This window comes from Eurytemora carolleeae, unplaced genomic scaffold, assembly GCF_000591075.1.
Source record: "Eurytemora carolleeae unplaced genomic scaffold, Eaff_2.0 scaffold123, whole genome shotgun sequence".
NCBI lineage: Eukaryota > Metazoa > Arthropoda > Copepoda > Calanoida > Temoridae > Eurytemora > Eurytemora carolleeae.
In genome coordinates, this window is record NW_019396038.1 from 366,199 (window position 1) to 438,287 (window position 72,089).

General features: G+C 32.0%; 2 protein-coding genes across 2 annotated transcripts; one reads left to right on the forward strand and one right to left on the reverse strand.

Moving 5' to 3' along the window:
* Positions 1 to 9,377: 9,377 nt before the first annotated feature.
* Positions 9,378 to 50,376, reverse strand: LOC111699553 (cytosolic carboxypeptidase 2). The gene is made up of 34 exons (XM_023470256.1): positions 50,057 to 50,376; positions 47,582 to 47,681; positions 42,578 to 42,647; positions 40,561 to 40,592; positions 39,546 to 39,609; positions 39,213 to 39,278; positions 38,330 to 38,381; positions 37,073 to 37,233; positions 36,262 to 36,375; positions 35,126 to 35,162; positions 34,479 to 34,614; positions 33,444 to 33,455; positions 32,035 to 32,128; positions 31,672 to 31,723; positions 30,500 to 30,529; positions 30,135 to 30,202; positions 28,918 to 28,978; positions 28,668 to 28,717; positions 28,371 to 28,417; positions 27,618 to 27,692; positions 24,022 to 24,096; positions 21,126 to 21,189; positions 19,997 to 20,116; positions 19,585 to 19,709; positions 19,002 to 19,071; positions 17,613 to 17,674; positions 16,884 to 16,924; positions 15,297 to 15,351; positions 14,850 to 14,910; positions 14,017 to 14,136; positions 12,700 to 12,779; positions 11,913 to 12,074; positions 11,091 to 11,199; positions 9,378 to 9,505 (listed from the first exon to the last, which is right to left on the reverse strand). Exons 1-34 carry the CDS (start codon positions 50,150 to 50,152, stop codon positions 9,412 to 9,414), a joined length of 2,655 nt encoding a protein of 884 aa, XP_023326024.1. The 5' UTR covers positions 50,153 to 50,376; the 3' UTR covers positions 9,378 to 9,411.
* Positions 50,377 to 55,975: 5,599 nt separating this feature from the next.
* Positions 55,976 to 68,883, forward strand: LOC111699571 (selenium-binding protein 1-A). The gene is made up of 16 exons (XM_023470277.1): positions 55,976 to 56,050; positions 57,676 to 57,744; positions 57,806 to 57,860; positions 58,188 to 58,291; positions 58,890 to 58,971; positions 59,298 to 59,391; positions 59,523 to 59,590; positions 59,696 to 59,733; positions 60,193 to 60,255; positions 60,538 to 60,678; positions 63,950 to 64,079; positions 64,496 to 64,626; positions 64,989 to 65,076; positions 66,947 to 67,096; positions 67,434 to 67,547; positions 67,914 to 68,883. Exons 1-16 carry the CDS (start codon positions 56,007 to 56,009, stop codon positions 67,983 to 67,985), a joined length of 1,443 nt encoding a protein of 480 aa, XP_023326045.1. The 5' UTR covers positions 55,976 to 56,006; the 3' UTR covers positions 67,986 to 68,883.
* Positions 68,884 to 72,089: the final 3,206 nt, after the last annotated feature.

Below are 72,089 nucleotides of genomic sequence, written 5' to 3' on the forward strand. Positions count from 1 at the left end.
TCCCAAGTAGTCTCTTCTAGATCTATAAAATCCAGGAGAAATTATCTTAACACCGATCACGGTGTAGAATTATCTAAACACCGATCACGGTGTAGAATTATCTTTATTTTTAATTAATTTTATGACGTACCCCTTCTAATTGAATTGTTTATGTTAAACTTGAAAAACAATTTATAAATAAAATAAGACTATACAAAATAAACAAAAAACAACCATGTACTTTTAGAAAGAAGGAATTTAGACTTTAACAGAAGATAAAAAAGCCGTTAAAAAAAATATGTAGTGAAAACATTTGTAGTACCAGACTGAATTTCAGGCTGAAAGAGCAAGTTGTACATTAATGCATAAAGATTATAGACGACAAAACGGGACTGTACACCAAATGAACCATCTCCTTCTAGAGAGAGATTAATATGAGTGGGTCCCGTTAAAAAAGCCTCTGCCACTGTGCACTGATTTAACAGTTTCGATTAGGGTTTTCATTTTTTTCGGATCAATTCGGTTTCGTAAAAGCCTAATGGAACCATTCCTGAAGGTGTGTCATCATTGAAACACTGATCACACCTTGCTCTGGGTAGCATTTAGGTGGTAGATTTATTCTTAATTCGGTGTAAAACGATTCTCCTCATAATTTCCAAAAGTTTTAAATGGGTTGATCGTTCTCAATAGCTTTAGAAAATGTTCAGTAATGCATTTGTTGATTAAAATTGAAAAATTAAAACTCTTTTTTCGATCATAATTTAACCAATTAAGCAAAAAGACTTATTTTTTTCTCTTTCATTCTTTTTGTCAGCAAATGCAATTTAATGAAAAAGTTTTGTTTGTTTGTGATGAGCGTTAAGTTCCTTTGAAATGGAAATTTTTTAATTTGTGACATCGTATTATTTTTTCAAAATATTTAACTCCCGAAAGTATTTTAAAATGTCGAACATTTGAAGTTGAAATTGGAAACAAAATATTAGGTATATCAAAGATTTTGAGAGAAATCTCTAACACAAAAAAATGTTTATTCCTTAAAGAACAGAGAGTATATAAAATATTCAATTTATTTACAAATTCATAAGTTTTGAATTTATAAAGGTTTTGGTAACAATTTTTTTCTGGAAAAAATTTCACAGTCAAGAGACAGGGGAAAATTCAATTTTTAGCAATTATTTTTTACAATGTGAAAATATTTGCAAAGTTGTAAATAGTGTGATAAACCAAGGTTTTAAAGATACTCTGCTTTACTAATCCCTACATCTTCGCAACTCGAAATCGTAGGCCTTTGATATTTCAAAATATAAATTTTGTTGGATCAAATAGTCTAAACTTGAAATATCAAAGGTCTACACTATCTGGTTGCCAAGATAAAGGGATAAGAAAGTTTGAGCTTGTGGCAAAACTCAATTCCTTTAAGATCAACTTTATACTTTGTAAATGAGAAAACCTGACTAGGTTTAGTTTCATCTGCTAATTAAATTTTCTCTCTCAATCCCACAGTTTTCCTTGTTTAACCAGCCCTGCACAAAATCTTTAAGTACGTTTTCATTTTCTTCTATAAACTTATTTTTAATTTGTTCGCATGGTTATTATTGTTATAATAATTGCTTTAGGGTTATTGAAAAACAGTACTGTTTGCAAGATGTCCTATAGTAAATATGGAAAAATCGTTTTAGATCTTCGATATATGATTAGAATTTTAAAAAGGTTAGGCGTTTTATGATCTTACCTTCAGGTGGTCAAAACTAAATTTGTATCTTTAAAGTTGAACATTTTTAACAATTTTGTGATTTTCATCGTGTTAAATGTTTTAAATGGTTAAAAATCAATAATGCCACAGTGGTACAAAGTTGATATATAGAAGTTTACTGGGACATCCTGAAGAAGAAATCATATCAAGGAGTTAAAACTGTTGAAAATTTGAGAGTTTCTAATAATATCAATTTGATAGATTCTCACTTTGATATTGGTTAATATTGGTTGATTTTACAACCAAGAATCTGGTTGGTCAAAGGATTGAACACAATGGTAAAACTTGGGTCATCTCAGGAGTCGACTCGTGAATTGGAACCATTCTTTTTTTGATCTTCTTTTTAGTTCGCTATAATTTACATATTTACTTAGTACTTTAACATTTGCAATATACTAATTTATTTTCAAGGTTTTAAAACTTTGCGGGTTAATTATCTAAACACCGATCACGGTGTAGAATTATCTAAACACCGATCACGGTGTAGAATTATCTACTACACAGAAGATGTTTTTTGAGGTGATATGTCTCAGGGGACATAATCCTTAATCTATAAGTTGTGTATCATCTAGGGTATACATGTCTTCATATATTTTCAAAACCGCGGGGTCGGAAGGAGGGGGGGTTGGGGGGTTGGTTCAATGTTAGTCAACAAAACACAACATCAATAATAAGGGAAGCACTGCGAATTTTTCATTATTGGGAGTAGCGAGGAGTTGGTTTAAAGAGTGTCAGATAATCATGTGCCAGGACAGGAAGTGATATCAGAGGTGGGAACTCTTGTATTGTTAAGATCGAGATCAATTATTGATCTCGATCTTTTGTAAATCTGTAAATAATTAGATTTGTATTCGATATCCCGTAAAGTAATGAAAATAAACACTAAAGAGCCCATCAGATGGTTTAGTTCAACCAATAAAAGAACAAAGAAATGAAGGATATACCCAAAATCAAGAAATCAAGCAGATTCGTAAAATTCAATTGTTCATTGTGGAAATCAAGCGATGGCACATGGCCCATGGTACAAAAGTTCCCAGCTCAGAAGAAGCAATACAGAGATAAAATAAGATAATTACGAGGTGTAGTAAAATGTGAAGAAGAATAAGCTGATTGAATCTAAGATTCTTGCAAATATTTTCTCACATAGCATACACAACAATTGTTTTTTTGCATTAATTATTTCCAAGATTGATATTGGCATCCTCTTGTTAGAAACTTTTTGCAGATTTGTTACTTTTAGTTCAATTTCTATTAATTTATTAAACTTTAAAATTTACTAAGTATTCGCCAGCTGTATTCTGGGATTCACGAATTCCTGCTCGTATCTTTTCTGCTTTGTTTGATTTTGATATTTTATTCTATTTTTTCTTGTTTTTTATGAAAAGTGTTTTTAAAAATCTTTTTATACTTATCTCTGTAACATTTTGTATGCACCATGGCTAAATTTATTAAGGTCTCAGACCTTTTAGTCCTTGACCGTTAATCGTAAAAATTTTATTAACATTATAAATTTAAATGTCGAAATGCCTTATTATTATTATTATTATTATTATTATTATTATTATTATTATTATTATTATTATTATTATTATTATTATTATTATTATTATTTTTATTATTATTATTATTATTATTATTATTATTATTATTATTATTATTATTATTATTATTATTATTATTATTATTATTATTATTATTATTATTATTTTTATTATTATTATTAATATTTTTATAATTTCTTTTAAGTTTAACTCTTAACTATTTTATCGTTTGGAATTACTGCCTTTGCACATTACTATTTTTTGCCTAAAGCCTTCATCAAATGGCCTTTTATTGTAATCTATAACTGGGGTAGACGGACGTTGCCCGTGGGGTTTTAAATCGTCCCATTCTCGACAGAAAATAACCTACCACGTCAATTTCATGATTAATCTGTGGAATATTTTATGCCAATATCCCTTAACACGCGGGGGGCAAATGTAATTTTTTTATATTATAACATTTCTCTGCAGGTTTTACGGTATTAAACTGTTACACAATGTATTAATAAATGTATTACACAAATAAACAAAACTAGAATCTAACGATCTCCTATTAAGATGATCGAGTTTTTAAAGTTTTATAGTTAACAATTATTAATTAATGCCAATTTTAGATTTAAATCTTTCTACTTTTTGTTTAAATAAAGGAATTGAGTCTTTGCCGCAAACTCAAATGTTCTAATTCCTATATCTTTGGAACATGATGGTATAAACCTTTGATATTTCAAACTGAAATTATAAGATTTAACATAATTCATAGTTTGAAATGTCTTTAGTCTACGGCATTGGGTTGCAAAGATATAAGGATTAGAAATGAATGAAAATTGGATTTAAGTGTTTTTTTCTCCTCTAATTATATACAAACAAAGTGGCAGTAGAAAAATCGAAAGTACAAGGTTCAACCAGTATTGATTTTAGCTCATATTTCAAAAAAAGGTAAAATAATAAGAACATATTTGTAGACTTTTTTACGAAGGCATCTTTTGTAACATAGAATCTGATATAATTTTGATTATTGAGTAAAACTTTTCATATGAACTTTGTTTCAAATTTAAAACGTAAAATTTAAGGGGGGGGGGGGGAGTAGGGATGTATATAGTTTAGGGATAAAAAGGGAAACGTCAATCAAAGATAAACTAAGTTATATAGCTTTATATACGCTCACCCACTTACCCCCTCATCCTTCGGGTGAATTGGAAAGAAAATATGAAAGGCGTATTTTTTTTAATTTAGCAAAAAAATAAGGTTTTTTGATATTTTGTTAAATGCGTAACAGGAAAACGTACATAATAATTATCTAAATACCGATCACGGTGTAGAATTATCTAAACACCGATCACGGTGTAGAATTATCTAAACACCGATCACGGTGTAGAATTATCTAAACACCGATCACGGTGTAGAATTATCTAAACACCGATCACGGTGTAGAATTATCTAAACACCGATCACGGTGTAGAATTATCTAAACACCGATCACGGTGTAGAATTATCTAAACACCGATCACGGTGTAGAATTATCTAAACACCGATCACGGTGTAGAATTATCTAAACACCGATCACGGTGTAGAATTATCTAAACACCGATCACGGTGTAGAATTATCTAAACACCGATCACGGTGTAGAATTATCTAAACACCGATCACGGTGTAGAATTATCTAAACACCGATCACGGTGTAGAATTATCTAAACACCGATCACGGTGTAGAATTATCTAAACACCGATCACGGTGTAGAATTATCTAAACACCGATCACGGTGTAGAATTATCTAAACACCGATCACGGTGTAGAATTATCTAAACACCGATCACGGTGTAGAATTATCTAAACACCGATCACGGTGTAGAATTATCTAAACACCGATCACGGTGTAGAATTATCTAAACACCGATCACGGTGTAGAATTATCTAAACACCGATCACGGTGTAGAATTATCTAAACACCGATCACGGTGTAGAATTATCTAAACACCGATCACGGTGTAGAATTATCTAAACACCGATCACGGTGTAGAATTATCTAAACACCGATCACGGTGTAGAATTATCTAAACACCGATCACGGTGTAGAATTATCTAAACACCGATCACGGTGTAGAATTATCTAAACACCGATCACGGTGTAGAATTATCTAAACACCGATCACGGTGTAGAATTATCTAAACACCGATCANGAGTACAAAAGCAAACGGAGGATTTATCTTCCATTCATTCATCCTCTGTCCTAGTTATATAACCTTGGCAACCATTGGTCCAATTCTTCAATTTCTAATAAACTATCCTGTTTGTTTTGTCTGATTCTTAGTTTGTTTATGTAATAAAAATAAACTCTGATCCAGAGCCGGCTTTTTTATGGGGGGGGGGAACTGTGGGAATGTCCCCCCGGGAAAAAATTATAAGCACAAAAAGAGAGACCAGGCACCTTCTAGCACTTCAATTTCAATTTTAAGAATCGATTAAAAAAAATGTCTTCATTACCTAAATTATTTCCTTCCCTCTGGAAATATCATAAGCCACCCCTGCTCTGGTCGCAGGCCAACTTTTTTGTAGGAACTCAGACCCAGAGAAAATACAATTGCAAAAACGTATCATGAACCCCAACAGTAACAACGGCGATATATCTGTGTATTCAACCATTTCATGGGCCATACATATATCAGTGCCATATTTTGATAAATCTGTGTATTTGACCTACTATGGACACCAGAATCGACATCTACTGATAAATCTGTTATTTCAACCATCTTTAAACCAATCAGTGACATGTTCTGACAACTCTGTATATTTAAACCATCCATGGCCGGACCACAGCATGCAGTAACATGTACTTAATTCATGATAAACATGTATATCTAAACATCTATAGGCCAAAATAGTAATATGTACTGATTAATCTGTAAATTTAACCATCAATGGAACAAACTAATCAAATTTAATGAAACATCTGTGTATTGTATCTGTGTATGAAGACAACTTTTTATTCAAACTTTAATTGCTAACAGGCTTTTTCGAATTAAAAGTTTACAAGTAATACAATTTACAGCCTCCTTTGTTTCCATGTTTTTGTGTATCCATGTGTTTAAAAGCTTGATATCAATTAAAATTTAAATCGAAAGTCGTCTTCATTATATTGATATAATCGCCTACCACCGTAAACACTTATGGGCAAATAAAATTACATTTAGTGATAAATCTGTATATTTAACCATCTTTATGGGCCTAAAGAATCAAATTTACTGTTAAATCTGTATATTTAAACATCTATATGGGTCTAAAGAATCAAATTTACTGTTAAATCTGTATATTTAACCATCTTTATGGGTCTAAAGAATCAAATTTACTGTTAAATCTGTATATTTAAACATCTATGGATAAGATAGGAAAAGGTTTATTCATTCATTCTCTGACCCAGAATATTCTAACCTTGGGTCTCCGGAAACCAAACTTTTTATGCTTTGGATCTAGGACAGGGATTCTTTTTATATATATCTCTATCTATGTATATATATATACAGGGTTACCCACAAAGGATGAGACTTCAGGGACGATTCTAGGGAATTTGTTTGGTCCATTTTCTTGACTTTAGGGTTCCTTGGAGGCCATTACTGACATATTTCTGTGCTTGATCAATTAGTAAACCATGATACTAAAAATCAAGCTTCAAATCGTCATATTTTTAGAGTTTAGAGTCGTCTTTACTGTCTCATTCTTTGTGGGTAACCCTGTATATGTAACTATAATTCACTTGATTTACCTTAAAACTCAGATATACCTAGGTTCTTGCTATGCTAAAACATTTTAAGTTGAGTTGAGTCATACTTTGATAGATTGTCTTTCATTTTAATGTCTCCCATTTTTTTAGTAAGCTTTCATTAATGGCTTAAATTTTCGTTTTGTTTGTTTTACTTATTCCACTGACACGTCTCAAAGGAATATATATAAGGCTTTGACAGAGAATTTTTTACGGAGCTAGATAACCCAGAACAAGAAAGGAAAGGATAGACGGAAGAAAAGACAGAGGAAAACAAAATCAATTCTTAAAAGGAAAAATTCTTTATTTTCTTTCTTTATTCTTTTTATGATTGACTGAGGAAAGGACAAAGGAACATAACTCAATTATGTTTGAAAATCCAGGTTTCTACAAGTCATTAACAAATCAACGCTACATACGATTAACCAAAATCATTATCATTTAACCAAACCTAATAGTTAAGCCTAAGGAAAAACAATAAGCAAGATGAGGCGCGTAAAATTAGTGTTAATATGGTTACCCATGGTCAAGTTTTTAAGACAACGGGACAACACAAAACGATGGGGTACATGACTTTTAATCGATCTTTAGCAAAACAAAATAATAGAAAGACTTTGATAACAAACTGGAAATAGATTTATTGATATATCATTTTATTTGTATGCGTGAGCTTGTGCCCAAACCCCTTAACCAAAATAAATTATTAAAGTTAAAAATAAGGCTTTGTCTCAAACCCAAATGTCTTATATTTTTTAAAAACTTACATTATTTGATCAAACATATTTTATAATCTATACATTTTAAGTTCTAGGACATTGGGTTGCAAAGATAAATGAATTAGAGAAGAGCTTGTTGCAAATACTCAATTCCTTCAAGTTTGGAAAGCTTGTAAGTTGTAAAAAATTTTCCTGGAAATATATTTTTTCAGGCAAAGTTGGGCAACTGCTTTATTCATTCATTCTCCGACCCAGATCATCTAACCTTGGGTCTCCGGGAACCAAATATTTTATGGCCATTTATACATTATACATATCTAGGCCAAGAACTCGTTTTATTTCCAGATATTATTATGCTTAATTTCTTTCAGTTTTCTTTCATGTCTGTCTATCTAGGAGTCTGTCTGTTTAAGCGTATATGTGCCAGTCTGTTAAACGTATCTGTGAATATACATGTTTGTCTATATAGAATATATAGGTCTATTGCCATATCTGTCTATGTATTCGCCTAATTTAATTTGGTACAACCATTTTATTAAAAATGGTTTTACCAAACTTAAATTTAAAGAAAAACAATCAAAACAACATTAAAAAGTTTTACTTAATTCCATCATTTGCAAAACATATTCTATCAGTATTTTTTATTCATTGAATTAAATTTTTATGTTACCGCCATACTATTTTTATTGGTTCAGAGTAGACAAAAAACACATGACTGAACCCTGATTGGATCAGGCGCTGCAGATGGGGACTCGGCATACTAGAGTGTACATGGTGGATCAAAAGCTAGAACTGGCGGGTTACTAAAAGTTATGCAGTGTATTCAATTTTTTTTATTTAAAAAACAGGAAATTGGCTTTTGTCCTTGAATACAGCCTGTATCCGACTCCGAACATAAAGTGCAGTCAAGTTTTTCAAGGTCATGAGGATTCTCTAACATGTGGTAATAAAGAATCTTTTCAAAGACTGGATTTTGGATAGACGAGGTTTGACAAATTTGACGTTTTCAAGCTTATTATTATCACCCAGGATAGCCCACAGCTTTTCGACTAGACACTGGTCAAGGCTGTTGGCTATTTTTATACCATTGGTCCACAAGGGAATTTTTTTTCTTGAAACAGCCTCTGCGTTCTGAGGGCAGTCTGAAGAGTAACTCTGTTCTGTTGAAAGGTTAACTAGGATATGTTTTTTAAATACAGGTTGCTGTGTTAAACGTTTACTTGGCAGTCTATTTTAATGTTGTACATATGTAATTGCACAAATATTATTTTATAAACAAGGCAGTAAGTTTAAATTTTTATGAGGCAAAAGTCATATTCTAAAACATGGAGGCTCAAATTCAACCCGCCAACTCTTTTGATCCACCCTGTATAAGATATTTTCCTTTAACCCTTGGCCTTAAAGTGTCTGAAGTCTGGACATTTGTATAAATGACTTGTATGATGTAGTGAGTGTCTCATAGCATGTTCTCAAACCCCCNTCCCCTCACTAGAAAAACACCAAATAAGCATTGTACCCAATGGATTATGTACTTAAGAGGTTACAAGTTAAAAAAAGATATTTCTAACCAACAAGTTATACAATAAAATGTGTTGTGCTTAAGTCTTTGATTGTAATTTTTTGTTAAAATTTTTTATTTTTTTATTTCAATAAAAACATTATTTTTTACAGAATCTTTTCATCACAACTTTTTCTTCTATTTTTCCGCCGAGTTTCCGGATTGATGAAAACTTCTAGTTTTGTCAGGGTTCCAGCTCTCCTACAATATTTACAATACATTAATATATACTTTATACATTTGTCAGGGTTCCAGCTCTCCTACAATATTTACAACATATTAATATATACTTTATACATTTATAATATTAATTTTCTAATCCCTACATCTAATTTGCAATCTGAAGTTAGAAATCTTTGATTTTTTTTAAAACTTATATTATTTGATCTACCATAATACATAGTTTGAAATATCTAAGGTATGCGACATAGGGACTAGACAATCTGAGTTTGTGAAAAAGACTCAATTTCTTTATTATAATAAAAATCCCAGTCATTATTTACCCCTTTAAACCTAAAGTATGCTTTAAAAGTACGGTTTTTACAAGCGTACTCCATGTTTTGTATACGATTTCTAACGATTTTAATAGTTTTTCTAAGCGATTTCTTTCTGTTTTCTATACCATTTATTTCTGTTTTCTATACCTTTTCTTTCTGTTTTCTATACCTTTTCTTTCTGTTTTCTATACCTTTTCTTTCTGTTTTTTTATACCTTTTCTTTCTGTTTCTATACGTTTTCTATACCTTTTCTTTCTGTTTTTTATACGTTTCTATAACTTCCCTACAAAACGTTTCTATACGCTTCTACAATACATCATATATACGTTTTTTATACCGTTTCTATAATACATCATATACACGTTTTTATAAGCTTACTGTAATACATCATATACACGTTTTTTATAAGCTTACTACGGTTTCTTTTTGTTTTTAGAAGTTTTGTATAATTGTTCTAAATTTCTGTTTATGTTTTCTGTACATTTATTTTGTTTTCGCTAAATCTATATGTTTTCTTTACAAAACAATAAATATAAACAAGTGCAGTGTTACCCATAAAGGATGATACTCTAAGGGCGACTTTAAATGGCTTATTTTAGATTTAATGAGGTTATCCTCTATGTGGGTTGGGAAACCCTAAATCTCTCCCAAAAAGCTGCAATAGAGATTATCAAACAATTAGAAATATTCACCATTAAACTATTAAGGTTTAACAGGTTTATTTTAATCTTGTATCCCTTAAATCATACGATAAGATAAAATTTAAACAAAAATCTGGTTTATTTTTCCTCAAGGACGCCATATATTCTTTATCATTTTTAAAATAGAAAATCGTTATTATTTAGAAGTTATTTTTGAAGAAAATTATTCTAATTTTTAAGAGTAAATAAGAAAGTGTATTTAACAACTTAATGAACTAAATTATTTGAATTAAACGGTCCAGATTTAATAAATAGCATGTAATTTTTTTTGTCCGAAATTCTGAATTTGTAATTCCTATATCTTTGCAACTTAATATCATAGACCTAAGATATTTCAATCTATGAATTCTGGAAGTTAAAATAATCAAGGTTTTAAATATCAAAGGTTTCCACTTTCATGTTGCATAGATATAGGAATGAGAAAATTTGAGATTCGATTGTTGCAAAGACTCAATTCCCTTGGTCCCTGTCATGATAGATATTTAAGAATATATAAAACAACTCATTGCAGTTTTAGCCTGAAAATTGTCGAATATTTTAAAGGATTATAATCAATATTCATACTGAGCTAGCAGTTAGTTAACTCACTTGTAAACTTTAGTGAGTGCAGTTTCGTTCTTCTTCTCATCTTTCTTCCTGGTTTTCGTCGATTTCTTTTCCGAGCCGCAAACTTTCTTTGGTTTCTTAGCTTCATCCACTAAAGAATCCATAAATAAAAATAATGATGGACCATTAAACTGTTGAAAAAGAAAAGCGAAATATATTCAATCTGTTTATTTGATGTTGTTATACAATAGTAGTTCATATCAAATATCTCGAAAATAATCATTTTTATGAATGCAAAATAGGGATTTTCATGCTATTAGACTATTTACACTCATGATCTGAGTCTAAATGCCGTCTACCGACTCCAGAGTTTAATGGGATTATTTTCCAATCTTAGTCTAATGTGGAGCTAAGATTTCGACGATAAAGATTGCAAACTATGTTGCAGAAAGGATAACGATTGCAAACCATGTTGCAGAAAGGATAAAGATTGCAAACCATGTTGCCGAAAGGATAAAGATTTCAAACCATGTTGCAGAAAGGATAAAGATTGCAAACCATGTTGCAGAAAGGATAAAGATTGCAAACCATGTTGCCGAAAGGATAAAGATTGCAAAACATGTTGCCGAAAGGATAAAGATTGCAAACCATGTTGCCGAAAAGATAAAGATTGCAAACCATGTTGCCGAAAGGATAAAGATTGCAAACCATGTAGCAGAAAGGATAAAGATTGCAAACCATGTTGCCGAAAGGATAAAGATTGCAAACCATGTTGCAGAAAGGATAAAGATTGCAAACCATGTAGCAGAAAGGTCGCAAGCATTCCTTAACTTATGTAACGATTAATACTTTTTATGTCTTCACCTAATGTAGTGGATGATATTGTTTTCTTCCATTTTTTTCGAGTGGTTTTAACTTTTTTTGGCGAGGCAGGAGTACGCAGAATTTCAACACGTGTCTCGATACGTGATTCTTCAACGGATATCAGAGGTTTGGCAGCTGTATCAGATTCATCAATATTTGAACCTAAAAAATAAACAATTTATCAAAGTGGAAAAAACTTGTGCCTCATTTTTTTTAGTAAATTCCCAAGGCTGGATCAAATCCCAGGGTTGGAGTAAAATCCCGGGGTTGAAGTAAAATCTCAGGGCTCGGAGTAAAAACCCTGGATTTTTTAGTAAAATCCCTGGGTTTGGAGTAATATCCTGGGGTCAAAGTAAAGATCCCAGGGTCAAAGTAAAGACCCCAGGGTTGGAGTAAAGATCTCAGGGTTGGAGTAAAGATCTCAGGGTTGAGTAAAGATCACAGGGTGGGAGTAAAGATCACAGGGTTGGAGTAAAGATCTCAGGGTTGGAGTAAAGATCTCAGGGTTGGAGTAAAGATCTCAGGGTTGGAGTAAACATCACAGGGTGGGAGTAAATATCACAGGGTTGGAGTGAAGATCCCAGGGTTGGAGTAAAGAATCCAGAGTAGGAGTAAAGATCCCAGGGGGGAGTAAAGATCACAGGGTGGGAGTAAAGATCACAGGGTTGGAGTAAAGATCCCATTTTAGTAGTAAAGATCCTGGGGTAGGAGTGCAATCCCAGGGTTTGGATTTGGAGTCAAATCCCTGCATCATGATCGTATTGTATACGGAGACTAAATAAACTACCTGTAGTTGTTTGGGTTGGAAGTTGGCTAGAATCAGATTGCGGGTTTTGTATAAAACTTCTTCGACGCAAAAGCGAGGATCTAGAATAAAAATGAATTTCAGATTTAAAACGATTATTTAGATCATATTCGCTTAAAATATCAAATTTCATTGTTGGTATCTTTATAATGGGTGTATGATGTGAAAAATGAGATTTTCTTGATGAAAAGCATTAGTTAATTCGATTTTTTTTCTCAATTGTTTTCCAATATTTTAGCTTAATCTCTGTAATCATACGGTAAAGCACTTTTGGCAATGAATTAAGTACTTACAATTTTAAATAAGTATATATTTAATATTTTTATAAATCTTAAATGAATTTATGAAAATAAAAGTAAAAACAATGATAATAATAATGGAAAAAAGAACACAGCATAAGGAAATCAAACCATTACGAGCGAGCAACTAAAGCAATAAAATAACGGTTAAATAGAAGAAATGAAAAAAAGTAAACAGTAAATAAGAACAACACAACAGCTGAAGAAAAAGTAAACAGGGAATAAGAACAACACAACAGCTGAAGAAAAAGTAAACAGGGAATAAGAACAACACAACAGCTGAAGAAAAAGTAAACAGTGAATAAGAACAACACAACAGCTGAAGAAAAAGTAAACAGGGAACAAGAACAACACAACAGCTAAAGAAAAAGTAAACAGTAAATAAGAACAACACAACAGCTGAAGAAAAAGTAAACAGTAAATAAGAACAACACAACAGCCGAAAAAAAGTAAACAGAGAGTAAGAACAACACAACAGCTGAAGAAAAAGTAAACAGTGAATAAGAACTCTCTAACAGTTAAAGAAAAAGACAAGGGTGAAAGAGAACACTCTAACAGCTAAAGAAAAAGAAAAGGGTGAAAGGGAACAAATGAAGAAAAAGTTAATGGTTTAATATTACAACATTAAGGACCAGAATTAATGATTAGTGAGACATGATTGAAACACGAAGACGTTGCGTTCAAACACTTTTCTTTAACTTGAAATTGAACCATAGCTTAGCAGAGAAGTGGTTGAACTGCGTCTGAGCGGTTCAATCATGTTCAATTCATTAATTTTGATACAGAGAGAACTAGAAAACTGCGGAATAAGAAACCGACATAATAAACCCCCAGTTTATTTTGGGTTAACCAGACGTCTGTCGGATTAGGGTTAAGAAGATATTTTAGTAGATAAAACAAACACATGTAAAAAACAAAAATTACAGTTAAGCAAAAAATTATTCTGAAAAAAAAATTAAAATAGAAAGTTCCGAAAAGGATTGGAAAATTAAGAATTTACTTGATTCTCTTAACAGAGGCGAGGATTTCTGAATATCCCTTCTGGCAAGAAAGTGCAGAAAATTCTGCATAGTAACTATCTTGTGGTTCTATGTTACACGTTTCTAGGGCACCATCAGTACTGAAACAAAAACAATTAAAGTGACTGTAAGCGCAATTTCAAGTGAGGATCGGGCAAACCTGATTCACAATTCAAACTTTTAAAACTTTAAGAAACAGTTCTAATTATTGTACAGAATCGAAAGCATAGATTTATTAAAATAACAGATAGAACACAAGATGTCGTCATTTCAAGATTTAGGGGATTTTCTTTCACAATAACCCTGAGGCAAAAGCCCAAAGGATTTACGCGCAGTCTACGTAAATCAGGCTTTCTTTGCATAGAATTACAAGACAGACCTCTGCGTTAGGGTTATTGTGAACGAAAACCCCAAAACCTTGAAAAAATTACGTGTAGTGTTCTATCTGTTAGGTTAATTAATCTATGGTCGAAAGGATTAAAAGCGTTGTGAATAAGACATGCAACTCCTTAAATCAACAATACCTTTAAAATTTAAGTTTTTTTCTGAAATCGATAATTTTCCAAATTAAAGTTCAAACAATCAAGGAAATAAGTGAAAAGATATTTATTTGGTCCCAAAATAGTTTTATTTATTGTTTCTCACAGGAATTTAAAGTATTATGTATAGTTCTGTTTTTATCTAAATATCGAAAAAACTAGTTTTTTATAATAAAAGATGTTTCAACATTTTATTCCATCCTGTCCTCCCCCTCCTTCTCTTCCCCCTTTCCAGACCTCTGCTCTCCCTCTCCTCCTTCCTCCCCATCCTCTACCTGTTGGACTCGTCCTCCATGCTGTCCTCTGAGACGGGTTGAAAGCTGAGGTTTATTAAATCTTGAATTTATTCTGATTTAGAAAAATTTTAAAGAGATAAATATTATTAATTTCAAAATTACAGAAAAAATATTGAAAATTTATTAAATAAAAAACTTTCATTTTAAAAAAACATTTAAAAGATATTTCAAGATTGAATTTAGATAACTCTTTTGAAAAAATTATCTTTTGTTTAAATTCAGTAAATAATATTTTGAACTTTAAGAAAATAACTTAATTTTTGGTTTAAAAAAGACAACCCCAGACTCAAGAGATATATATTTGCAAATTAAAAATGGCACTTGTTTTTAGAACTTGTAGATTCAGCATAATAATGCGTATTATGTAATGTAGTAATATAGGTAAAATTACGCAAATATTCAACAAAAATTATAAATCTGAACAACCTGGATCTGAATCTATTTCAAGGTCGGTTGAGCTTTCTGAATCCAATCCAATTCCCTGAATTTAGAATTTAAGAAACAAATTAGTTTGTAATGGATTATAATTTCCCTCTAATTTTGAAAATAAACTCTATCTAAAATGATCTGTGTATTGTGTATTGTATAGGGATTTATGTAACCTTATAAGGTTTATAATAAAGTGTAACATGAGTTGGGTCTTTATATGCTTTTATATTAATAATTGGAACAATCTGTTGTACCAAAAAACATGAAACAAGTAAAACAATTAAAATAAAAAAAGACTTATCAACTGTGCCCCTAAGATGACCATTAACCCTCAGCAGGCTAGGAGGGAAGGGGTGGGGGGTGGGCGTTTGGCGCCCCTCCCCCTCTAGATTTTTTTCTATTGCACTCTCATTTTTGACACTATCACCATGACATTTTTTTACTTTTAATTAGAAGAAATTTAGTGGATTTTTTTATGTATAGGTCGGTAAAAAGTCCGGTCTGTGTAAAAAAAAAGTCTAAAATAGCCCATAACTTTTTGTGACTAAAGCTACAGATCTACTATATTTTTGAAAACCCCTCGAAAAATGGATGTAGAAACATGTGTCACACTTTGATATTTGTCTTAAACAAAAAATAATATTTCTTACGTTTTTTTGACCTTTTTTTGGTATTTTTACAACCCTCCCTAGTACCCAAACTACAAAAGTTATCGATCTAGTTTTTTTTTCAGTGAGCTGGCCTTGAAAATTTGGGCTTTGAACATGTATTTCAACCCTGTTCATATTCTCTAAGGCCTTTTTAGGGGGGGGGGGAGCGTAGGACGCCCCCCTATCTATACATAGATTCAGACCCCCCCCCTCCCAGCCTTTATAGGGTTAAAGAGTAAGAAAGAGGTGATTAAAGGATCTGCACGACGAGTGACAACTTGGTAAAAAATACAGTTCTTGAAGCATTTTGGAGATTAAAAATTATCAATATCTAGATTACCTTTTAAGCTTAAACCAGTAATCTTGAAAACCCTTCATTAATTTCCGACTAAGTTAATTTCTTTCTTTTTCTTGTTGAAGGTATTAAATTAAATTCTTAGCACCTATTATTTATAAAAATTCTTTATATTACTCCAAAAGGTTACCAATGAGAAGAGAAGTAAATATAGTGTTTATATTTCAATGTTACATATATTAGGATTGTTTAGAAACTGTTTTATTTCTAAATAACACCAGTAAGTAAAATGCAACGAGGTTATTGTGTATAGAGTGATGATGAACGCTAATCCTTTACTAATTGTATAGACCATCAACCAACCATCAACTATACCGAGAGCGTACTGCATATTTGTTTATTATAAGTTTATTTTGGCCTAGCCTATAGTATATCATTATTAGTAAACAGTTGTATGTGTACAGTACAGCTAACTGAGCACACAGGTAGAGAACTATTATCCCCCCTGGTAAAATGTAATTGTCATGACCTGTTTCCAGGATTGTTTAAAATTTTTGCCTTTTCTTTGAAATATTAATAGTTAAAGTAAACCCCACCCCCATCCCACCCCTTTTTATAATTATGATTTTTGATGTTCACCTTCATTGCATTAGCTAATAAACTGTCTCTTTTCTCAACACCTAAAATATGTAAACTGAAGTAGCTGTAATTGAAATGTCCACCATTTTAAAAATGGCATTACATGATGAGTGCAACAATGTATAGTTCGTTTTTTCTAGAGACAACCTGTATAAAGTTGTTATCTCTGTTTTAGTGTTTGGATATCCGATCTTTAATCAAGGTGAGTGGGTCAACTTTTAAGGGAACACTCTAGACAAAGCTGGGTTTCCAAGCAAGTATATTTAATAATTTAAAATAAAAATTTTACAAAACATGAATCTTGTGGTATATATTTCACCCACCTGATTGAAATTGATTTTATAATGATTATAAATATAAATATTTACTAACAATATGTAAGTTTATCCTAAGTCTACATTTTTCTAAAACTCAGTTTGATAAATAGATAAAATTGTCATGGCTTTCCATGCAAACTAAAATGTTCTAATCCCTATATCTTTGCAATCTTAAGTATTTCTAACTATTCAAAGAAAGGGATTAAAAAGTAGAGTTTGCGGCAAAATCTTAGATTCTACCAATTTTACCGTTAACTTATTATTATTAGATTATAAAAATAGAGCTTAAAAAGTTAAAATCTTGTCTTTGTCATATTTGGAAATTTTAGTGTATAGGGATAGGGTGTTGGGGAGGGGGGGGGGGTGGTGGTTGGAAGTACCCTAGTAGAGAAATATTTAAGAAAACTCCTACCTTCATTAAAATCATTGTACACAGTTTGCGCAGGAGAGGTTGCTTGTCGACGTAATATTCCTCTGAACAAAGAAAATTATAATTTAAGTACTATCATAGATTAATAACAATACAGATAGGACACTAGATGTCGTCTTTTCAAGATTTAGGGATTTTTCGTTCACAATTATCCTGAGACAGAACCTCAAAGGAGTTAAACGCAAGCTGCATTGAATGATTAGACAGAGATAGAGAGCAAACGCAAAACTCCTTTGGGCTTCTGCCTCAGGGTTATTGTAAACGAAAACCCCTTAAATCTTGAAAAGACGACATCAATCTGTATTGTTTTCAATCTGAATTGTGACCTCGTAGTTCCTCTAGGTTTGATTTTACCCACAAGTATGAGAAAAGAAAATTTACCTGGTTACATTTTAGAAATTTTAAATAGTTCTTTTAATATAGCTTTTATGATTGAAAACAAATAAAATGTCAATCTTATTTTGAACAAAGGCAGACACTATACATCATCAATATGGAATCAAGCCAACCACCGACTTCCCCGGCATTAAGGCCTAACAAAATAATGCAAAAAAATAAATTCAATTCATCCACATGATTCTGATTTGACGATTTAATTACAAAAGAATTCATGTTAAAGTCACTTATATCTAATTTTCTTGGTAATATTATTCCGAATTCAGATTTTAAAAACATAAAAATTCAAATAAGCTTAGAAGAGCTCAAACAACTGATTTAAAACTTTTTATTGAGTTTTAGTGTTCTAACTCATTCAATTTAGATTTTAGTTATGGTTTTCTAATTTGAATTCAACTTAAACAGTTCAGGAAATGCAGTGGAAATAGTAAGTTTAAAAAATCCTTTGGGGAAGGGGCACCTATGTAGTAGTTTCTCCAATAATATATCGTCAAACAATAGAATTAAAAAGGACGATTTTGATCTTTTTAGCATTATTTTTTAGGTATTAATGCACAAACCCAGTTGGGTTGTTGGATGATTTCTTTAACTAGTGAAAAATGCATCAAATGCATCTACACTGTACACTGTACACTGTACAATGTACACCACGTTCTACAACGATAAGACGTCTTTTATCATTTTTTTTTCCAAAACTAAATTGGTAAAATAAAATAAAAGTTGACTACAGTGAGAACCAGAAAATCTGGAATAAGAAGTGGACATTTAGACTCAAGTTATGACTTTAAGTAGTCCAATGGACACGAGGCACAGCAACAATTGTACAGTTTAAATAGACCCATTTCACTTAATAAGTGATATAATAACCTAGTAAAGCTATTTGTTTTGCAATTAAATGCTCTATAGTGCTGCTTTAATGTCGTCTTACTATTCTACAGTTTTCTATTCTCACTATATGGGAAACCTGTAGCTTACCTAGGCCGAGTACTTTCTGAGACCTGGCGATCGCTGTTTGATCTCTTGACTCCCCCTGTACCATCTTTTCCTAATTATTTGAATTTCAATATTTAAAATAAAATTGTCTCGATAGTGACGAACAATAACTTTTATTTGCTCAGATATTTCTAATATCAAGAAAGAAAAAAGAATATTCTTAACTAATACATTGTTTTAATGATGAAGGTCATTAAGAATTATTATTTTTTTAACCTTGAAAAGCCATTTACAATGTTTTATATTAAGAGCAATCAAATATTGAGGCATTTAAAACCAGTATTCTAAAAATTACTTAAAAGCTTTATATTATTATATTATAAAGATTTATTCACACACAAAGATATAAATACATATATAAATGGTGTAGTTAAAATTTTTTTAAATAAATTTTTTTTTTTTTTTTTTTGAAAACACAGGTTTCCAAAAGAAAAGAGAAAAAAATATGCAAAATTATGCACAAATAGAAAACAATGATTTTTACTCACTACATAAATACCTGTACCTGTACCTGTACCTGTACCTGTACCTGAACCTGTACCTGTACCTGTACCTGTACCTGTACCTGTACCTGATGAGTAGTTTTCAGGTCTAAGATACTCTGAATAGTTTGTTGTATAAAATGAATCCCCAGCCACAAATCTTCTCTTTTTTCTTCTTTGAGATTTTCGAATATTTGCTCGTATTGCACTATAAAAAATCAGAATTTCACATGAATAATGCGAAACACTGTAAAAATTAGGGGGAATGGGGTTTTCTGTTCAACGGATTTTTTTATAACAATTTTCGATCATAACATCCAAACCTGGAGATTTAAAATATTAACGTCCTAAAATAAACTAAAATCATCTTAGAACATTGCACATTGGTTTTATGAAATGGATTGGTGTGAACAATCCATATTTGTGTTCATAAAGATGATAAGAACAACGAGCATGATGAAACTAATTGTGATGTTAATATGGTGCCAGTTTGACCTGATAGAGTCCTTACTCCAGTCCTCTACCCCTGCCTCGTCCTCACTCCCCCCGGAGGAGGACAAACTGGAATACTCGGACAAGGATATATTTGCAGGCTCAACAGCAGTACTCTCCTCCCTAGATAAATAGAGTTATAAATCATAAAGTACACATGTAGAGTTATAAAGAATATAGTACACCCAGGGATATAAAACATTTAAATGAGTACTTATGTAGAGTTATAAAGAATGTAGTACACAGGTAAAGTTATAATGCATGGAGTACAAATGTATAGTCATAAAGCATAGAGATCACATGTAGAGGTAGAAAGCATAAAGTGCAAAATGCACATGTCGAGTAATAAAGCATAGAGTACATATGTAGAATTATAAAGCATGGAGTATACGTGTGAGTTATAAAGCATAGAGTACAAAAAAAAGAGTTAAAAAGCATAGAGTACACATGTAGAAATATAAAGCATGTAGTATACTGCACGTACAGAGTTTTAAAGCATAAAGTACACACACTGAGTTTTAAAGCATTGATACATATAGTTTTAAAGCATTGAGTACATATGTAGATTGTAGAGGTATAAATGTACACCTGCAGGGTATAAATTATAGAGTTTACATGGAACGGTAAAAAGCAAGAGTACACATGTAGAATTATAAAGCATGACGTACACAAGTAGTGTTATAAAGCATAGAGTACACATGAAGAGTTATAAAGCATGAAATACACATGTATAGTTAAAAGCATGGAGTACATATGTAGAGTTATAAAGCATGGAGTACATATGTAGAGTTATAAAGCATGGAGTACACATGTAGAGTTATAAAGCATGAAATACACATGTAGAGTTAAAAAGCATGGAGTACACATGTAGAGTTATAAAGCATGGAGTACATATGTAAAGTTTTAAATCATGGAGTACATTGTATAGAACTATATAATATTTTTAAACAATTCAACTCGATTTGCGTTTTAATTTCTAAAACATTGCTTCACAAGTATTTTGCGAATAATTTATCTTTATTTACCAATTCAATCTTTGCAAATAATTTATCTTTATTTACCTATCAATCTTTGCAAATAATTTATCTTAATTTACGAATTCAATCTTTGCAAATAATTTTTTTTTGTTTACCTATTCAATCTTTGGATTATTTTATGTCTAAGTTGTTCTCTTGGTGGACTTGTATCGCAGAAATCTAAACAAAAAAAATTGTCAAAAATATTTTAAATGTGCGACGTAGTTTCCGTCAGAATTAAAAAATACAAATCAAACAATTTTGTCGTGCTACTTCGCATGCAGAATAAATTCCGTGCCAATTCTTGACAAAATTTGCAAATTGAAGCACTACTGACAACTTTGTGTACATTTTAACAATTCCACTTAAGAACAAAGAAATTAAGTCTTGTAACCCTTTGATATTTCAAACCAAAATTTTATGAAATACTAGTATGAAATATCTAAGATCTGTACGACATTGGGTTGTGATTAGGAAAACAGAGTTTCTGTCAAACATGAATTCCATTGGCGTGATTGCAAGCTTTCGCTGTAAACGCAATTTGCAAAATACGTATTTATCAAAAATCTTCATAATTTTGCAAATATTTTACATTTTCCTCTTCATAGGAAATAAAGCATGAGAAGGTTAAATTTGTGATTATCTTGAATGATATTTAATGTTAGTTCTAAAAATGTATTCATCCTACAGTGTTGCACACAAAGGATGAGACTTTAAAGACGATTTGTGTCTGTTTCCTTATATTAGTCATACACTGCAACTGCAAACTTGATTCTCTCTTTGCCAACTCATTTCACATAAAATGAAGAGACTACATTCCTTTTATGTTAAGTAAACCTTTATTCATAAAATGACATGTCCCTAGGGCTGGGATACGTTCCTTACGCGAACGGCAGAATTTTATAAATTAATGGAAGATACCGTTAGTTTTGAGATTGTTAACGAGCGTAATAAGCTGCTTATAAAAAGACAAGAAAGTAATAAAGGTCACGTACCATGCGTTAACATCATTAATATATCTGAAAACGTTAACAAACTGCTGACTGAAGGAGAGACATATTTGAGCTAAAAGTGCAATATTGTTTAATAATTGTTCACCTTAAAAATGTCTCATTTATATCAAATAAATCCTAAATCTTTTCTCTATAATACTGCATTCTTAGTTGAAATATGTTACATAGGCTATAAGAACGCACGTACACCCAGAAAGCTGGTCTATTATGATATTTTAACCAACCGTTGACGAACGGTTTTAAAAAGTCTAAATGTTCCCAGCCCTATATTTTAGATTTTTAACGATACTCTTTTACCTTTTCTATGATTAAAGATGGAATACAAATCTTTATCTTATCCTTTTTGATTGGGTTGAATTCTACACAGAATAAATAGTTGCCAGGCTATAAGCCGGGTTTCTAAGATAGTATTAAATAAACCAAAAATTTGGATTTTTCAACCGTAGAATAAAGGGAAAAACGATCAGCATAAATCAAAGTTTTTTTTCGAGAAGAAAAGGGATTAAATAAATAAAAACTATTTCTTGAAGATTGTTCAGTCGAGCTTACGTAATTATCTTTTAGACAAAAATAGAAAATCCTCTTCTTAGTACTAATTAGGAAACTTAGCTCGGAATGGGTATCTATTTTTTAATTACAATTCTTTTCTGTAAAGCTAAGATATTTGTTAATTAAATTGACAATAGTTTTTCGCATTTTTGGTTGCTTTGGTAATTTTGTTTGCCAACTTCCTAACGTGTTCCTACTTTTTTGAAATTTTTCATCTTTCGTTCCGTTCCGTTCATTTCCTTGAAAGAACGATGTATACCCAGGAACAACGCCCAGTCTTTGAGCTGGGCGTGTTAATACTTTTTTGAAAAAGTTCGTTCCGTTCGTTCCCGAGAAACAACGATGGGAACGATCGTCCAGCCCTACTTAACAACTTATCCATTTTTTTCAAGCATCTTGTTAGTACCAATATTTCCACTAACAAAGGAACTGAATTTATGCCACAAACTCTGTAAAATTTGTAACCCGTTGTCTTATCAAAGGGTTACACCAACAGATTGCAAAGATATAGGGGATTAACATAATTCGATTTGGTAACAAAAACTAATTTCCTTTTGATTTCCAGCTTTGATTCACACCCCTTTTGTCAAAATGTTTGATAGGACCATATGATGAATATTTTGAGAAAGATGAATGTTGAAAACTTTCCAACATGATCCGAAAAATATACAAATTCTGGTGCAAGGAGAAATTGCAGTTTTCATCAGACTGTCTCAACTCTATTCATGATTAAGTCAGATGTATTTCAACTTTAGAATAATATTTATCTTTTATATTCATTCATTTTAGATTTTGATCTTCAGGGTTTAAAAACTTATCAACAATTACGTTTTGGAGACAAAAATCGACTTATTAATAACATTAAAAAAAGGTTAATAAAGCCAGAATAGCACAGATACAGAATACTGAACAATACTGAGCTGAATTTTCTTTTCTCTTGAACTTCTTTACTGTTCTCAAATGAACTATACTGTACTGTTCTTCAATGTACTGTGCTGTACTGTACTGTACTGTACTGTACTGTACTTTAGTGTACTGTAGTGTACTGTAGTGTACTGTAGTGTACTGTAGTTTACAGTAGCGTTCTGTAGTGTACTGTAGTGTACTGTAGTATCCTGTAGTGTACAATAGTGACCTGTAGTGTATTGTACTATACTGTAGTGTACTGTACTGTACTGTACTGTACTGTAGTGTATTGTACTGTACTGTACTGTACTGTACTGTACTGTACTGTACTGTACTGTACTGTACTGTACTGTACTGTACTGTACTGTAGTGTACTGTAGTGTACTGTAGTATCCTGTAGTGTACAATAGTGACCTGTACTGTACTGTACTGTACTGTACTGTACTGTACTGTACTGTACTGTACTGTACTGTACTGTACTGTACTGTACTGTACTGTACTGTACTGTACTGCACTGTACTGTACTGTACTCTACTGTACTAACCTAGTATAGTTTCACAGAAAGATTTGCCGAGCTGCTGATAATCTCCTGTAGAGAAATGGGTGAAAGCTCGGCTACCTGAAATTTAAGGAAACTTTAAAATCGTCTTTGATGACGCAGCATTAGTAAATTCTATGATGACACCCTAAACATTAAATGAAATATTATGAATTGTATGAATATTTCTAGATTCAAAGTAAGTAAACCACATTTTGCTAAAGGGAGAAACCGGCATGCAGAGAATGCAGTGTTGTATAGAAACCGGCATGCAGAGAATGCAGTGTTGTATAGAAAAGAAACCGGCATGCAGAGAATGCAGTGTTGTATAGAAACCGGCATGCAGAGAATGCAGTGTTGTATAGAAAAACTTTAAGATTCATTTAGTACCAATGAGACATTTTTACGGAAAACAATTAAATAAGACTTAAATAAGAGCGTGCATAGTCCTTTGTAATATTTCACCAGTTGTCTCATTCAGCAGAAGAAACGTTTTTTTTTAATTCTTACATAAGTTGGACAAAACGTGTAACAAATACTACTCTACAAACTAGTTGCATGTATACACTTAGGGATGTTTTCATTTGTTTAAAAAACGATCGTTTCGTTATGAAAACGACGACAAAAAATCGGAAACGAAACGATCGTTTTTTAAAAAGTTCGTTTTTAAAAATGGTAATTCTTAACGATCGTTAACGACGAACCATCGTTAACGAAAGTGAAAGAAAAGAGGAAACCGACCTGAAGGGCATCCGTACTTATCATTGAGTAGTTTTTTAAGAAAATATCAAGAAGTTTTAGCTGCCCCACAACATTCAATAAAGTTGCATGTAATTTTTTCTTTAAAAACGATAGTTTTTTTTTTGTAAAACGACCGTATTTATAAAGTTCGTCGTTTCGTTAACGATCGTTAACATAATTGTCAATAACAAATTTTTTTTTTCAAAAAACGATAGTTTTTCAAAAGCAATCGTTTTTTAAACAACAATCGTATAAAAAGGATCGCAAATCGTTTTAAAAAATTCGTTTTCTCAAAGTTCAAAACGCGTGGGTCGTTTTTAAAAACTAAAAACGAAACGATTGTTTTTGAAAACAAAACAAAAAACGATCGTTTTTAAAAACAATTAACAACCTATATACACTATACAAACAGGTTGAGAAAAATAATGAACGTCTGTCATTGGCAATAAGTTATTAAAATTCGTTTTAAATTCTCGCAGGTGTTTGCAAATTCTTTTAGCTGGGGTCACTTGTTGGAGTTTTTTTTTTTATTTATAAATGTGAAGACGACATTTTGCAGAAATCTGCGAAACAAATTATAAAAACCGCATAGGAGAGTGACATAGTGAAGTTATCGATTTATTTTTTTAATTTTTTTATTTCCTAATTGTGAAGACGACATTTTTCAGAAATCTGCGAAAAAAATAATAGAAAGCGCAAAGGATAGTGATATAATGAAATTATCGATTCGACGGTTCTATTATGGTTTTCATAGATATTTTCTGTTAAGATATATGTTCCTGAACAGCAAATTAGTTTATAAATAAATTTTTTACATGTTTTGTCCGGGTTATTATTTAATTGTAAAAAACGTTTCTTCTGCTACAGGGTGTTCCACGAAACATGACAGTATGCAGGACGACTTGAATGTCGTCTTGATTTTTGATATAATTTGCTGCGTTTATTTAAAAAGTATGAAAGATATATATATTTAAAAGTAAGAAAGGATAAATATATTTAAAAGTATAAAAGAATGAATATAATAAAAAGTATGAAAGATGAATATATTTAAAAGTATGAAAGGATTAATATATTTAAAAGTATGAAAGGATGAATAAAATAAAAAGTATGAAAGATGAATATATTTAAAAGTTTGAAAGGATTAATATATTTAAAAGTATGAAAGGATGAATAAAATAAAAAGTATGAAAGGAAAAATATATTTAAAAAGTATGAAAGGAAAAATATATTTAAAAAGTATGAAAGGGTGAATATATTTAAAAAGTATGAAAGGATAAATTAAAAAGTATGAAAAGATGAGTAACAAAAAGATGAAAGGATGAATATATTTTTAAAGTATGAAAGGATGAATATATATTTCAAAGTATGAAAGGATGAAAATATCTAAAAAGTATAATAAGGATGAATATATCTCAAAAGTATGAAAGGATGAATATTTTTAAAAAATATGAAAGAATGAATATATTTAAGAATAAAAAAGGATGAATTTATATTTGAATGAATGAAAGGATGATCGAATATATCTAAACGTATGAAAGGATGAATATATTTGTGGAAAAAGAATGAATGTATTTAAACCAAAACTGTGGAAAACTTTAGAAAAGAAGATTACTGCTTCTGACAACCTTCAACCATTCATTCTTTTTCCACGTTGCTCCCCCTCCCCCCTCCCCCCTCTTCTCTCCCAATTCCCCTTCAGCCTCTTTCCTGGAACTTATCAATCTCTCTCTCTCTGAAATGTTTAACACGCACTTTCTATAAAACCCACGTGTTTTTCGTACAGGGTTAGCCTCAACGAAACTGACTTTAATTACGACAAGAAACTTTTCCAAACGTTGATTCCAGTTTTTAATCGTGAATAATAGTCCTTCACTGATGTACTTAAACAAGAAGCAATTATATTTCTAGAGGGAACCATGAATGTAGGATGTAAGAAAGAAAGCTGGAATAAGACTCTGCACAGTCGTCTCTGAACTTAATGCTTTTGTGTGTAGCCCTGTACGTGAAAGTGCTACAATTATTTGTAAATGTAATTATAAAGATGAAGTTTCAGTGATTGGAGGTTTTAATTTTAAAACTAACTTTTGAATCGGCTTTGAATTATTTTTAAGTTTTAAAAAACTTTAAATAAACTTTACCAAAACAAAAACAACCAATTTTTCTTTAAAACATTTAAAGTATATTAATGAAACTAAAACTTTTCATGAAAACCATTGTTTTCAATACAGCGTGGGTAACCCTGTATTAACAAGGTTACCCACAAAGGATGAGACAGTAAAGACGACCTGAATCTCTTTAAAAATGACGATTCAAATCAAAGTTTAAATTTACTCTTCTGCATTTAAAAATGTCTTTTTATGATTTATTCATGATTTTGCAAAGAAAAAAAAAAAAAAAATTACAGTTCCGAAGAATCAGGAAACAGACAGAATTTTGCCGTACAGTCGTCTCTGTAGTCCATCCTTTGTAGGTATAACCTCGTTTTAGTAACCTCGTTTTAAAATGACAAAAAACTCCAACAACTAAATAAAACACTTCTTCACCACTAGTACACATGTATTATGTTTACCCAAGTTTTTAAATATAATGGATGCTTGAGATTGTTCCAAAAGTACAATTTTCTGGCAACACTTTTAATAAAGGAATCGTATCTTTACCATTATTTGAAAAGTTCTTATCCACATATCTTTGCAGCCATTTTATATTTCAAACTAAGTTTAAGAGTTTGTGGCTCTAATAAAAAACCTAAACCAATCTGAAAGAAGAAATATTCTGTCAACATATCCATTTATCGTAAATAGAGAACAATGTTAAGAGAATATGTTTTAAAAAACGAACCATTTTTAAAATCAAAATTTTACCCATATTAGATCCTCCGTAAGATGCCTCAAGTGTAAAAGAATTTGTAATCCCCATATTCCAGAATACTACTCGTCCTAAACAAAAATATATTCACAATAAATTAATAAATCTTTGAATGGAAGGATGATTGAAGAAATGAATGCTTGAATAAATTAATAAATCTATGAATGAAAGGATGATTGAAGAAATGAATGCTTGAATAAATTAATAAATCTATGAATGAAAGGATGATTGAAGAAATGAATGATTGAATTAATAAATCAATGAATGAAAGGATGGTTGAAGAAATGAATGCTTGAGTGAATTAATAAATCAATGAATGAAAGGATTATTGAAGAAATGAATGCTTGAATAAATTAATAAATCTATGAATGAAAGGATTATTGAGGACATGAATTCTTGAATGAATTAATAAATCTATGAATGAAAGGATGATTGAAGAAATGAATGCTTGAATGAATCAATAAATCTATGAATGAAAGGATGATTGAAGAAATGAATGCTTGAATGAATCAATAAATCTATGAATGAAAGGATGATTGAAGAAATGAATGCTTGATTGAATTAATAAATCTATGAATGAAAGGATGATTGAAGAAATGAATGCTTAAATAAATCAATAAATCTATCTTAGTACAGGGAAGAATGAATGATTGCCACCAAGGTAGGATGAATGAAAAATTAATGAATGCCATGAAGATCGGATGAATGAAAGATGAAATGCATATTTTCCAAAACTTTAAATAGTTTACCAGTTGACTCTTTAGATCTTTGAACGGTAAACTTGCAATCCTCAAAACTAAAAATAAAATCCTTTAAAATGTAAATATGTATATATATTTCTTATTCGTTCATGTATCAACTTTTTTACACTTTCAGTCTTTCAGGGCAAAACAAAAATAAACTGCAAAATTTCTGTGTTTTTAAAATGACAACTTGAGTAAAAAAAGTCACCATAAATTCCACACTCGTTTTTTAAAAGTAGTATTATTCTATTTAAATTGTTTCACGAGGAAAAACAAAGACGACATTTCAGACAGTGCGCATACCTAAACTTGTTTGCCGCGTTCTTGTGAAGCATCAGCGGAAATATTTGCTCCTGAAAATAGAACTTTTTTTGTAATTCATTTATCTTTGACAGATAATTTTTTCAAAAGAAATGAAAATTAGGACTATCAAGGAAAATTTATGTGACCCTATATCTAAACAGTTCTACGCCATCACAATGTGACTGAATCTGTTTCTTATCGTATATATATGTATCTTTAAATGGAGGAGATTTTTCATATTCATGATTACCCGTAAATATTTTTCACTGTGTCTCCTATTTTCACAGCCGTACATAAATATGTTGAATTTCCTGACACCGAATAACATTTTGTAACTTTTTTAACTTTTGTAACAGTAATGAATAAACATCTTTCAATGCATGTTCTGAACCAAAAGGAAACAAATCCGCGAAATACAGTGAAACCCTTAATAACGAATACATCGGAAGAATTTACCAAATGTCGTCTTGACAATTTTTCAATGAGTTTTATACTATATATTACTTAAATTTTAGTATTTGTGCAAATAAATAAATAGCCATGAATATGTGGGAACAGTTTTAAGAGTTCCATATAATCATTTAATTAAAAACTAAATATCTGCAACATTCCATTATCAGAAAGTGAAGAATACGACATTTGACGAATTCTTTCGATGTATTCGTTATTAAGGGTTTCACTGTAAGAATTTCGAAAATTTCTGTAATTAACCGTCTCGTCTCAGGTTCTTTATGGGAAAGATTTCTTGCGTATGTGCATGATTTCTCTTATAATTATATACATATATAATACAGTATATGTACATTGTACATATGTACATATGGTGTAACATTTGTTAAACAAAGGACAGTATAACTTTATCTCTTTTTACAAACGTGATTTTTTTAATCCCTTAGTTTGTGACCGCGGTAATCTTGAGGTTCAGTGAGACTAAACTTTAGCGCCCATTTTATTAAATGTGATATACATCGTATTTGCTTTCTTATAGTTTGTTAAGGTCTTGCGCGCTCTTTTTGATAGGATTAGAATCAGATACAGGATGTCCCACGAAACACGACAGTTGGTAAATAGTTTTAAATGTCGTCTTCCATATGCTGTATTAGATATTAAAGACAATTTTTGCAGTTTATTTAGCTTAAAAAAAACTTTACTCAATTATATATTTTACTTAGAAATCAACTTTACTTTAATATGGATAACATAAAATATTTATTATTATTCTGTTTGGCAACAAACAACTTGACATATTATGGAAGAAGACATTTAAACTATTCACCAACTGTCATGTTTCGTGTCGTATTTAAATATGATTGAAAAAATTTCGATACAGACAGGATGCACTTTGTTTTAAGGGCGGCGAGTGTAAGGAATGCCTTAGTCGATCGAATTTTTTATTAATAGAGTAATAAAAAAATTTTATTGATTAATCGGAAAAGTTAAAACATATTTTTTTATTTCAAATGTTTCCTAGAATGAGCATGAAAATCACAGTACATTGCAACAGTTCCTTCCTCCAGTAGTTTTTTTATTAACATCTACTCAAACCAAGTAACTTTTCTTTTTTAACTTTAAAGGAGATTTTAGTTTGTTTTCAGTTGTTGTTAACTTTTTCTGTTATTTTTAAGTTTTCCTTTTAGATTTATTGCCTGGTAGAAATAACTTAATAATTTAAAGTTTTTGGTGCATTTATAAAGTTTGATTTAACAAAACATAATTGTTTATGACAAATCATGATTTGTCGCTTTTATAAAATCTCATTAAAAAGGAGAAAAATGTCGTTTCATGGACAACAAAAGAATTTCGTAAAACTAAAATATTGCCAAGTTACTTTCCTTAACATGGTAGACGGGTGGAAAAGCTTCCTAAAATCATTTAATTCATTTTTTATAATTTCAGTGAATAAATCTATTTTTTCAATTAGCCAATTTATTTTCAAAAGTGAACTATTTAACTATTAAATTATTATCTATTTTTACCTATATTTATTCCAATTTTGAGAATATAAGATTATTTGATTAATAATTTCAGAGATCAAATTTAAAGAATTTGAACCACGGCTTTAATTTAAGCCGGGGCTTAAATATAGTTGGTTCCACTTAAATTGTATTTAATTTTCAAGATTTAAGCCGGCGCTCAAACTGAAACCGGTTTTTGGGGGATTTGAGACGCGGCTTAAATTCATCATATTGGGACACAGGTCATAATTTTTATCTAATTTCATATTCTTAGTACTTTTGGACAATCTTATCTTTTGATCCATTTTTATTTTTAAGAAACATTGAATTTCAATGTAAATGCATCTGTACCCTTCAACATTTATCTAAATATACGTTTATTTTTACTTAAAATGTGTTTTATTTTTTTTTCCGTTATATTTTTCTGAGGAAAGTTTCTTTATTTAGAAACCCCAATGAAAAATATTCAGTTTTTAAAACAAAAATGATCAGAAATCAGGCATTCTTTTCACACACAACTTTAAATTGTGATCAACTTAAAAACCTAGAAAAAGAACAAGTTTGATTGAACCCTCTAATTACTAATTCTAAGTCCGAATTGAAGTATTTGAGCCGCGTCTCAAATCTGCCAAATATCGGTTTCAATTGAGCACCGTCTTAAATCTTGCAACATTGAATACAATTTTAAGTGGAACCAACCATATTTGAGCCGCGTCTCACATTTAAGCCGCGGCTCAAATTCTTTAAATTCGGCCTCTGATCTATAAATTTGTTTAAATAACTAGACTTATATAGGCCTCTAATTATAAGTTTATAAAAGTTCCATGGCTCTGTCTGAGAATTTTTTCTTGTTGTTTTCCTTTGTTAAATGTAGAGTATTACAAGTCCTTGTAAATAAAGACTCAAGAATAAAAGTACAGGAAGAACGTTTTGTTGTATTTTCAGACCTTGACAGTAGGTAGAAACTTACATAATTTTACTTCTTGGTCAAGATTATTATTATTACTATTGATTTCATTTTTTTTTACAAAAAATGAATTAATAATTTCCTTCATGACATTTTTATATTGTCTATTTAGATCCCGTCCAGTCATATTACATCTTTACATAACACATCAGCACAAACATGTTAAAAGAAACTTTTTCATAATGATAACTTTTACTTTTGTATCTTCACAGGCCTTTTTTCCAGATAATCTATTGTATTTTCTTGCTGTTGTTTTATTGATGATTGCATTAGCATTTACATAATTTTTTTATTTCTTAAAAATGAATAAATATTTTCCCTTCTGACATACAAAAATGTCAAAAGATACGTTTTTATAATGATAATTTTCATTTTTCTAAAATTTTCTTTTTTAAAAATAATCTATTGCATTTTTATAAGTTTAAGTTTTGTACTCGTGTGTTTCCTTGTGTTTCCGACTATAACTCCATCTGGATTGAGCATAGGAACTATCTTAAAAACAAACCTTTCCCGTAGCTCATGGGCCGTTTTAGAGTTTCCTATAATAAGAGTCATGTTGGATTTGAACATTTTATTTTAGAAGAAACTGTAAATGTAATTTCAAGTAACCCACCAATTGTAGCCTTTAAGGATGATGGTTTTAGAAATGTCAAAAAAATTCAATTTTTAAAATTTAAATTTTTATTTGTTGAATTGAAACTTGTGTCATTTCCTTCTTTTTATGTAGGGTCACTTAATATTACTGCACGTAAGTTAAAATGTTAAATGAAAAACATATGCTAACCTTTCAAATTTTTATTTTTTGTTTTGTAATGTATTCAGCAAAATTTTTACAGGTTGAGTAATGCATTGATACATTGAAACTAAATTCATTAAAGAGAATTGGTGCCTTGTATAAAAAAGCAATTTAATAAATTAAAGTGTCTGTTATAATTTAAATCTTTCCGTATTACGGTGTTCACGAATTCCCAAGAACTTGAAAGAGTTCTGAGCTGAATATATCATGTGACTGTGACTTAAATTCTGAGCTGAATATATCATGTGACTGTGACTTAAGTTCTGAGCTGAATATATCATGTGACTGCTTCAGAAGAACTGTTAGTCCGAAATATGTTAGTACTAACCAGTAACCACGATTTAGAAAACATTGACACTTTTTTGAAAGAAATGAAAAATCCTTTTCATACAATGAAAAAGGCTTAATTTCAGTTTTGATGAAACTAGGAAGTAAAAGAATGCATATTCATTATTCATTTATTCCAAAAGAAGCCATATTAATGCAACGGGAGGATTAACACTAGAATGAAGAATGAAATGGAATATTTACAGTTTAATCTAATTGTGTGAATGCTTCAGAAAGACTTTCAGTATTACATAACAGACGTGTGCTGTGCACTTATAATAGATTGTATTTTATAAACACATGTAGCTGTAATGTTCTCTCTATACTAGCACCCCCTGTACAGTAATAGCATGTATTTGTAATGTACTCTTTAGCACCCTGTAGACATTACAAATGAACCTATATATATACATACATAGCAACCCAGTAGTAGTACCGATCACTTGTACCTGCAATGTACTCTATATAGCACTTAAAGTCGAGGACACATGTACCTGTAATGTACTCTATATATCACTCTAGGTTACATGTACCTGTGCTGTACTCTGCATAGCACTCCATCTCACGTGTACCTGTTATGTACGATGAATAGCACTCCAGTACGCATGCACCTGCAGTGTAAGCACCTCAGTACACATAAACCAGTGATACATTCTATATTACACTGTAGCACCCCAGTACACATGTACCTGTTATGTACTCTATAGCACTCACTGTATTTACACATGTACCTGTAATGTACTCTATAATGTTATATGGACAATATTTTATGTTCATAAAATAAAATGGACAATATTTTTTGCCTTTTTGAAGCAGATTGGTGTGTTCATAAGAACCATGGTGCAGTAATTTAGTTGCTTATTTGTTTCTAAGAGATTACATGTAGCTTACAATTAAAATAAATGTATGCGATTGGGTAGTACATTTCTTCGGTAACATATAAGAATTTAGAAATTCAAAAAGATCTTGTTCTTCTAAATAGGTATATTCAATATAAGGAGTTATGTTTAAAAACACTAAAAAGATCTTGTTCTTCTAAATAGGTATATTCAATATAAGGAGTTATGTTTAAAAACACTAAAAAGATCTTGTTCTTCTAAATAGGTATATTCAATATAAGGAGTTATGTTTAAAAACACTAAAAAGTTTGACGTGTTTTTCATATAAATCTACTTCTCTTTTCCTTTTATGTGTATTTTTTATAGATTAATCATTTTTACGGAAAATATAAAGATATGAAAAGATTAATTTTAATGTTTTTTTCATTTCTTTTCCTTCTTAATGAAAACCTTATTCATAAAAAAATAGTTGAAGAAAATCCAATTTATAAACATGAATATACTTATATTTAAGAAAATGTTTCAAACCAAAAGACTAAAGAAATAATATTTATGACAGGATTTATTAAGCTCAGGTCATATCAAAATAAGACTCATGTACAGTACGGCTTTGAATCATCTAAGATCGGGCCAGGTAAAAATCAAACTGGTACATGCATAAATTGATTTTTTATTGACCCTCCATGCAAAGATGACTATGCCCTAATTACAATGGTACCATTTAAATGCTTTGTTTGAATTATATTTCCATGTTTTGTTTATTGAAACTGCTTATTTTTATTTTTCATTTCTGACTTCTCTGTAAAAGTGACTTGCGCGTATTCTTTTTATGTCGGTAAAAACGACTTACTCATCTTCCATTTTTTGTTCAGATTAAAATTTAAAGGTTTATATAAAGTCTTTACATGGAGGGTGACCTAAAATTACGATTACAGTTCCTTTTCTGAACTAAAATTCTAACCTCTGAAGCTGGATTGGTGACAGTAAGAAGATGGACTGGATTACCAGCAAGGGTTTTACATAATACTTTCTGATCACACACTACAGATCTTAGCTCGTCGTTCTGTTATGCACTTATATTTATATATATTTGAGCTAAAGCTTTTCCTTCTGGAGAAAATTTAAAATGATTCCAAAAAAAGTACGCTGAAATATATAGTTTGCATTTATAGTAAAGGATTCAGTACTTTTCCGGAAACTCTGATTTTCTTATCCCTATATCTATGCAACCCAATGTCGTAGACCTTATAAATACTGTTAGATCAAATAAACTAAGTTTTGAATATCAAAAGTTTACCCCATAAGGTTTCAAACATATAGGGATTAGAAAATTTGAGTTTGTGGAAAATACTCAACTCCTTTCAAATCAAACGAAAGAAAGATTTTGTTGTGATACTTACAGCGGGACCCATAATTCTGTAAAATATGAAGACGACATGTGTATTTGATATTTTTATAAAGCAAACAGTTTTGCCAATAACAACAGCTTAAAAATCAGCTTATTAAATAAAAAGAATCTTCAATGTTTAAAGAAAAAAAACATTAAAATGTTTAAAATTTTATATTAGGTTTTCCTGAATATTAAGTAAATCTTCTAGAACATCTGAATACCTGGATCAGAAAAAAAACTTATTATTAGAAGTAGGAAAGTTTATAATTCCTTTATAAAAAGCTGTTTTTTTTTAAATGCAACAATTTTCATTCAACTTTTAATCGATTTAATATGAATGTTTGCATTAAATTAATTTTCACAAAGAATTGTCATTTACTCTCAGACAAATTAGAATCAATGTATCATTTACTCTCAGACAAATTAGAATCAATAGAAATTTAAACCCCCCAGGGGAATCAATGATAAACCCGAGGGCTTGCGAATTTTGCGGAATTTTTTTGCCTTTGTAGATTTTCAAAGTATCTTTCAATAAAAATATCCCGGCGGGATTAAATAATTACTATTATTATTGTCATTGTTATTAAAGTTGGCTCTAAGTGTCCTTCAGCAATTTTACAAATAATTTTAACCATTTAGTAAGAAGAAAGAGTGACGTACTGTTTCAAGGATCTGAAAGCAGTATCCGGAAACACTTTCCTAATTGCATGACAAAGTTACACCGGATTTAACTCGGTCAAGTTTAGATTTTGTACAAAATATATTTAACAAAGTGCAACAAACTTTATTATTTGAAAGTAAACCCAAAACATTAATAACAAAAATAGGAAAATTGTAGCGTTGTAGTCGTGTATAACAATACAATAAAGACGACTATTTATATCAGTTTTGATGTCAACTAAGATTTCGTACAAGCAGAGACAAATTAACAGGTAAACAAAGACAAGCTGTCAATTAAAAGGGATATAAAATTGTTATCAATGTTTGTATGTATTATTGGTTTTAAAGTGAAGGGTTAAAGGGAATGTCAGCAAAATTTCAAGTGACCCTTTATACAAAGATGGCAATGCCCGATTCACATCTTAAAATCTTCGTCTGATAAAGCACTAATTACCACAAAAGTAACATGGTGCATTTCTACTGCAGGAAAACATAAAGGAATTATCAGAAATTAACACTTTTTAACCAAGAAAAACTGCATTATTGATCAGATAAAGGTTTCAGAGGTATCGTTGTGATTGTTCTGTGCATGAAGGGTCACTTAAAACTACGCTTTATACAATAAACAGTCCCTTTAAAATAGGACAGACGCTGGACTACCTGTAAGGGAAACAGTGTGCTAAGTAAACTGTATCCTTCTCATGAGGAAATGAGAGCGTGAAGGTCAGCGTGTACGTATTCGGATCCTCTTCATCATCATTCATTGAGTCATTCCTGGACAAAGGAATTCAGTTTTTGCCACAAACTCTATTTTTTAATCCCCTTATCTTTGCAACCTAATGCACTAGACCTTAGAGTTCTGTGAGACTAAATAATTTAAGACTTACAGTTTTATTTGCAAAGGCAAATTTAAGTTTTTATTCCTCTATTATTTTCTATTCATATTTATTTTCAGGGACATACAGACCATCAAGTTGGAGTGTTGCCCAGTCAAAAAATATATATAATTTTATAAAAAATCTAATTTTTTATTCTGAAAATTTACCCATAAAAGTTTTAGAAAAAGTTTCGAACTTCTTTCTAAAAGTTGGGTTTGGAAATATTTGCCAATAGTAGTGATAGTACGTGACTCTAAAAAGTGAGTATTTTCTAAATAAATTTAAATTCACCAATAAAAAGGAAAAGTCGGCTGAATGAATTATTTTAATGTTTTTTTTTTTGATTATTCAAGAAGAAGCAGGTTTTCAGTAAAATCAGAAATAAGAAGGGATGAGACCTGAGCTGAAAACTTTAGAATGGGATATCCTTAATCCCGATCGATTGATTAATCTGGAGATTAATAACAAGAGGAGAACAAGCATTATTTAATCTGGATATTAAGAAAAAGAGGAGATCAAGCATTGATCTCGACATCCACCATTCTAAAGTTTTCAGCTCTAGAGTTCTAGCTTCTGTTAAAATAAGAAATAACCTGTAATATCTTATGAGGTCACCAACACGTGTCCAGCTGACAAAATGGCGGTCCGCCTCTATTTTAGAATAAAGAACCGGTTTCATGCCACACGTGTACAGGGAGTCAGGCTTCGTAAAGTTTACAATTGAAAACCGGTATTTTACATCAGTTTTCATATTCTGCGAAAATATAATTTTTTAAAGAAACGTAGTAATTATTTTTATGACAGTAGCGCTGCATAGCGTTGATGTCATGCAGGACGGAGCAAGAAGTGTTGAATACAAAAATGTAAAAAATAGTAAAATAAGGTGTCATAACTACATATAAAATTGTTCCGGACTTGCTTTTGTAACAAACTAAATATTATGGATATGCGGATTTTTGATGATTTCTTTAATTTTTTGTTTTTATGCAGATTGTGCAATATTACTATGATTTCTTTAATATCGTTGTACAGTTAATTAAATATGCATTTTATTATATGTTAAGGTTTAATTATTTTACCAATTACGGATTCTTGATAACAGGGTTTCTGGTGAATGAATAGTATTTTAATCGTTTAGCGCTAAGTACATCCTTAAAATATATCAGGTGTCTATTTGAATGTATATTTTATTCATTATTTTCTTTAAAAAACTTAAAAAAATGGTGGTAGATTTTTATCTTCGATCTTCTCTGAATCATTCTCTGAATCATTTAGTCATAATCGTGTTGCACGAAGGGGAAGGGATGAACCCCCCCCCCCTCCTCTACAGGATACAAGGTTTAAAGTACCTCATCCGAGATAGGGTAAAATAGTATTTTTATTTTCATCAAAAACTATAACAGCCGGAAATCGGGGAGCGATTAATAAATCATTATAGGGGAATAATTTTGTTCTCAATTGCTTTGATCAAATCACACAAGCCTTCAGATCTTAATATTCCCCTTTACACTTGGAACAATTTTATACGATTAGTTTGGTTTACAGGGGAATACGCCAAGATTGGTTTCTGTCTAAAAAATAAAATTAATCTTCTTGTCTGTGTTTGTGTCGACATATAAATGTCCAAAACTTTTTGTGGAACTCCAAAGATTATGAATAATGTTCATGAACAGTCAAAATTATAAAGTTTTGCCTCCAAAAAATATATCTCTGAAATCAAATTTAATATTTGAAATCCAACAATCAAAACATCTTAATAATATGAGACATTAATTTTAGCTTCATGATGTACAAAAATGGTTGCATGTGATGCACTCGTTTTTAAATTTTTTTTTTTATATTTCCGATTCCTTAATTTGAAAGTAGAACCACTGGCAGTGTCTTGAAGTGTACAGGTCATTTCTAAACCGCATCCATGCAATAAATAATTACAGGTTTAATAAATTGTCATCTTCACAGGTTTGCGTTAACTAATAATTTAATGTAATTTCCCCTTCACCCTGGGGCCCGGACTAACCAGAATAAGATGCATTCGGTTTCCTCTATTTCAAATCAAACCAGAGGCGCAACTAGGACTTTTGCTAGGGGGGGGGGGCAATATATTATTTATTTTTAAAACTAACTTTAGTATAATAAAATTTCTACAATAACTCTATTGGTTTTCTTATTCCTGTGATACTGATTTTCGCCATTCTTTCTTTCTTTTCATTCTGCAGGGGGGGGCCCCCCCCTCTCAGGTGCTAGGGGAGAGCGCGCGCCAGGCCGCCCCCCCCCTAGTTGCGCCTCTGAATCAAACGCTTTTTGGTTTATAATTCAACCTTGTTTAAAATTTAGGAGATGTCTGTTTTTGATTCAAAACGCAAATTCCCACAACAAAGTATTTAAGAAAAAGGCGAAATATTTATGTTGAATCTAGGTCAAATTTTGATCGAAAGTCCTGGAATAAGAACAGAACAATTAAATCCACGTGCCTTGTCCGATTCAGAAGGGAACCTTGAAACCTAGCTTATTCTGAGCAAACATGATGTATGACATTCTTGTGTGGCGGTCATATCTTTGAATTTACACGTACATCAGAAGAAAAGATGGAATTTGACAGAATTCAACAGTTTTCAACAGACAGAAGACGACATCTTCATAGTTGTTGCTCAAGCTAAGGTTCAAAGGTTACCGTTGTGAATTGGAAATGCCAATCGTTAACAGTCTCTTTAAGTTATTTAAACAGCATGGTTCCTTAAATAAAGTTCATAGTATGTATCTGTTATTTTTATCGCCTTTTCGAGATTTCCACTCTCAAACCTAACAAAAATAACAAATCATTGAAAAAAACAAATGATTTCTTTTATTTTTATTGTATAACTTAATTTTTTTAATTAAAAAATATCTTAAAATTTTGGGTTTAAAATGGATTAAAAAAGTTAAACAAAATACGCATTTTAAAATTTCCGGAAAAAATGGCAAAGACATGGACAAAGCTTAACTTTGGAAATATTTCCCATATTAAGTTTTATTATTTAAAAATTAAAGTCGTAAAGAAAAAATTTGGTAAAAAAAATTCTTTGAAACCTGCTCTCAAAGATGAGGGTCTTATCTTCTACAACCTGAAGAATATCCTCGGTTGGGCATCCTCCTACTCCAAACCAAACCAGATATTTTAACCAAACCAAATATTTGAATTTGTAAGTATTCAAACAAAACAAAACCAAATTTTTGGATTAATCCAAAAATTCAAATCAAACCAAGTATTCAACCAAGCCAAACCATATATTGAAATCAAAACAAAATATTTAAACTAAACCAAACCAAATATTGAAAGTAAACCAAAATATTCTGAACATTGTCTATATATTTCTTGGATACGGAGAAGTTGGAAAGGTTGTTTATATCTATTTTTAACTTTTAATTGCTATTACTAACAAACTGTTTGTCTTACTGATAATTTTAGGATATTAATTAAAATGATGAAAAGTCTGAAATTATAACTCTCTATAGGGACAAACCAGGCGGGACATCAAGGATTATTTACAAGGGACCAACCAGGCGGGACATCAAGGATTATTTACAAGGGACAAACCAGGCGGGACATTGAGGATTAGCCATTATTTACTAGGGACAAACCAGGCGGGACATCAAGGATTATTTACTAGGTACAAACCAGGCGGGACATCAAGGATTAGCCATTATTTACTAGGGACAAAATCTATTTGTTTAAATTTTAGAACATCTTATTAAGAAAGTTACGTTTTTTGCATTTTGGTGACGCGAAATTCGCAAACATAACATCATAAGTTACATGTCAAGTTTAATGACAATTTCAATATGTGTAACTAGCTCAAGTAACCGGCGTTGCCCTTGGATTTTTTTTTTAATTCGAAACAAAATTTCGATTTTTGAAAAAAAAAATTATTTTTGAAAGAAAAAAAAATCGAAATTTGTTTAGCCTATGTATAGCACATGGGTTTCCTCACCGAATAATCCAGCCCATTTGGTCCAGCCGTTTAGTCAGCCATAGCTAATACACACATATATATATGAGCGAAGAGAATCATTTTATAGATTGAAATAGTTTTGTTTGGTTTTCCTGAGCTCGATCTTGAGAAGAAGTTTCCTTGGCTGAAATAAATTAAAATAACAAGTTTTTTGATAAAAATGTTAAATACTGTTTTTGATTTAGTTAATTTAAATTTGAAGGAAAAATAAACCTGATACTGTAACAATTTAAAAAAAATTGGTTTTGCAATTTTAATTTATCTTAACTGTTTTAATTTAAAAATTTACAGTGGGACTAAAAAATAGAATGTTATTTGTAAAAATGGAATGGTTATTTTAGAATTGCTAGTGACGAAAACTGGAATCGTTATTTCAGAATTGCTAGTGACGAAAACTGGAATGGTTATTTTAGAATTGCTAGTGACAAAAACTGGAATCGTTATTTCAGAATTGCTAGTGACGAAAACTGGAATTGTTACTTTAGAATTGCTGGTGACGAAGACTGACTGCAGAGCAAAGAGTTCAAAGGCAGAGAGATTTTTTTTTTATTTCGAAAAAAATACTCTTGACCTTTAACAACTTTTTCCTTCTTTTTCCCGATATCTTAAAAGCTAGAATTTTTATAATTCAATAAAATATAGCTGCGGGACCCGGCACGCAATTCCAATATCTAATGTTCCCTGCATTTAGATAAAAAGTACAAACATTAAGTAAACATAGTTTTTTTTGGCATCCAAAAAAGTAAACATGGTTTTTTTGGCATCCAAAAAAAATGCAATTGTGGTTTTAGTCTTGGTTGCCATTAGGGAAAATTTTCCTTCAATTTTCACAATTAAGGTGTCACATATAAAGCTCGAAAAAGTTATTGTAACATAAAAACTGTTTCCACCCAATACAGAGACAGCAAAGTTTTTTTGGGACACCCTGTACTTTTTCGACTGAGCAAAATTTTTAAACAATATCAGATTTTGAGTCAACATTTTAACAAATGACTTTTGTTTAAACTTAACGTAAACAGGAAAAGCTATTTTCTACAGTCCTTGTCGTATATATATCAAATAAAGAGATTTTTTGTACCCAGGACATAATCGGGTTGTTACGATCAAATCTTGGAATTTTTCTATTGGGTAAGTTAGGTGTTGTTTGGTTTTATTTTTATCTACCAGGGGTTGTAATCTGGCAGCACATGCATCCACGTTTCATTTATACTGAGAAGATGGTTGACAAGATTCCAGATGCCTATAAAGGGCTTCATGGGCCTGAGTGCAGTAATTCTTCTGATATACTGGAATAAGGCCCGGGTGCCTTACAGACAGGAAACATCACACTCATTGCTACCAATCATTGGTAAGCCCGGATTGGATACCTCCAGTTACCCATAGCATCCATAGACTCTCCCTGCTTGTACACCTTTCCTCTCTTGATCATCATTTAATTGGATCAATTAAAGTTTCTTTCTTGTTGAGTAGAAAGCACGCACCCTTTCGCTGCGAGAGTTGTTGACAGCCGCCCCTCTGTCCTCCTACATCCGTCAGGTGGTCATAACTGCTTAACCAGATGTCTGCTCCAGATATTTTTAAAAACACAGGTTTGAGTGGAGTACGAGAATCGAACCCATGAACACCAGTCTGGACACTAATCCAATTACTGGATGGGGACAAGTTTACTTCAGTGAGCTAACGAGAACTGGTGTCACACACTCCCTACCCTACCCCATAAAAACGCTCTACCCCCACCCCACTTCATATTGTCGTTTATATCATATACAATAAGAATATCTTTTTATTTCATTTTTTAAAAGTAAAGTTGTATTTTGAAAAACAGCTTAATAGAAATCAAACCCTTAATAGAAAGTAGTCTTCATTGTATTGATATAATTACACCGACAACTGCATTTAGTCTTTGCCCGAGAATACCAAAATCATTGAGAGAAAAACAAATATATCTCAATCATTTATACATGTTAAAAAGGTTAATATTTTCTCCAAAAGGTTAACACGGTGGATCTGAAAACTAGGGGCATTAAAAACTGCTTGGATAGTGGATAACCCCTGTCAGATAGTTTATCCAACAAAAATGCTCTCAGTTAACAAAAACAAAACAAAAACCTGTTTGGTTTATAATGGTAGACCAAGGTTCCATGCTCTTCTCCTATTGGTCGGGGTTGAGGTTCCCGTCCTAAATATTTATTAAGATTTTGTTTTACGACATACAAAGTTTTTTGAAAAAAGATAAAGTGTTCGTTTAATTTATTTTTACTATTTCGGCTCGGTGTATTTATATTAAAAGTAAAAAATTACATATTTTATGGCTTTTGAATGACAGATCAAAACCTATGACTGCTTAGGCATATTTATGATGCAAGCTTAGGGCCTTTGTTGGACCATAAGCAGCTCATAAATGCGCAATTTTGCGATTAACTGTATATTATTTGTTCGAGAAAATCCCTTTATTTGCGCGGGATTAAGCACACATTTCGAGTGCAAGGAAGTACACAAATTACGTGGAATGTTTTTAGTATTTGCACAACATTGTAAAAATAGTTGTACATAACTGTATGTATTTCTACCATAATGGTTACTTGTTTCAGGATTACTGTACATGCACCCCCGACTCGGAGTTAAATGCTCTCCATGAAGATTCAGAAGATGCCGAGGATTTTGAGAGTTTGAAGATGAGTTTTCGGATGAAGGAATAATCATAGACATCTCCTCTTCCGAAGACGAGGACATAAACATCAACAATCTGTGGTGATGTGATGTATAAAAAACTTATGCTTGCTGAGAGAGAAGATAATTAGTTTAGTCTATCGGAGATCTAGAACTTTCGATGCCTGTAATTACCATAATTAGATCTCTGCAGGTGCAGGCTTCCCTTCTCTTTTTACTCTTATCGATTCCCCCCCTCCTTTTTTATAGCGTAGCTAGGCCTTATCCTGTCAGGCCTAGTGGTACACAAATTGTCATCCCCCTGCCTGATTACCCTAATTATACATAGGCCCACGTAGGCCTCCCACCCCCCTATGTCTCTACCCTTAATTGATGTTCCCCCATTTTCAAACCTTTTTGTTCCTACCAACGCAACCCTCCCCTCCCTTTTTTTGGTTGCGCAAATACCCTTTTTCCCCCCTTTTCAAAAAGTATAAAAGGCCCCTTCCCTCCCTTCAGGGAGGAGTGCGATACCTTTCCCAGGGGACCTTCTTTTTGCTGCTCTAGGTATTATTTTGCGTAACCCTTAACTTGAGTTAGATAATTTCCCCCTTTTTAATTGAGCCTCACTCCCTCTTTATAGTAAAGTTGTTCGGAATATAACCTATTGTGTTTAAGTCTATACGTATGTATTATACTTATATTATATATTATTATATATTATACTTGGTGACTTATATTTTTATTCTTTTCCTTGCACTTATTTTTAAAATATATAACGTAAAGGAAACTATTATATTAAATAAGGAGTAAGAGATTTGGACAGGATCATCCACTTAGCTTCGAGTAAGAACAGTATTTAAAATTCCTTTTTCCCTTTTTTTGAAAAATTAAAATTTGATAACTATATTGTTATATTTGAAAGGATACCCACAAAGGTGGGTAACAATATTCTAGTAGTCTTCAAGTCACACACCAATAATAGAACAAAGTAGTTGAACATTTATATTAAAGAGAAACAAAATTAAGGAATAAATAACTAAAGTCAAAAAACACAGATTTGGCACTCAGTGATGGGTTACTCCTTTGGCCGGATACTCCTTGGCTGGATACTCCTTTGGCTAGATACCTCCTTTGGCTAGATACTCCTTGGCTAGATACCTTCAACATGGTATCTCCTCAGGGCTCCGTATCTCCTCAGGCAACATATCTCCTCAGGCCAATTATCCCCTCAGGCAACATATCTCTTCTGGCACCATCCTTGTTCTGGTAACAAATCTCCTTCAGCATGTTGTTTTCCCACAGCTCCAATCCGTCCAAGCATTTTCTATTCCTTTGGACTGACTGCTTCTTACCACTGTGGGGAGTTGGCGAATGTCTTCATCCTCTCCTTGTGAGAGCTGGCGCACAACTGGCTTCTTTCTCTCTCCCTCTCTGTGTTCTGAACCCAGATCCCGCCAATTCTTAATTCTGGCTGGTCAATCCCTGTAGGGTGGCAACACTAGATAAGGCGGCTGGAGCAGGGGGAGGGGGCCAGGTTTGGGTTGGTTTGTTCTGAAGAATTTTCCATGCTCTATACCCATCCTCAGCAGGGAGGGGGGGGGATGGTTACAATATACGTCTTATAGATATTTAGTTTGCCCAGAAAATTGTGAGTTCTTCTAAGTTTGAATTTACTCATATGTTTGGTAGTTCACTTATATAGTTTGTTTCGCATGGATGAGAATAATTGAATTTGGATAATCATTATTTAAAACCAACGCATCCAACAATCTTACTTTTGCATAACTTTGCAGTAATTTCAAAAAATGCAACATGGATTTATTAAGATAAAAACTGCATTTTGCATTGAGAATTTAATGTTTTTAGAAATGGACCGTCCACGGAATTGAATAAAAATAATTTGATGCTATGCTAAAATTTTTTGAAAACAATTTCTTTGCCTAAACTGCATAAAGGTGATTTACAGACCAAAAATTGTACGGGGGGGGGGGGCTACGAATATATGTATTCAGTTAGTCATCTTGTTTTTGTCTGTGTAGTTTTATCTATTGGAAAATAAAAAAAAATAAAAACCTGGCAAATATTTTTGAAGTTAATTTCATTTGCAACGTTTTGGTATTTTTTTATCCTTCCTGCTTTGTGATGTTTATGCTTTGTTTTGTTTATTTAGTCTCTTTTACTTAGTAAACAAATAACAATTTTGTAGGAATGCATTTTGTCTTTTGATATGAACATTACGGAAAGTTATACAAAAATTAATTGTGTTCAAGAAACAAATATATAATTTGATTGGTAAATGAACAATTATTGAACAGAGCAGACTGACGAATTTCGTTAATTTTACGTTTACTTTCTTAATTCATTAGGATACAGTTTTTGTTGTTTGTTGAAGGAACAGACGTATTTACACGATTTATAGAATTGCTTTGCTGCGCATACCTATTCCTATAATTGAAATCATACAAAAAATTTATATTGTTAGCAATATGAATGTCACTTTGGGTGATTTGGATGCCTTTAAGTGATGGACATTATATTATTTTTAGAATGAAAACTTAAAATTTATAATCATTCGACATTAATTTCAAGAAAATATCATGTTTTTATAAAATTTTCTCTGATGGAAGAAGGCGCCGCCCTTTACTTTCTTTTGTAATCTCCCCTACCCCCCTTTGTTGCACCATAGATGTGGTTTTTAATAACTTTTTTGTATCCCTCCGGCGCGGCGCGGGGCTTGTTAAACTAAAAATATCCAACGTTACAACTACAACGCAAGGCATAGCTGTTGCAATACGAAAATCAGGTTTTTGCATAAATTGAAATCAAAGATGCAAAAGAGAGTTAAATAAGGGGAGGGGGGGGGGTAAAGTTATATAATCACTGGATGGTACCGCTAACCAAAACCCTGTATAAATCCAGTTAGGACTCATGGCGTTGTTCAGTTTAGCTAAACCATATATAGCACGAGCACAGCTCCAGTTATTATATAAAGGGTTAACGACATAACATGAGATTTTATAATGACGACAGGCAAATCTATGGAAAAATTATCTGAAATCTAGTTTTCTGGAAACCTTAAAAAAGTCGTCAATGATATTCTTAATGAAACGAAAAAAAGAAGTTAAGGGTTATATAATGAATTATCAGTATTTTCCACATTATTGATTAGATAAAGGTTTCAAGTGCCCCATTGGGATCAGGCATTGCCTTTAATCTTAAAATACGATCATACAGTCCCTTTAATCTTAAAATACGCTCATGCAGTCCCTTTAATCTTAAAATACGCTCATACAGTCCCTTTAATCTTAGAATACGATCTTGCAGTCCCTTTAATCTTAAAATACGATCTTGCAGTCCCTTTAACCTTAAAATAAGCTCATGCAGTCCCTTTAATCTTAAAATAAGCTCATATAGTCCTTTAAATCTTAAAATAAGCTCATGCAGTCCCTTTAATCTTAAAATAAGCTCATACAGTCCCTTTAATCTTAAAATACGCTCATGCAGTCCCTTTAATCTTAAAATAAGCTCATGCAGTCCCTTTCATCTTAAAATAAGCTCACACAGTCCTTTTAATCTTAAAATACGCTCATGCAGTCCCTTTAATCTTAAAATACGCTCATGCAGTCCCTTTAATCTAAAAATACGCTCATACAGTCCCTTAAATCTTAAAATAAGCTCATGTAGTCCCTTTAATCTTAAAATAAGCTCATATAGTCCTTTAAATCTTAAAATAAGCTCATGCAGTCCCTTTAATCTTAAAATAAGCTCATACAGTCTCTTTAATCTTAAAATACGCTCATGCAGTCCCTTTAATCTTAAAATAAGCTCATACAGTCCCTTTAATCTTAAAATAAGCTCATGCAGTCATTTTAATCTTAAAATACGCTCATGCAGTTCCTTAATCTTAAAATACACTCATGCAGCCCCTTTAATCTTAAAATACGGCAATGCAGTCCCTTTCATCTTAAAATATGGTAATGCAGTCCCTTTCAATCTAAAATAAGATCATGCAGTCCCAATCTTAAAATACGCTCATGCAGTCCCTTTAATCTTAAAATACACTCATGCAGCCCCTTTAATCTTAAAATACGGCAATGCAGTCCCTTTAATCTTAAAATATGGTAATGCAGTCCCTTTCAATCTAAAATACGATCATTCAGTCCCTTTAATCTTAAAATAAGCTCATACAGTCTCTTTAATCCTAAAATAAGCTCATGCAGTCCCTTTCATCTTAAAATGTGGTAATGCAGTCCCTTTAAATTTAAAATACGCTCATGCAGTCCCTTTCATCTTAAAATACACTCATGCAGCCCCTTTAATCTTAAAATACGGTAATGCAGTTCCTTTGATCTTAAAATACGCTCATACAGTCCCTTTCATCTTATTTACTCGCATGCAGTCCCTTTCATCTTAAAATACTCGCATGCAGTCCCTTTTATCTTAAAAAATGGTTGTCTTTACCTGTGTTTTCGTAGAAGATCTCTGGCGAAGAAGGGAGGCTTCTTATATGTCGTATTCGTTCATTTAATACTTGGCATTCACTAGGCCAACGGACATTCAACTAAAATCATTATTATTATTTACTATTATTTGTTTTTATTGGTATTAAATGAAGCCTAATATTCTATTCTATAACGCTGCACTCTCACTTCAAGTAACTTACTTTGCTCGTCACTCCCTTTTAGATACTGTAAGCGTAATTTCAAGTGACCCACCATGCAAAAATGGAAATGTCAGATTTACAACGGTACCCTGCAAACCTTTCTCTGATCAATAATGCATGGACAATGGGTTTAAAAGCGTTTAATTCAGTTAATTGTCATGTTTTCGTGCAAGTCACCTTTGTAGTAAAACCACAATTGAAAATGATCATTTTTCTAAAATGAACATTGATGTACAATTCCTACTTGATCAGGTTAGACTTTTAAGGGTACCGTCGTGAATCAGGCATTGTCATCTGTGCATGGAAGGATACTTGAAATTTCGCTTATAGTCCCTTTAAACCTAAATCAAACTATATGTGGGTGCGGCTAAGAAGCATGTCCCGCGGCTAAAAGAGTTGTTTCTCTGCGGTTCATTGTAAACATTGCTTATTTTATGTTGGGATAGGAATTTTCCACATAAAGGGGTGTTTTCAAATCAATTATAATCTCATAAAAAACATTGAACCTTGTTTTACTTCTTGTCGCATATTTTCACATGAAAACCTGAAACATTTTCATTGTGGGAAAAAATCATCTTTATTTGGGATTCCCCCTTTATACCATACTTCTCAGTTCACAGTCAAAGAGAATCCTGTTCTGTGTGCATCTGTGGTGTAAGTTTGTATTTGATAAACATTAAACATATGTATTTTTTACTACTTCTTTATCCTTCAACTATCTTTTATATGTATATATATACTAGCTTTGGGAACCAAGCCTGCTCAGTTTACTAAAAGTTATCCCCGCCGTTTATCCATGCTAAGAACAAAATCGTGGGTCTCCCGAGTTCACCAATCAAAATTTGAGGCAAATCGGTCCAGGGGTTCCTGCTTTATGATCGGACAAACAAACAGACAAACAGAGATTACAACTTTATATATAGATATATGTATTCATATTCATATGTATGCCTCTAGTACAGTGCAGATCTAAAGGTTGCAAGCTGTTATGAAACAAATTGGGTGAGAAAAAAAGGGAGATCTGGCATAAAATAAAGCATTTTTTTGGTAATCTCATTTTTAACAAAAAATATTTATAAAATTTCAAAAAAATGTTGATAAGCAATCTGATAGATCCTTTAAAAAAATCTGCAAAACTATTTTTTACTCAAAACTAAATGCGAAGAAAAACAAAAATGTGGGCATATATTATTTTCTATCACACTTTAAAATCTTAAACAAATCAGATTAGTAGTTTCGGAGAAAATGCGCAAAATTTGATTGAGAAAATCCGCAATTTTATTTTTCTTTCAAATCATTTTAATGATAATTATTCTTTTTAAGTTCTTTTTATAATGTGGAATTTTAAATAGGTAAAATATCTAAACTTTAATATTAGGAAAATACGAATACAAAAATGTATTATTAAAATATGTTTTCTGAATTTAATTAGGCGCATTTTCTCCAAAACTACTCATTTGATTTGTTTAAGATTTTAAGGTGTGATAGAAATAACATATTCCCACACTTTTGCTTTTCTACTCATCTAATTGTATACTCTTAATTTCTGTTATTTTCAATTAGCATTTATATGTATGTACATTGTATAATTTGTGGCCTAATAAAAGATTTGATTTGATTTGATTTGATTTAATTTTGAGTAAAAAATAGTTTCGCGGATTTTTTTGTAAAGGTCTATCAGGTTGCCTATCAATTTTTTTTAAATTTCATACAAATTTGTTAAAAATGAGATTACCAAAAAACTGCTTTATTATATGCAAGATTTCGCTTTCCACCCTTTTTTGACTCACCCTATACTTCAAAGAGGTCCATGCCCAGGACTACAAAAAAGTATAAGTGACTTAGTGAGGTCAAATAAAAGGCCAAGGTGTTGCGACACTTCAAAGTTGATCTGCAGCTTTTTATAATTTTGCAACTGGAGAGTCTGGATCTATGTGATCCGTATCCCCACTATTTATTCCACTGTATTCTGTAATAAAATACCTCTGTATCCCTCCAATATACTCCACTGTATCCTTATATACTTCTGTATCCTTCCTTTATATTCCACTGTATCTTTATATACCTCTGCATATCCCTCCTATAAATTCCACTGTATCTATATATAGCTCTGTATCCCTCCTATTCCACTGTATTCTATATTTATATACCTCTGTATCCCTCCTATTCCACTGTATTCTATATTTATATACCTATGTATTCCTCCTGTAAATTCCACTGAATCTTTATATACCTCTGTATCCCTCCTATATATTCCACTGTATCTTATATACCTCTGTATCCCTCCTATATATTCCACTGTATCCTGAAGATTGTTGTTCAGTATTTAAACAAGAAAAATCTTCGTTTGACCCCGCACCTCTATCCATTCTATCTTAAAGTTAAACACATTTTCATTTATTTTCCTCAAGGATGGACGTGACATTAATGGACGAATGGACAAAAATAGACTTAATTGAATGAAACTGGAACTGATCTTGACTGACCTGACTAAACTAAAAACTTAACTCTGAACTGAACTAAACTTTGGACTGAATTCTGGACTATACTGAACTCTGAACCTAACTGAATTATGTACTGAACTGAATTCTGTACTGAATGAACTCTGAACAGAACTGAACTCTGAACAGAACTGAACTCTGAACACAACTGAACTCTGAACAGAACTGAACTCTGAACAGAACTAAATTCTGAACAGAACCGAACTCTGAACTGAGCTAAAATCTTAACACTACTGGAATGAACTCCGGACTGAACTGAACCCTTTACTGAACTCTGAACAGAACAATGAACTCTGAACCTTACTGAATCCTGTACTAGAATGAACTTTGGTCTGAACTGATGTGGACTCAACTGTACTATGAATTGAACCTTATCCTTGTCTTAACTTTGTACAGATCTGAGCTCTGAACAGATCTGAACTGAACTTTGAACTGAATTGAACTCTGGACTGAACTAAACTATGAGCTGAACAGAAACCTTAACTGAACTCTGGACTTAACTTGACTAGCTGTGGACTAAACAAAACCCTGGACACTACAAAACCTTAGACTGAACTCTCTACTAAACTGAGTATTGGAATTGACCGAACTCTGGTCTGAAATGAATTCTGAATTAAACTGAACTCTGAACTATAATAAACCCTGGACTGAACTGAACTGTGGACTGAACTGAACTCTGAATGAATCTAAACCCTGAACTGAACTGATCCCTGAACTGAACTAAACTCTTGACTAAACTGAACCCTGGACTGAACTAAACACTGAACTGAACTGAACACTGAACTGAACTAAACTCTGAACTAAACCCTGAAATGAACTGAGCCCTTAACTGAACTGAACCCTGAACTGAACTGAACCCTGAACTGAACTGAACCCTGAACTGAACTGAACCCTGAACTAAACTGAATCCTGAACTGAACTGAACCCTGAACTGAACTGAACTCTGAACGGAACTCTGGACTGAAGTGAACCTTGAACTTAACTATGAACCCTAAACTGAACTGAACCCTGAACTGAACTCTGAACTGTACTGAACCCTGAACTAAACTGAATCCTGAACTGAACTGAACCCTGAACTGAACTGAACTCTGAACGGAACTCTGGACTGAAGTGAACCTTAAACTGAACTATGAACCCTAAACTGCATTGAACCCTGAACTGAACTCTGAACTGTACTGAACCCTGAACTGAACTAAATAATATTTCTAGATGTAAGGGATATTACTAAGCCGGGATCTTAACCATTATTGATAAAACTTCGTAAAGACTCCAGAGAGGGAGGGATGTTGATTGAGGGAGGGATCCAAGGGGGAGGTCGGGGAAATTGAGGAATGGGGGTTGGGAAGTAAACTGCCAAACGTTGTGGGAAATATTATGAAACACTTAATAGTTATATCACGAATGTTTTGGCGGAAATAAATCCAAAACCTTTTAAAGAAATGTTTCCATTAATGACCATTTCCTTAGTTGTTATGATTTATGTTTTCAAGTATCCTTAAATATTATTATTTTTTATAGCCTACAGGATCCCCATCATTTCCCAACTATACTTTCTCCAAACATATGTCTAGAAATTAATTATTTTTTTATGATACTCTTGAGACTGCGTTTCTACAACAAAGTAATAATGAAACAAATATTATTAATTTTTCTTACATAAATAACTCAATTTGGTTAATTCTCGGTTCATCCTGTACTTTTGTTGCATCCTCCCCCACCTACCCAGTAAACACACTAGTGTCCGACCCCAAATTATCTGGTGTTAACTGGTGTCGAGATATCACGTGTTAAATACACCTCTCTAATGCATCTGTTTCCAGACCAGATGGTATCATATCCAGGTACAGCTCAGATTCTCTTGACTATCAATGTCAACACACGGCTACAATCTCGTGAACTATCAACATTACTACCACTTGGCGCGATCTCGTTCACTATCAATGTCAACACGGACACTTGCAATTAATTGATCAATGTCTCAACTAGGACACGATTCACACGGCTACAATCCTGTGCACTAACGCCACTACCACTATGCGCGATCTCATAAACGATTAATGTCTCAACTAGGACACAATTCTCAACTTGTTTATCAAAACAGGGAATGATTACTCTCTCGGAGTAAAGTTTAAGGAGCCTCTATATCAACTGTTTATGTCTTTTCAGTTAAGATTATAATCGGGTCTTAACTAGGGTTTCCAGAGAACCAAATGTTATACGAAAAAATGCGAAATTTTCAGTATCATTTTGCAAACTTTTTCGCAAAATTTTGCATTTTTTCGCAGAAATAAATGAAGTGACATTTTCAATTGCATTTCGCGAAAAATTTTTCACGAAAATGGGAATGCAAAAATTTTGCGAAAATATTTTCGCGAAATGCCAAAATTTTGTGATAACTGCATGAGTTTTATAGCACCAACAATTAATTGCTCAAAAGAACTCATGGAATTCTCTGCTCTGATGGATCAATATTTAAAGTTTTATTATTTCATCTAAATAATTTCCTTTTAATAAATGTTTGATGAAGAGAATTTGATTTCACTAGCTATCTAGCTGTCTGTCCGCCCTTTCAACCGTTAACATGAGCCAGACAATTTTTTTTGCTAAAATTTTGCAAAAAAGTTGCGAAAATTCATAAAGAAAGACTAAATTTTGAGAATACAAGACTCATTTTCAAAAAGGGATTTATCCGCGAGCCCAATTGATGGATTAACACAAAATATATTAAATATAGATTTAAGAACAACTAGGAGACATCAGACAATTCATAGATTTGCTTGAAAATACTTTCTCGACCGCTAATATCTTTCTTCTTTAAACACAAAATAAAATCTACTACGGGGGAAGAACCAAAATAATTAAGAAACTTAAAAGATTGCTAGAGAATTAAATCAAATTCTCTTCATGAAACATTTATTAAAGTAAAGGAAGAGAAATTATTTATATGATATAATAAAACTTCAAATATTGAGCTATCAGAGCAGTTCTTTTGAGAAATTAATTGTTGCAGCTATAGAACTCATGGTTTTCACAAAATTTCACATTTCGTGAAGATAATTTTGCATTTTCGCGAAATTTTCGCATTTCGCGAAAATACTTTTTTGGCGAAAAGTTTAGTTTGCTGGTAACCCTACTGTAGATGCACATCTTCTTTTAAGAGTTTAAGTTTAAGTTTACAGTCTCATCCTTTGTGGGTCACCCTGTACCTCAAAGAACCTGTTCCCCCCCCCCCCTCTTCTCCTCCCTTTCTAAATCAACTGTACCCCTTACCCCTCTCTAGCTCAGTCTTGTCCCTTATCTTCCCTAAACATCACAGTTCCTAAACGGGTGAAAACTTGATATTTAACAAATATATAAGATGTATAAAATCAAGAAATCAAGGGTATGTTGTTATAAAAGTGAAAAAACAGTGCGTGGAAAATACAATTTTTTAGTGCGTCTGCACTCATGCCTACAAATTGACGAGACGGAAAAGGGAAAACCTGAACTTTTTAAAACAAATTCTTTAGTATTGCTTCGTTAAAAGACAAAATTGACCTGCGCATTATCTCTAAGGAAAATATCTGGAAATTAAAAGAATTAATTATTTTTAACATCGAAAAATATCTTGCATATTATTGATCAGATAAAGTTTAAATGGGACTGTTTTTCATCGGGCATTGCCCTCTCGGTATGAAAATTTACTTGAAATTACACTCCCTTTAAGCACAAACAATTACTTAAGAAATAAAAAAATCCCGAAGAAAAAATGTTACTTTAAACAGCCATTCTTTTAATGCTATGCACTTTTTTTGAGCGCTGTATACTATATATTCTGGAAAATACTCGGTAATGAAAACAAATAATAAATATTATTATCTTAAATTATTTGTTTTCTATTATCAGAGAGGCGTATACAAGTAGAATATAAGGTTTGTCCATTAGCATCCCTTGAGGCCTGCAACACTCCCTTGAAACCAAAGATTTGAGCAGAAGTCAGAACCTAGCTGGATGAAACTTGAAATACGACCTGAGCTGAACACGTTAGAAATGTGGATATCGAGATCAATGCTTGATCTCCTCTTTTTTATTAATCTTCAGACTAATTTAATTTGATGTAAATATCCTGGAAATTATCTAACTGAACTTCAACCAATCAAAGTGTTGATTGTAGAAACAGAACAGCCAATCAAAAGCCAAGAAATTTCAAAATTTTAGCGCGTAATCTTTGAGAGAACGCAGGAATATCCAAAAGAGAGGATTAAGCAGAAAATCAGAGATTAAACAATCGGGATTAAGGGTATCCCATACAGGAGTTTTTAGCTCTAAACCCTTTAACTACAAGGATCGGAGACGGGGTTAAATTCAGAAATGTGGGGTAATTAAAGTGCACACGATAAATTAAATCTGTATTGTCTTATTTTTTGGTTACTTTTTTTGTTTCAATAACGAAACATTTTTAATACATTTTTTTCCATCAAAATTAAGATCGATGTACTTTTCTTCAGTGACCCTCATTTTATTTCACAAAAAATATATAACTTTGTTCTGAACCGCACCCCCCCCTCCCTGCGGCCCCATTCTCGTCTCTTAGCCCAACCGCCCTATTGCGCGCCCCTTCCTGTTGGCACTTTTACTTATATATAACTTGTATCCTATTATACCCAAGATAAGGACACCAGAATATATCAGTCTTCTTACGGATTTCATAGTAGACACTAGACAGTCAAAAGTGCAGATTTGGAGATTTTGAAAGTCTTTGGGTATTTTTTGAGGATTTTAAAGTTAATATTAGCTTAGTATTTAAGTATAAGGTGCCCTATGATTGATTCTTAAATGAGTGGTTATGCGAGTGTAAGCATCAAATACATTCTCTAGGATCTCTTCATTTAATTGTGGACAAAAACACAGCTATGAATTTCTGACAAATTAAATTCTAATAATTTTTAGTTTTTCTAATTCTTTACAGCTCATTAATCCTTTTTACAACTAAGAAAAATTTAAAAAATAGCAAGTAGAAAAATTAAGAACTGGGAAATAAAATCCTCTAAGATTGTTCATTTTTGAGGAATGATTTTGAGAATCGGTTTTAAAAATAATTATTCAGCGACGACGAAAAATGTAGTAGAAATTGTACATTCGACTAATTAGTTGTTTAGGAACAGGTTGAGAAATTAAAAATTAATCACTATCATCGAAAATAAGTAATATGTTATTCATTTTTTGGTTTCTGTAATATCACATTGTTCACAAACTTTCTGTAGATTTACTGGAATTTTTGATTGAAAAGACGACATTTGAAGAATTCTGCGAACAAATTCATAGAGAGTAAGAAATGCAATTTAATGATGAAAAATAATTAATTGATTCTAACATTGATTTATTGAGAAAATTATAATTGAGGAAGTTCCTAAACATATAATTAGTTGACATTTTTTTGCAAACATTTTTATTATATAACTGTATTTTCCAAAGAAAATTACAATTTTTGCAAATTTGCAAATTTTTGCAAAGAAGAGCATAAGAGCTTTCGAATGATGTATCATTTGTCATATTTTAACATCAAACATGGAATTTTGGGATTGTATCATTGTTTTCAAGCACCCCAGCAAGGATAGGGTTAAACATATTTAAAACTACTTCAGCAGGAGAGTTTTACTAGCTGAGAGCTGTTTTCAAAAAACTCTCCTGTGATCCTTGAGATATAAATAATTTTTTTTAAAGTATTTTTTTCTTCAGAAAAATGGCGAAATGTGGAGGCTGTGGGCCGGGGTATGCAACCCCAAGGTATAAAAATAATTTCTTAGAAAATAAACTTGCTGAAATTATTAAGTCTTTGCCACAAACTTAAATTTTTTAATCTCTATATTTTTACAACCTGATGGTGTAAACCTTTGATATGTCAAACCTAAATTATTTAACAAAACAAGGGACTGAATTAAAATTTTTTTAACTGCCTTATACCGACAGTTCAAATTTGAATCACCAATTCAAATTCGTTCTTTATCTTTAACTTTGAATCGGTGCTTTAAATTTAAACCGTCATCAGTTGGTAGTTCAGCGAAGATGCTCAAATTCATTAAATTTGGTCTGTGATAAAGACTTGCAAAGATTAAGGATTAGAAAAAGTTTGTTGTGAAAACACAATTCCTTTATTTAAGTTATTTTGTGATATTTAAATCACTTGTCAGGGCATCACTGATTTAAATAGATCCACTTAACATCAAATGACCCCAGAGGGGTGGATTTGGGCCCTTAGTTATAACCATAGATTAAAAACAATACATATAGAACACTTGCATGGTCGTATTTTCAAGATTTAGGGCTTTTTCGTTCACAATAACCCTTAGTCAGAAGCCCAAAGGAGTTACGCGCATGCTGCGTTAAATTACAAGACGCGTAAATCCTTCTGCGTAAGGGTTGTTTTGAACGAAAAGAGGTCTTCTAGTGGCCTATCTGTGTTGTTATTAATCTAAGGTTATAACTATTAACATTGAAAAATCCTATTTTTAAGAAAACGGAAAATTTACTAGGATTATGAAAAGCTATATTTATTAAATATTATTGATTTATTATTTATAAAGTAACATTTATAGGGACTGTAAAGGAAAAATGAAAGGGGGGTATAGGCTGAAAGCTAATCACTTTAGCTCTTGATCGCGACCCATGAAAGTTATATCATCTGATGTTCCTATCTCGAGAAAATGATATACAACAGTGTAAAATTTATACGAAAATTAATATATATACAATTTTGTATAAAAGTAGTGGGTTTAAATAGATCAAATTCAGCAAATGAGCAACCAATCTGAAAACGATGATATCCCAGAGAAAGCTAATTATTACTTAGGTTTACTCCAATTCTAATTTTATATTTGTTATTTCTATTTTTAATATATTTAATTTATAATATTATTTACACGTCCGTATTACTTGATCAAAATTCCACTAATGACATTGCAGTAACGTGGTCACGTGATACAGGCAGAGACACGTGACCAGTATACTGCTCTGCCATTGGTGATTGTTCTGGTCACGTGATTTAAGTTTAAGATTTTCTAAATTTTACATTTATGAACTTTCGTATAATTTTAACACAGTTTTATATCAATTTCTCGAGACAGGAACATCAGATAAAACTTTCATGGGACGCGATCAAGAGCTAAAGCGATTAGCTTTCAGCCTATACCCCCTTTCATTCTTGCTTTACAGTCCCTTTAAATGCTAAACGTATTACCAGAAATATTGGCGTGAAACAAACTTAAAGCTCAGGTTATAAGACTTTACTTTACATGTCTTAGTTTTTATGTTATGTTCATTCAGATCTAAAATAATCTTAACTAGAAGTATGTAATGTTAATTAGTTGGGCTCTATTTCATTTGATAACATTTTATTTATTTTTTTATTTCAGGGATGCATTTTTATCTAAAAGTATCGAAAAGATAGTTTACATCCCCTGTATAGTTCTAGACAAATCTAGGTAATTTAACATATTTACACTTTACAGAACTTTTCTCCATTGAGACATTTATCTTGTTTAGACCTGATTACCTTGTTACAGTAGATGTAAATCCATCCAGTCCTACTTATTCCCAGGTAAATCCATCCAGTCCTTATTCCCAGGTAAATCCATCCAGTCCTACTTATTCCCAGGTAAATATATCCAGTCCTACTTATTCCCAGGTAAATATATCCAGTCCTACTTATTCCCAGGTAAATATATCCAGTCCTACTTATTCCCAGGTAAATCCATCAAGTTTCAAGTTCCATATATTTGAAAAGTCTAGAGTCTAGACGCTGTTACCTCAATCTAAATTAAACCGCAAATATGATTATAACAATTTCGGAAATTTCAGAAAACCACCCAAATATATATACTTTCTTCAGGTTTGACTTTTTAAGTCATAAATTGTATTCTTCTAGGTTATTTCTCGCCTACATTTCCCATATATCGGAGATGAGATTCATCACACTGGGTGGAATGCATGCAGCTCATGCTATGATAACCCGGAGAGATCAAGAAGCAGGTGTCATATTTTTAATCGTTAAAAAAGGAATTTTTGAGCATTTTTAAGCAATGAACTCTAAAATGTGCTCATAATGACGTGGAACTTTAATAACATTTTGCCCATTACTCCTTCAATCATGAAGGCAAGTTTATAACAATAGCCAATTGAAGACAACATGATAATTTTGTCTGATTTAACTGCATAAAGCACAAATTTTCACGTTTTTAATGCTTGGCGAGGTTCTAAAAAATGTGGCCTTTCATGATTTAATATTGGCATTTTAAAAGCAAAAATACAAACTATAAATATTGATCAACAAATTAGTGCTAATTTCGACTTTTCTTCTTCCAATCTTAGCCCCTTATTGTATGTATTGAATTCTAAATTAGTTATCAGAGGACGAGATTTCAGAGACGTTTGTACGGAATGTGGACTGTCTTTTTCCTTTTTCCTGTAAACAGTTGTATCCTTCTTTCCGAAATCATTAAATACGCCATTCATATACAATATTTAAGGCAAAAGACTTAATTTAACCTTAGGATTGTACTAACAGTTTCTGGTCGTCTTTACAGTCTCATCCTTTGTTGGACCCCCTGAATAAAAATGCCTAATAAAGGTTGATAGTACCTGGACTAGGATCTGATAGAATCTATGTTGTTGACGTGAAAACTGATCCGAAAAATCCAAAACTCGACAAGGTCAGACAAAAGTTCAAAATCACAACTTTACTATAGATTTACATTTATAGATAGCATACATTAGAACAAAGGAGATATTAATGTTTTTTTACTTTTCAAATTAATTATTTTTAATTGTGGTTTTTCTATAAAAGTGACTTGCGGATTTCTGCTATAAAAAATTAAAATATTTTACAGTTACAAGTTAATGAACAGCAAGGCTACTGCTGTGACTTAGAAAGCAGTAATTTAGGGTCACTTGAAATTACGTATATAGTTCTTTTCAAGAAGAAATTTCCATCTTAAAACCAAAAGAATTTGAAAATAGTCATTTGTTTGTTTTATAGGTTGTGGAGCCCTGGGAGATGCATAAGTTTGGAGTAAGTACTCCCCATACTACTCACTGCCTAGCTGATGGAGATGTTATGATTTCAACATTAGGTTCAGTTTGTTAGAAAACCATTTAGTTAATTAACTTCCTGAAGAACATTTTTGTTTGAAAATATGAACAGAAAGTTAAGAATATATATGTAAAAAAGTTGATAAAAAAAGTCATCCTTCTTCAATTTTAGGAGATGGACCAGAGAAAAATGGAAAAGGAAGTTTTCTCCTTCTAGATGGAGAAACTTTTAAACCGAAGGAAATCAGAAAATGATTTATTTTTATTTAAACTTATTCTATTTTTTCATCACTGTCAAACCTTCTTTGTTATATTTTTTTTTGAAGACATTTTTTGGTTATTTAGGGAACATACTGTAAGGACGGAGAGACGCTTCCTTTTGGGTAATTTAAATATTAAAATCTTAACTTATTGTAGACCATCAAGTTTTGACTTCGGTTCATTTAGGGGGAGGGGGGGGGGTGCACCATTCCTTGTTCTTTTATCGGTATAACCATAACAACTTAAAAGGAATGATTTTTTGTCACATACACTGATTTTCTAAACCCAATTATCTTTGTAACATTAACATCATAATTCGCAGACCTTAAATATTTCAAACTATGCATGTTCTATAAGATCAAATAATCTAAGTTTGCATTATCAAAGGCTTAAAAGAGCAGGTTGCAAAGATATTGGAAGAAATAAATGTTTATGACAAAGACTTAATTCATTCGATTTATTCTTAACGATTACACTGATACCGAATTGTACTTAAAATCGTCTTGGCCCAAGCGAATTCATCATTTAATGTAAAATAATTATCAACAAATTTAATTTTTAAACTTTTAATTCTTGTTTAGATATGATTACTGGTATCAACCCTTCCACAATGTAATGATCAGCACTGAATGGGGGCACCCTAGGTCAGAAATATTAATAAAAAAGTTTACAATGACAATAAGTTAATTGGGCTAGAAGCAGTTTCAAGTAAGCCTCCATTTATAGCAAATTAAACCTTTGTCTGATCCTACATGATGAATATGATATCCCTATTTTTTTTACAGAAAATTGAGTGCCGGAATATTTGAGTGTACACTGGCACTTGAGTTTCAACTTTAGAATTAACGACGTATTTAAACGGTAACGCTGTGAAAAGGACATGTCATTCTGTTTTTACATATGAAGAGTTTTACAAATGTTTTCAGGTGTTTCTTTGGGGGACTTGACCTGGCCCATGTTGAAGGAGGTAGCTATGGAACCCATCTCAACGTGTTTGATTGGACCGAGAGAAAACTCATTCAGAAAATAGATTTAGGGAAGGAGGGAGTTATGCCTCTAGAGATAAGGTAGACCGTATAGATGTAGTAAACGCCCTACTCCATAACAGTTTCTTTCCAGGTACAACTTAGATTCTCTTGACTATCAATGTCAACACATAGCTACTAATCCGTGAACTATCAATTCCACTACCACCTCGTTAGCTATCGATGTCAATAGGGACACTATAGCAATTAACTATCAAAGTCTCAACTAGGACACAATCTTGAGCTATCAATGCCTCAACTTGGACGCGATCTCGTAAACTTTCAATGTCTCAACTAGGATACAATCTAGAGCTATCAATGCCTCAAATAGGAAATTGTCTCGTAAGATATCAATGTCTCAACTAGGACAAGATCGTGAGCTATCAATGCCTCAACTAGGACACATCGTAAACTATCAATGTCTCAACCAGGACACGAATATCAATGTCTCAACTAGGACACAACCTTCAACCTGTTTATCAAAACAGGGATCAATTACTCTCTTGCAGTAAACGGTACGGAGTCTCTATATCAACTAAGGCATATTTCTTCAGTTTAGATCAGAAATGGGTTTTTTAACAGCGTAGTTATATCTACGTAGTACGTACATTGAATGGGTTAATCGCAATACATAATTTATGTATTTACTAATGGGCACATTTAGCTATATCATGGGCCTCTATATTTGCTACATAGTGACAGGCCGGTTACCCACATAGGATTACGACTGTACGAAATGTAAATTGTCCGTTTCCATATGTTTATGGTTCCCTGCAACTGTTAAATTGCTTGTTGTTCTTTGTCGAATCGATAAATAAGCCATCTATAGCAACTACATTTATGGCAGAGGACTTAATCTAACCTTGGAATTATTATATTTAAACATTTAAAATTTGTGGGTAACCCTGTAGTTGTATGTGGGGTACAGGTAACCCTGTAGTTGTATGTGAAATATTCATGACGGAAAAGATCAAAAGAATTGAATATTGGCCACAAACTCTGCCTTTGTAATCCCTGTATCTTTGCAACCTAATTATGTAAAACTTTGATATTTTAAAGTTAGACTATTTGATCTAACAAAATTCATAGTTTCAATTTAGGTTGCAAAGATACAGGGCCTAGACATTGTTTGTGCTCATTTGAAATTTGTAACATAGATTTGAACATTTTTTCTTTTAATGTTTCTTAATTTAAAGCAACAATAATTGGGTGGGGGGAGGTTCAACATATACAATTGCAGAATATGCATTAAATAGTGTTAAGTTAAATAATACTAAAGCATTTAATTTTATGCAATTATCAAAGTGAAACATGGGAAAATCGTGAAAATACCAAGATTTTTCTAGAAAAACAAGAATTTCTAGAATCAGTTTTTCTTCGCTTATGGCGTCCCAAATTTTTTCTTCAAACTCACAGAAATGCTGACCCCGCCCCCCCCCCCCACACACATACACACAAGAAATAGCACAGTTGCAGATTTGATTTACATATGTACTTGATTTTTAACTATATCTATGTATGTAATAAATATTGTAGAAAACCCCATATTTATAAACCTAAACACACCTAGATAAATTACGTTGTACATTGTCCTAACTACACTTTTAGATAACTACGTCAAATTTGTATTTTTATGATTAAACTACAGTGATAACCAGAAAACTCTGGAAAAGAAAGACAACTTTTAGATTCAAATTATGACTCTAAATAGTCCTTTGAACATAAGACACAGCCATTGTGGAGTGTAAACAGACCCATTTTAATTAATTAGTAATCTAATAAGTGTGTAGTAAAACTATTTGCTTTGTAACAACCGTAAATGTACTTAAGTACTGCTATAATGTCGTATTATTATTCCATTGTTTTCTGGTCATCACTGTACACTTATAAATAACTATGTAAAACTTGTTACATTCATTAATGTAACCTGTACCATAGAACTCAAAGTATATGTAAGCTGGAATAATACTCCGCTTTAATTACGGTGTTAGAATAATTGTATGCCTTGTGAAGGGAAACGAGAGGGACCTGAGCTTTGAGTCTTGAAAGATAGATATAGGTTAGGAAAAATTGATGGAGTCGTATTAGGTTTGATATTGACTAAAGTATTATTGAGCGACCTCTAGTTCATGATTGAGTTGTATCTTGTTAGACATATATCTGAGAATACTGATAGAGTCATATCAGGTTTGATATTGACTAAAGTATTATTGAGTGACCTTGCAGTTCATGATTAAGTTGTATCTTGTAAGATAGATACCTGAGAATACTGATAGAGTCGTAACGGGTTTGATATTTACTAAAGTATTATTGAGTGACCTTGCAGTTCATGATTGAGTTGTATCTTGTAAGACAGATACCTGAGAATACTGATAGAGTCTTAACAAGTTTGATATTTACTAAAGTATTATTGAGTGACCTTGCAGTTCATGATTAAGTTGTATCTTGTAAGACAGATATCTGAGAATACTGATAGAGTCGTAACGGGTTTGATATTGACTAAAGTATTATTGAACGACCTGTAGTTCATGATTGAGTTGTATCTTATAAGACAGATACCTGAGAATACTGATATAGTCATATTGGGTTTGATATTGACTAAAGTATTATTGAACGACCTGTAGTTCTTGATTGAGTTGTATCTTGAAAGATAAATACCTAAGGATACGGAAGGTTATACCTGAATTGATACAGATCTAAAAGACTTTGTTGGAGTAGGGCATTTACTACATGTAGATTTATAATGCATCTCTTATTTAAATAAACATTAAACATATGGAAAAAATTATTTTCTTGAAAAATTAAGATTATTTTTATTATTTTATTTACATATGCGTGTTTTAAGCTAACTCTGCATAGTTTATAATATTTCAAGGGGGNCCACCCCTCTCGTTGGGTTTAAGATTTGCAAAACGTTTATTATATAACCTCTTTTGTTCTAAACATCATATTGCAATTAGATTTATTGCAAGTGCAACAGGAAAATCTTAATATTTTAAACTTGTTTAACAGGTTTTTAAGTTTGTACTTTAACGATGTACTTTAGAATTATGCATCGTTATTTTATGATTTATTTTAGATTTTAAAGAATTCCGTGAAGTATTCAAACAGTTACGACTAATTATATCTTCTGTCATATATTTTTTTCCAATTACAAGTTTACAAGTTATCTAAGAGTAGCTTTTTAAATGAAAGCTTCTTTTTGTAATCATGTTTTATGTATCCATTCTGTTTAAAATTCAATTTTAAATTAACGTTTAAATCTAAAACATACAATTTAAACAATCCAATGATCTAAAATTAACATGAATAGGTTCCTGCATGACCCAAAGGCTACCGAGGGGTTTGTAGGCTGCGCCCTGTTTGCCAACGTGTTCCGGTTCTTCAAAACAGCTGATGGATCCTGGGACGCTGAGAAGGTTATTGATATACCAAACAAGAAGGTAGGAGTTCTAGAGGGTCAATCAGGAAAGGTTTCAGCCCCCCAGAAAAAAATACATCAGTACCTAAAAAAATCAGGCAATAAAACCCTGTCTAACTCATCGATTAGACAAAAAAATCCTTCTACTTGATATAAAAGAACAGATTTAATTCACAGATGTGTTTTCTTATGTTTAAAAAAGACTTTGGAGACAGAATCTTTTTCAGGATTTGAACATATAAATTTTGCCCGAAATACTCGGGATGTCACATGACCAATATAATCTGGAATATTCTATCCAGGTTGATGGTTGTATTCTCCCTGAGACTCCCGGGGTTATGACCGATATAATCCTAAGTATTATATCCAGGTTGATGGTTGGAATCTGCCCAAGATGCCCGGTGTTATGACCGATATAATCTTGAGTATTTTATCCAGGTTGATGGTTGGATTCTGCCCGAGATGCCCGGTGTAATGACCGATATTATCCTAAGTATGGATGACAAGTACTTGTATTTCTCGAACTGGTTACATGGAGACGTGAGACAATATGATATTACAGATACAAGGTTATTTAATTTCAAACTTTGACATTTTCTTCTCAAGTTTTTGTTCATTACTCAGGGACTGTTTTTTTTCCTGTTAAAATGGTTTAGTTTTAAGTTACACAAAAAAATGAAAACATTTTTTTTCTTTATATTTTTCCTTGCAATCCCCGAATAAGGGTAATTTTTATTAAATCCAAGGCATTCCAGACGGTTACTTTTACATGTAATGTTGTTGTAATATTATATACTATTGACAATTTTGTTTTCAGAAATTGAAAACTAGTTGAAATAATTTTCCACCAGTTTTGCAAAATCAACATTAATTACGAAGAATATGAAACATGTTTGACGATTTTTAAATTACAATTAGATTTTATATTAAGGAATCCTAAACTTGTTGGACAAATATTTCTGGGTGGATCTATACTGAAGGGTGGTCCAATCACAGTAACCCACGACACAGAACTATCGGTAGGGTACAAATATTTCTGGGTGGATCTGTACTGAAGAGTGGTCCAATCACAGTAACCCACGACACAGAACTTTCGGTAGGGTACATTGGTCGGCGTTTATATTAATACATTAAAGACGATTTTATAATTTAAGTTTTGATTTCCCACAAGCTTTTTTTAAATCAAAAGTTTACAAATTTAGAGAAGCTATTCATTGTTTCAATGTTGATGAGTATGATCATGCTGTTAAAGAGTTGGGTAGTGTTCAAACATTTAAATCGAAATTATTCTTCATTATATGGGTATATACGACAACGACTGTTTTAAAGGTTTATAGGACTATTGAAGAAATTGTAATGAGTAGCATTTTATGATTTAGTGGTATACCCTAAAAAGCTTTTTCGGGGCCAAAATTAACATTTTGTTGGTCTGAAATTAAAAATTTTCAATTATGGGTTCTCTTTGAAATTAAATACGCTTTTACCTTTATTGATCAGACATATAGGGGACCATTGTAAATCGTGCATGTCCCTTTTCAAATGTAGAGTTACTTGAAATTACAATAACAGTTCTCTTATTGAATTAAGGCTTGGTCCGGTTTATTTGCGTACCAAGATTTTTCGGTTTTCAAATTTAAACAATTGTATAGTCTTGTTGACACAAATAAGAGAACAACAGGGATATTCGGTAACTTTATTGAATAATAGCATGAAATGAGAAATAAAAGAAAAGTTTAAAAATATTGGCCCTTAATTGGGAGTATCTAAACGGTTGAAAATGAAATAACATTGATTAATAGTGTTGAAAGGAAAGGAACAGTTGGAGCTTCATGATGGTCAGCTCACAGGTGTCAGCATCTTGACAGCAAAGGGTTCACATCTAGGCGACGGTCCTGGAGGGTTTGCAGTCTGGATTATGTGTAGGGAGGAACTTGAATTGCCTCTCAACCCCGGGACATGCGACTGCTTTGTGGATTTGGACATGATGGACGCTTAGACATTAGCAGCATTTGTTGCTAGAGTAGACATCGGCGGCAGTATGAAGGAGTTAGTAGTTCCAGATCAGAGGTGTTCACATCTCGACATTCTAAAGCTAACTGACGCTGTTCCCCACAAGTAGAGGCGGTAAGGGGGGGGGGGGGGAACATGAGGAGACACATTTGGAGCGGATATAGTATTATAGTATTGTGAATCTTCCGCGGTCAACTTCGCTACACAGTAATAATCGTCTTCGTGTTTTCTTGAATTTGTTAACAAGTCTATACAAGATTGCTTTTGAGTCATTATCTTTGCTTTGGGAGAAGATATATGCCTGAAAGATTAAAAAATCTTTTAGGCATATATTTTATGATTATTATTATGGTTTATTTTCACATAGAAATAAAATCATAATCATATATATACTGTTGTAAAGCAATCTAATCAGATTTTTAAATAATCAAAACTATTGTAGGACTATATTCATTGCTACTAAACATGTTGATTCAGTAAATATCAAATAGAAAGAAATATAATGTATGAACAATTTAGAACAAGCCAGCTCGTGACCTAATTAAACACTTTCTAACTTTTCCAGTCGTATCATAGGGTAAATAAACATTTAGTGCAGCCAGAGTAAATTTTCCAGTCGTATCATAGGGTAAATAAACATTAAGCCAGAGTAAATTTTCCAGTCGTATCATAGGGTAAATAAACATTAAGATTTTATCATAGGGTAAATAAACATTAAGTGCAGCCAGAGTAAATTTTCCAGTCGTATCATAGGGTAAATAAACATTTAGTGCAGCCAGAGTAAATTTTGCGTAGTGGAAAAGAACTACCAACATTTCAGCACATACAATATTAAATCTATTAAAAACTTCTCAGAAAAAAAGTTAATTTACTGTTCAGGTTCAACCAGAGGTAAGATATGCCAAAGGTAAACGTATCTACGGAGCACCTCAGATGCTTCAGTTGTCCCTGGACGGAACTAGACTCTACGTGACAACATCGTTATTTGGTCCGTGGGATAAACAATTCTACCCAGATATGGTGGAGAAGGTATTTTATAAAATAGAATTATTTTTTTTCTAAAAATTGGTAAAGTTTTTAGAATATCATGACTGATTCATGAATCACAAAATGTACAATGTAGACTGTACTCAATTTGAAAATATAGTTGGTCTTACAATTTGATCCGTTTTTAAATCTTATTTTTTATTACAAGTGCAGTAGGGAAAAATGTTAAAAGTAGACTATACAATTTTTAAATTTGTTTTAAATTATAATTTCATATATTTATAAGAAAATAAAGATTCATCACAATTCCCTTCCAAAAACTGCAAGTGTCATTTCAAAAACTATGACAATCTGAATAAATAACTTAATGTTATTTCAGGGATCCATGCTGTTTAAGATCAATGTCGACACAAAGAACGGAGGTCTTCAGCTCGACAACGACTTTCTTGTCGACTTCGGAGACGAACCTGACGGTCCTGTACTTGCACATGAGGTCAGATATAAAAATAGGGTCCGGGATATTTTTCAAAAATGTTAACTTTCTGTAGTATTCTTTGGCGATTTGTGTAATTTGATATACATATCTGTTTGAATTACAGTGACAGGCAATTTTCTTTTGCAGTAATAGTTCATAGTCAAAAAGGCTAACAAAAGAGAAAGAATAAAATATTCTTTTTAAATTATATAACTCGTGGATGGTAACCCTGCCATTATAAGAATTGTAGTCTGAATATAATAATATATTATACTATCATATATGTATTTGTTATCATAAATTTAAGCTTCTGAATCTAATAGTAAATCTCTGTTTATTCTATTTTGAAAAGTTTTTCTTGTTAAATGTCGTCTTCTATTTTAGGTTAGATATCCGGGCGGGGACTGTACCAGTGACATTTATCTCAACAATACATCACATTTATCCAAAATATAGACAAACTTATGAAATGCAGAAAAGCGAAATTTTCCGAAAATTATATTTTTTCCAATTTTTTTCATTTTTTTTTGGTTGATCACATAAATTTTACGATGTGACCAATTTTCGATGTTTGTATAATGAAATGATGCAGGGTTACCCTCAAAGGATAAGACTTCAAAGACGACTGTATACGGAATTTATTCCGTATTATATCTTTAATTCCTGCTAACCTGTGTAGATTTCAATTTGTTTCTATCATGCAAAAGCATTTAAAATAACTTTTAAGAATGTAACTTGTCATATTTAAACAGTTTCTGGTCCTAATTAAATTCTCATCCTTTGTGAGGAACCCTGTTTAAAGCAGTAATACCAGAATCAGTCTGAATTTGTATCCTTTGTACAAACATTCGTACAATTAATGAACAATATTTGATGATTTGTCGCGTGTTGATATTTTTTAGAAAAAAATTCAATCTATTCCAGGGTTAAAATATTAGGCCCGGGTACTCTATAGCGAGCAGTGAGCACTATAAATAGAATATTATACAATTTAAAAATTTCGCGATAAAGTTTTCGAAATACAAAAGTAAATTTTCGCGAAATTTCGCTTTTTTTGCGAAATTTGTCGTCCGCTGTTATACACCCTTATCAAAACACGTCGAACAATTACTGTATGGATGGATGGTCCTTAGACTCGCTCGTAAATTGTCGATTTTGAATTTTCAAAAGAACACTTTTATTAATTGTTTTATAGTGAATTTTTCTTCTGTGAAGAAATTAAAATTAGTCCAGACTTGAAAAATATCTGAGATAAAATTGTATAAAAGTTTTTAATTTTTAAATAATTAATATGTAATGTAAACATGTAATCATCATATCATACTAATATTGGAATAAAATCTACGTATATAAATGTTGTTAACTGATTACTAGTTCAACCATGCAGCTTGCTTTTAGATTTATGGTAAAAAAAAAGTATCGACACTGTTCTGTGCCATCGAGTACAATTTCAAGATGTGCAATTTTAGACAGGACTTTTTAGCTGTTATTCAGGGTGTCCCAAAAAACATGGGAATTCAGTGACGAATTCGATATCGTCTTTGTTTTGAATTAGCATTGTAATACCTAATTTCAAAAGCCATAATATTATTATGTCTCTTATAAAGAGTCTCTGTACTGACAACACGCACAATTTCTGCTCTTACAAAAGTGACATTAAAACTTAAGTTACACAATACAAAGGATTACTTAAATGTAGTTTAAAACCTTTTTAATATGCAACGGATAGGACCAAATACTTTTCGGAGTGAAATCTAACTTAAAAACGGGTGTTTTAACATTTTTTGTGATAAAATGTATCTGCGCAGAATCGTACTATGTACAATGATGAGTGTATGTGTACTATGTATATATTGGATTGTATGTGTACTATGTATATAGTGGATTGTATTTGTACTATGTATATAGAGTTATAGAGTATGTATATAGAGTCAAAATTCTAGAGTTTTTTCCTGTACTGTGATACTGACAACACGCACAATTTCTGCTCTTACAAAAGTGACATTAAAACTTAAGTTACACAATACAAAGGATTATTTAAATGTAGTTTAAAACCTTTTTAATATGCAACGGATAGGACCAAATACTTTTCGGAGTGAAATCTAACTTAAAAAGGGGTGTTTTAACATTTTTTGTGATAAAATGTATCTGCGCAGAATCGTTCGCGCAAGCAGCGGTGGCAGAATCCTAACCAATAGGAAGACAGTGTCTAGTCACGTGATATGCTATATCTAACCATATGATATAATGGCCCAATGAGAAGGCTCAAAATCACGATGTTAACTTCAGTTCTATCGGCGCCATCATTCTAGAGAGTTCTGAATCTTCAAGTCCGCTTAAACCAAGTCCTTCAGTGTTATAAGGTATACAATTGGTATAAATTGTTGGATGGCGAGAAGCCCTTTTAGAATATATCGGCGAGAAGCCCTTTAATAGATTATAAACAGGCGAGAAGCATTATTATTCTACTATTTCTATAATTTGTTGTTTTCTCTTCCATAGTCCATTATTTTGGTTTTTTCTTTTTAGCAATAATCCTAAATGGCAGATTGGCAAATTGAATCTACAAGTTCTTCTGAAAATACCACGGTCCTTAAGATTAAGAAAGTTGGAAACAAAAGAAAGGCTGATAATTCAATTGAGATTTCTAAAAAACCTAAAATGGATTCGGAAGAAGTAAAGCAAATGATTAGTGATGCCGTCAGCAAAACTTCTGATGCGTACAAAGTCATTCTTGAAGAAAATAACAAAAAGATTATTGCCGGGTTAGATTCCAAACTTGAACCTTTAACAATTGAAGTTGCCAGTCTCTCCAACAAACATGATACCCTACATGATACTGTCTCTTCTCAAGGTCGGGATATGTCTGATCTTAGATCCACAGTTGATTCCTTAAAGTCTACATTGAAGAGTGAAATTGTCAATGAAATTGGGGACACGTCTAGTCACTTGTCTGCCTACAAACACACACTGTCTGTTGAAAATGAAAAGATTGCCAGCAATCTACTCATATTTGGACTGAAGGCTGAGAATCCTAATGAAAAAGTCAAAGAACTTTTCTCCCAATTGTCTATCCCATCTGATCTAGCATACACCATAACGTCTGTCTCTAAAATGGGGAAAGATGGTGGGGAAAGAGTACCCACCTTACTGGTTACCTTTCAAAATGGATTCCAAAGAAACGAAATCTTAAAATATGCCAAAAATTTACCTAAGGGGGTAGTGTTTGATAGGGATATTCCGTTGGGTTACCGAGAGCAATACAAAATTATGAAGCGAAAAGCCTATAAACATAGAAAGTTCTTCAATTGCTCGACGCAGATCATATTCGTGGGTCACTTGATGCAGCTTCGTTATAGAGACAGAGATAACGGCGCAACCAAGTCTTACACTATCATAGACGAATTTTTTCCGCATCCAAATAGTATGGCTAATCACGTAAAAGGCAATTCATCAAAGGCCGGCGCTACTCCCTCTGTCTCTGTAAATGATGCTTCTTTAAAGAATGCAAAGCGCACCTTATTACTTAGCAGCATTGGTGATGCCACCACGCTTACAATTGATGCAGGACTTAAACAGCTTCTCAACAAAGCTGAATTTGAGAATGTTCAAAGGATTGATATTCAGCATGGCAGCGCTCATATTCTATGCAGTAGCCCAACCCAGTGCAAGCTAATCAATTTCATATCATATCACATCCCCCCCACCCCCACCCCCACTCCCACTATATTTTATACCTCACTCCACTCAATTTAAATATTTAACTCCGTTGCACCGACATCTGTCTAATTTTAACAATTTTACAATGTCATATTTTACAATTTGTATTACTCTCTATAAGATTTTCATCAACCACTTTAACTTTAAATGACTAGTAATTCCTATAACAACTCTGTAAGCAAATTGGTCATTTTGTCTGCCAACGTAAATGGCTTTGGAAATAATGACAAAAGAAGAGAATTCTTCCTTCACATAGAAAAAGTTAATCCTGATATAATTTGTCTATCGGACACACGCTTCAGCACAAACATTCACGACGTTATTAAAAATGAGACTAATAACTACTGCTTCTTTAATAGCCTTAGATCAAATGCCAGGGGTGTTGCTATTCTTATAAAAAAAACATGCCCTATAATTGTCAATTCAAATACTCATGATGACTCCGGCAACTTATTATGGCTACATTGCACTTTTGAGGGAAATAGAATACTCATAGGGGTCATATATGGTCCGAATGAAGACTGTCCAGATTTTTTTGATAATATATTTAACTATATAGAACATTCTAATATTACTGACTGCATCATTACCGGCGATTTTAATGTAACATTGACTCATGAGTTAGACAACTATAATTATGCTCAGCCAAGGAATATCCGTGCTAGGAACTGTCTTAACCAGCACATCGAGTCAAATGGCTTTATTGATGCATACAGACACTTAAATAATAACAGTAGAATGTTTACATGGAAAAAAAGTGGAGGCTCACAACGCTCTCGTCTAGATATGTTTCTTACCAGTAATTCGTTGGGACCATATATTACTAACTTCGAAAAATAT

Excerpts from the sequence above, each read along its gene's own strand:
- LOC111699571 (XM_023470277.1), top strand. The coding sequence starts at position 56,007 with ATGGCGAAATGTGGAGGCTGTGGGCCGGGGTATGCAACCCCAAG. Across the intron at positions 56,051-57,675 it reads CCGGGGTATGCAACCCCAAG|GGATGCATTTTTATCTAAAA; the intron begins GTATAAAAATAA and ends TTTTTATTTCAG. Across the intron at positions 59,591-59,695 it reads GAGAAACTTTTAAACCGAAG|GGAACATACTGTAAGGACGG; the intron begins GAAATCAGAAAA and ends TTGGTTATTTAG.
- LOC111699553 (XM_023470256.1), bottom strand. The coding sequence starts at position 50,152 with ATGGATAGAGGTGCGGGGTCAAACGAAGATTTTTCTTGTTTAAATACT. Across the intron at positions 39,610-40,560 it reads CTTCTCAAGATCGAGCTCAG|GAGGATGCCCAACCGAGGAT; the intron begins GAAAACCAAACA and ends GGTTTGGAGTAG. Across the intron at positions 28,418-28,667 it reads AACGCGGCAAACAAGTTTAG|TTTTGAGGATTGCAAGTTTA; the intron begins GTATGCGCACTG and ends TTTTATTTTTAG.